This window comes from Capra hircus, chromosome 2 (assembly GCF_001704415.2).
Source record: "Capra hircus breed San Clemente chromosome 2, ASM170441v1, whole genome shotgun sequence".
Lineage (NCBI taxonomy): Eukaryota > Metazoa > Chordata > Mammalia > Artiodactyla > Bovidae > Capra > Capra hircus.
Window position 1 is genome coordinate 29002317 of NC_030809.1, and position 72089 is coordinate 29074405.

Here is a 72089-nt window from a genome sequence, read left to right on the forward strand (position 1 = left end):
TTTTCCTCCTTTGGCACCTGACAAAGATAAGAGGGGCTCTCAGAGGAGAAACCCCAGGGCTCTAAAAGACCCCCTCCTCCCACGCCAGCGCCCACCCTCCCCCCACAGCAGGGTCCTTCTCTCCCATCATCGGACACGCAGGAGGCACACAGAACCAGGCATCAAGATTCCAAGTGTACCCCTCCCTTCACCTCCCCAGCAGCCCCCAGGCTTCAGGGCTGGAGCAGCTGCGCGGGTGGACCCCTTCCTCCCCAGTGCCCGACACCCAATCAGAGAGAACCTGATCCGGGAGGGCAGGGTGCCAGGGGCCGGGCCCAGAATAGTGCTGCCCAGATACAGTGTTGCGCACTCGCTCATGGAGCCCGCCGAGCTGAAGCACGCTCTGCCCAGGGTACCGGGGTCCCGGGGGGCTGGGAGCTGGGGCAGCTGAGGCCACAGGGCTGAGAGCACCCTGCCGCATGGATATGTGCGTGCATGTGGATGTGTTTGACCACGATTTTCTCTGTGTATAGGAGCAGGAGGCTGTCTGCATGTGTATATCCTTGGTGTGAGTCTATGTGCCCGTGTGTGTCTGGAGAGGGTTGAATATGCGAGTTTCTGAGTGTATGTAAGTGTCTGGGTGGGTTGAATGTGTTTATGTGTGCCTGGGGGGGGGTGGGTGTTTGAGTGTTTGTGGGGGTGTGTGTGGTTGTGTATGTGTGGCGGGAAGGGCAGCTCCTGTGGTTCTGAGTGTAGGATGTTCTCCCCACCCTTTCAGTCACTCTTCTTCACACAGACCCCCTCCTGGAGCAGCTTTGGGGGACCCGAGCATCAAGGTAGGTGGGGCTGCCCCTCCTTATGGGCCCAGCCTCTTCTTCCACTTCCTCTCCTCCCACGTCTCTAGGCTCCCAATCTCCGCCACCCCACTAGCCTGTCTTCTTTTCCTTCTTTGTTCCTACTTGCTTCTTCTTCCTCCTTTTCCCTCTCTCCTCCTTCCTCTTTCAGAAGAAGAAAGGAGGGGGGTGGATCTAGAGTCTGAAGATTTGGAGCCTCCTGACTTTATCACGTGCTAGCTGTGTGATCTGTGGCAAATTGCTTAACCTCTCTGATCTCAGGTCCCTTGTCAGTAAAATAGGGATGATACTAGTGCCTCCCTTACAAGACTGCTATGAGGTCTGAATGAGAAATACACTGGAGAAAAAGACCTTTGGACGTTTGCAAATGTGGAATATTATTGTTAATAACATTTCAATTGTTTTACTGTGTTACTCCCATTAACCAAACAGGCCCCATTCCCCCTTCCAGAGATGAGCTTCCTAGAGCAAGGAGACAGCACTTCATGGCCATCACCAGCCATGACCACCAATGCAGAAATAAGCCTTGGGGAACAGAGGACCAAGGTCTCAAGATGGACAAGCCAGGAGGATGTAGAGGAAGGGGAGCTTCCAGGCCTGGAGGGAGGTGAGGCCATGGCCAGTTCTGGGGAGATGGGACTGGGCGCAGTGGGAAGTCCCCGAAACTGGAGCTGGCCTTGCCCTGGATCCCTCCATAACACAGACGCATGACATCCTGTGGCCTGTTTCCCCACATGAGAGAGGGCAACTGCAATGCTGATCCAGGGGCCCAGCAAGGCCAGCTCAGGACAGAGCCACCCTCGGGTGTGACTCTCTCGGCTCTCTCACACGCAAAATGGGGACCTCTGCATCCAGGCTTCCCACGCTGCTCTGAGGATGAAGGAGACAACAGATGGGAACATGCTTTGGAAGATGGAGTTACTGTTCTCTCCCCCTGAACAGGTCCCCAGTCCAGGCCAGCTGCTGAGTCCACTGGGCTGGAGGCCACATTGCCCAAGGCCACACCCTTGGCCCCAGCCAATCCCTTGTCTGAGGTGGGCACCCCCACAACAGAGCGAGACAGCCTCCCCGCTGACTGTACAGCCTCCGCTTCCGGCTCCAGCACAGACGGTCTGGATCTGGGCATAGAGTTCTCAGCCCCAGCAGCGTGGGGGGATGAGCTCGGCCTGGTGGAAGAGAGGCCGGCCCAGTGCCCGCCCCCCCAGGTGCCGGTGCTCAGGCTTGGCTGGGATGATGAGCTGCGGAAGCCAGGGGCCCAGGTCTACATGCACTTCATGCAGGAGCATACCTGCTACGACGCCATGGCAACCAGCTCCAAGCTGGTTATCTTCGACACCATGCTACAGGTGAGGCCGCCGTTCTGCCCCACCTGCATACTCACAGCCCCCAGGATCCCCTGCCAGCCCTGCCCAGCTACATGTCCCTTCCAGAATTCCTTCTTGGCACCATGGAGACCAGGGAAGGGGAGCTTTTGCTCTCTGTGTGCACCCCCTAATTGTCATCTCAGCTCTACAACTCAGTATCTATAGGGTTTGGGGTAGGTCTTTTTACTTCGCTCATCTCTAAAATGGGGACAGGAATGCCTGCTTTACCCTACAAGTTTCAGAGGACTCCTGGGCCAATCCAGGATGACTGGGAGCATTTTTCACACCCAGAATTGTATAGAAAGCATTTCTTTCTTGCTGTGTATCGAACAGCAGACTGTAGTGTAGAACAGAAACAAGGTATATCTATGACCCACGGTTCACTTTGATTCTAGCGGTATATGAAAAAAAAAAAATTTAATTTAGTAGCTTTGCATTTATTTTGATATGTGTTACGAAGCTACAACTAGCACGTATGGATAGTATTGCCTCAGATGAGGCCAAAATGAGTCAATGTAAATATATTTACAGAAAAATATTTTGTAAATATCAGAGAATTACACCTCTAGTATTTAGATTGGCACAAATTATCCTGTATGCATCTGTACACTTTGGACCTTGGTGTAGAAATACTAGGTTTGTCTCCTACGCCCTGGTGTGCCTGTTAAGGGGTCACCTAGTGCCCCCGGGCACCTGCAGCCTTATCTTTGTAGCAAACGTGCCCACGAGGGTCGTGTCGAGTGGCAGGCAGGCTCCTGGAGTGGAGGGGCTGTGAGAAGACCCCTTGGAAGGCCCCTGGTCAAGACAGGGGACTCTGAGGGGTGGTGAGCAACTCACCCTCAACTGTTCTCCCTGTGGCTCAGATCAAGAAGGCCTTCTTTGCCCTGGTGGCCAATGGCGTCCGGGCTGCACCTCTATGGGACAGCAAGAAGCAGAGCTTCGTGGGTGAGGAGGGGCCGGGGAGGGAAAAGGGGGACCTTGTGGGGCGATTCAGGGGCTGAGCTCTGGGGCAGGGCCCTGGCTTGGGGGGAACAGGCTGGCTGGGAGACCCCCATCTGTGGGACAGCTGTGACCAGCTGATGGAGAAGGGGCTGAGCCCTGCACCTGCCTCTGCCACAGGGCCCGGGGTGAACCCCACTCCTCTCTCTCCCCTCTCCCACCCCCACAGGGATGCTGACTATCACAGACTTCATCTTGGTTCTGCATCGCTATTACCGGTCCCCCCTGGTGAGGAGTGGGCTCAGGGTCCCGGGGGCACCTCTGGACTGGGGCAGAGGGAGTTCAGGGAGCCCACGTCTGACTTGGGAGTTCTGTTGATGTTCTAGGTCCAGATCTATGAGATTGAAGAACACAAGATTGAGACCTGGAGGGGTGAGTGGGTAAAGGGTCCTGCAAAGGGGCCGTGTAGAGGGTGTGTGGGGCCAAGGACCTGGGGTAGAGGATGGGCGGAGGGGAGTTCCTGGAGGGGCCAGGGGAAGGATAATAGAGAGCTCAGAGGGCCCAAAGGAGGGGAGATAGTCTGGGGGCTGCTGGGTGAGACAGGGTGGCCAGCACCCTTGCCCTGACTCTGCTTTTCTGCAGAGATCTACCTTCAAGGCTGCTTCAAGCCTCTGGTCTCCATCTCTCCCAGTGACAGGTAAGCATCCCCAAACAACCACTTGAGCCTCCTTGCCCTGCACAGACCTCCCGCCCCCTTGCCAGCTAATCAGTTCTGAAGTCATGGGCTCATTCTTGGTGGACTGCAGATAAGGCAGCCTCGGCACCCTGTCCTCCTTCCCCGGGGCTGGGATAAAGTCACCTCTCCCCAGGCAGCCCCAGCCTCATCACTCCCACTTCTGCAGCCTGTTCGAAGCTGTCTACACCCTCATCAAGAACCGTATCCACCGCCTGCCGGTCCTGGACCCAGTCTCAGGTGCCGTGCTGCACATCCTCACACACAAACGGCTTCTCAAGTTCCTGCACATCTTTGTGAGCCTGGGCACAGCCTCAGGGGACGACCAGAGGGGCAGAGAAGGCTTCTGCCCTAGGGGTTGGGAGGGAGCAGCTGGGAGCCCCCTGGGGGCTACTCCACCCTGAACCCTACCTGTCTCCAACCCAAGCAGGGCACCCTGCTGCCCCGGCCCTCCTTCCTCTCCCGCACCATCCAAGATCTGGGCATTGGCACATTTCGAGACTTGGCCGTGGTGCTGGAAACGGCACCCATCCTCACCGCGCTGGACATCTTTGTGGACCGGCGCGTGTCTGCGCTGCCGGTGATCAACGAAGCTGGTACCTACACCCAGGATGGGGATTCTGGCTGGGGTGGGGCTGCGGGGAGCCAGGGTCTATGTGGCCTAAGCTTGGGACCCAGGATGGAGTCAGGGCTGGAAGTCTCTGCCTGCTTTGAGCCTTGGATCAATCATTTAGCCTCTCTAAGCCAGACATCAGGTTCTTGCTCTGAGAATCAGCTGTAAACTGCTTCAAAGTTAAAAATTAGCATAATGAAGTTGGCTCTCAAGAAACGTTTTACTTTATTTTTGATTATGAAAAATTTCAAAAGTATAAAAATGGTAGAGAACACTGCGTAATGAACCTCATGGATCCACTTGGATTAACTATTAACACATTGCCATAACCGGTTCTTCCTCTTTTTTTTATGCTGAAGTAATTTAAAGTATAGAATCATGTCGTTTCACCGCAACACTTCATCTGCCTCTCTTAAATAAGTATATTTCCTACATCACCTGACAAAATTACAAATAATGTATTAATGTTATCTAAAATCCTGTCCTAACTCTCATTTCCCTGTTTTTCCCAAAAGTTCTTTTTTTTACAGTCGATTTGTTCAAATCAGGATCCAATTAAGGTCTACGCTTTGAATTTGCTTCTTTTATCCCTTAAGTGTCTTTTATTCTAGAACAGTTCCTTCCCCGCTTAATTTTCATGGTATTGATGATGGGAAGCCTGGTTTCTACAGCATGTCCCATTTCCAGAGGTCTGCCTGTTAGCTTTCTGCAGGTGGCCTTTACATTGGTCCTCTGTTCCTGTGTTTCCTATAAACTGAAAATTAGATCTAAAGGCTCACCCAGATTCAGGCTATATATTTGTGGCTAGACTATCTCAGAAATGATGCCACATACTCATATCTTGTCACATTGGGAGGCATGGTGTTGAGTGTCCGTCTCTGAGACACTGTTTGATCCCTGGGTTCAGGGTGGTGGCAGCCTGATGCCTCCTTATAAAGCCAGCAACCTGGAGGGGTGCGGAGGATGTTGAGGAGTTCATTCTGAAAGCCTACGCTAGGTCCTTGCACAGCATCCTGGTTCTGACCTGAATCTTTCCCCTGTCTTTCTCTCACCTTCCCCCCTGCCCCTCCAACTCCTGCAGGACAGGTCGTGGGCCTCTACTCCCGCTTTGATGTGATTGTAAGTGCCTGGGGGGATGGATTGTAAGTGCTGGGGGTGCCACATGGAGGCTGTGGTGTGAGGATAGGGATGACCATGGGGTCCTTGAGCTTTGAGGGGCTGGAGCCTGGGGGAGGGCTGACGAAGAGTGCTGCTCCCTCCCTGCCCAGCACCTGGCAGCCCAACAAACATACAACCACCTGGACATAAGCGTGGGAGAAGCACTGAGGCGGAGGACGCTGTGTCTGGAGGGAGTTCTTTCCTGCCAGCCCCACGAGACCTTGGGGGAAGTCATCGACCGGATTGCCCGGGAGCAGGTACCCCACGCCCCTTTAGACTCGCTCCCAGCACATGGGGCCAGCCTTCCCATGAGCAGCTCCAGCTCGCTCTATCCATCAGGCCCCATGCTCCCATCACATGGCCAAGCTCTCGGTGTCCACACTGACCAGCGACGGCGCCTGTCCCTGGCGCCCTCGGGCCAAGGGCCCCAGCCAGTGACCACCTCAGGGCAGGCAGAGCTCCTGCTAACTAGGAGACACTAGCTTACTAGGAGACACTCTCTTGCTCTTCCAGTTATGTCAAATTGTTGTCCCTGATTCTTGGTGTCAACCTCATCAGCTGCTCTAGCCACATGGCGCCGCCCCCTCACTGAGCCTCTGTGGACCCACAGGTGCACCGGCTGGTGCTCGTGGATGAAACCCAGCACCTCCTGGGCGTGGTGTCCCTCTCCGACATCCTCCAAGCTCTAGTGCTCAGCCCTGCTGGCATCGACGCCCTCGGGGCCTGAGAACATCGCAGTCCTCACGCTCGGGCCACCTTCCACACCTGGAAGCCAGTGAAGGGAGCCGGGACTCGGCCTTCACCTCCACCACCCCCTTTTGTGGGTTCTGCTCCTGTTCAGGTAGGCTCTGCTCTGTACTACTGACCTCATTCCCAGCCCCTCAGACTCCCCTGGGAACACACATCTCAGATTGGGGCCTGCTGAGGAGGGGAGGGGCCCAGCTCGGAGCTGAGCAGCCTCATGAAAACTGCAAGGCCACTGCTTTGTCCCGTTCTCAGCTGAGGGGAAGGAGGCCCTCACAAGAGGGGTGCACAGGAACCAGAGTAAAGGCAAGGGCAGCGATGTGACTTCAGGGGCCCCGGAAAAATTGACCTGCCCTCTCGCCGTTCAATTTCCGCCTGCTTGGGCTTCCACTGGGAGAGAGCCAGTTACTAAACCTGGGCTGAATGGAATTTCCACACCCAGTAAGAACTAAGGCTGAAAGGAGAGAGCTTGTCTCTCTAAGTAATCATCGCAGTCCACTGGACATGATCTCACACTCTTTCCTGGCAGCACATTTGCCAGGGGGTTGCAGAGGGTGGGGGCACAGGTTCCACCTGCTTGGCAAAGGATGGCAAGACTGAGGTTCTCCTATCGGAAAGGCAACCTCCCCTCCTTACTTAGTCTTCCTCTTTCCCTCACAGGCTTCTCTAGCCCTCCCCAATTGCCCCCTGCCCTGCCTGTGCTCCCAGAAGCCCTCAGGAATGCCCAGTCTACCGTGAATGATGAAATTAAAGAGAACAGCTGAGTCAAGCCCGGAGCTCTTGGATCAGAGGCACTAGGTTTACCCCAGGGCTGACTGCTCCGTGCCACCCACGCTGCTCTCCCCCACCTGGCCCCAGTGGGGTGGGGAGCCCTCAGGCAGGGGCTCTGGATTCCTCCGCTTCTGGATTACCTGGCATCAAGCCCCCAGCTCCTGGAGCCCCAGCTGTGCTTCCCCCATGGAAGCTGCCCCAGCGGCTCCTCCCGACTTTGTCACTGCCCTCCTGCTCCCCCAGCACTGCATTTCAGGGCTGCCTGCAGGGCCCCACAGAGCAGCAGTTTCGTAGAGCTGCCGGTTGGAGTGGGGTTCCCTCTCCATTCTCAGCCTTAGCTCTCACCATCGAGCAGTGTTCTCAGTTCCCAGGGAGGGCCTGCATTTGGATTACTGAGGATGAACCATTGAGACAACAAAAAGGAAACAAACAGCCCATGAACTCAGATTTTATCATTTTCACTCAGAAAATGCTATGGTCATCTGATCTGAACTCGTGGCAAGACCCCCCCGCAACCCCCGCCATCCTTTCTGAATTCAAAGACCCGAAGGAAAATCTGTAATTGACAAACTCTGCAAGCGGCGTTTCTGTTGCTTATGGAGTGTTATTCCACCGAAATGTCTTTTTCATCGTTTGTTTATAACAAAATTATAAAGAAAATGTTAGTTACTTATGTACTGGGTACAATTCAGACCCCAAACTCTAACCTATAAGAAACATATAATTTTTCTAACACTGAATGTAACTTCTTTTATGAACTCCATTTCACCAAGTGGTAGAAATTAATCTCAGTCAATTTGGGGTTCCCCTCCCACCTTTTCTTAGGGTTAAGTTCAGTGATGGGGGAGGCTTGGGATGTAAGACTTTGCTTCTCAGCCATCAAGCATCCACCCATGCCAGCACCTGCTGAAATATCCCCATTTCCATGTGACTGTCCCTTGGTTGATCACCAGTGGGTGTGGGCCCTGCTAGGTGCCCCCTCCCTCCCAACCATGAAGCTTCTTTGGGTCTGCCTGCTGGGGTGTGAGGACATTCGAGCTCCTGGTCCCACACCCCTCTAGACTTCAGGAAGCTCTGTGGGGCCATCCTAAGCCCACCTGCTGAGACAGGCAGCAAGTGGTCTGGTCTACCCTGACTTTTCCTGTTCTCCCAGCCTCTATCTGGGAAACATGGGGCCCAGGGCTTTCCTACCCTTCTCGTCTCTGAACTTCTCTGAGGTGTTTGTCATACTCCCCTCTCACTTCAGACACTGCACCCTCATCAGGGCCCTTTTCTCATCCCTCCTGCCTATAGTCTCTTTGCTTCCTCAACTCCCACCAGCCTGTGGAATCTTTATGCAGCTGGGGAAAGCAGGGGCCTTTTGCTCTAGCCTGTCACATATTCTTCCAAATGCACTGTAAGCATCTGAGTTCTTGCCATCTGCCCCATTGAGTCAGGCTGGGCTTTGCTGTGTCCCCCCTCCCCTGTGATAACAGACACTGCAGGTCTGCTGTTGCGGTGGTGGTGGGGGGTGTGGGGAGGCTAATGTTTCTAGAATATGATCCTACCCTGTTTACCTAATAGAGCAACAGAGTGGGGCCATCTGTGCTGATGAGTCAGGCAGTAAGTGAAGGCATTTTCTCATAGACACTCAACTTCCATTTCCGGTTTTGTTATAACCAGTGGATCAGCGCTGGTTCTGCTCTGGTCCCACCTAGAGAGGTCCTGGGTCTTGGGTTCAAGTGGGAGGATGGGATGGGGTGCCCTCAGCACTGTCTCAAGTGAGTGTCCTTGGGGGAACTGGGAAGAGCTGTCTTGCTCAGCTCTAGGATGAGTGTAGCAGGGTCCGTCTTTGAGGCAATGCCCACATGGCTCAAACCAGGGCTGATGGCCTGGTTTTTCACTCTCCAGAGAGAAAGTTGCATGGGAAAGAGCCCACATATTATATCACATCTATCCTGTGGTGTGTGTTTTTCTTTTTCAAATTTGTTTGACTGTGCTGGGTCTTAGTTGTAGGTTTTGGGCTCTAGTTCCCTGACCATGGATCAAATCCAGGTCCCCTGCGTTGGAAGCATGGAATCTTAACCATTGGACCACCAGGGAAATCCCTGTGAATGCTTTCTAAGCCTTATGGGTTTTTTTTTTTTAATCGAAGCAGAGTTTATTTACAACATTGTATCCAAAAGGTATTTTATATATTTGAATGAATCACTGACAAAGAAAGTAATTTTTTTTCCATTTACACTAAGTGTCTTGTACACACTATGAGATGGAACATAAACTGAGAGATGCCATTTTTAATTCCCAAGAAAAGCCAAAGAACTTCATGTATGCTAACTGCCATATTTGTTTTTCTATAGGCATATTTCAATAAACAGCCAGTGAGAATTTGCTTTATGACTCAGGGAACTCAAGCCGGGGCTCTGTGACAACCTAGAGGGGTGGGATGGAGAGGAAGGTGGGAGGAGGATTCAGGAGGGAAGGGTATATGTATACCTATGGCTGATTCATGTTGATGTATGGCAGAAACCAACCCAATGTTATAAAGCGATTATCCTTCAATTAAAATAAAATTTTAAAAATATAAAGAACCTCAAGTATAAAGAGACAGCTTCTGACCATGCCCATACTGAATTTTGTCTTTTCCTGTTTTGAGTAGGAGTCTTTGACACTTTTCTTCCCAGAGCTGTGTCTGTGGACTCTCCAGTAGCAAACTCTGGGCAAGGTTTCACAGCTACGTTAATAGCATTTCAGCTCATCTTTTAGAACACAACCTGTCACTTGTCACTTGCAGAGGGAAGCCTCTGAGGCTGTGCCTACACTTTACCAAAATGTAAGGGGATATAGCCTGCTCTTTGATTCAGCCTCACGAGGACATCATTACATCACCCATCCTCTGAGCTCTTGTCTCGGTTCTCCATCTCTGATTTCTGATTAGAGACTGAATTTTAGGCCCTTCAGATGTACAGCAGGGCACTGCTGCCTCAGTTTTCTGTGGTGTCTTTGGAGATATAACTTCCAGGGGCAGCTATTTCTACAATAATCTCACCAAACTGGTCTTTATAGATTTTTAAAAATTGAGATGTAACTCACATACTGTTAAATTCACTGTTTCAATGGGTACAATTCAGCAGTACTTAGTATATTCACCTAGTCATGCAAACATCACCACTATCCAATTTCAGAACACACTTATCACCCTAAAGAAACTCTGCATCTGTTAGCAGTCACTCCCCACACACTTCTCCGGGCAACCACTAGCTCACTTTCTGTCTATGGATTTGCTTATTCTAGATATTTTTATGTCAATGGAATCATACAAGATGTGGTCTTTTGTGTCTGGTTTCCTTCATGAACATAACGTTTTCAAAGTCCATCCATGATGTAGCATGAATCGGTACCTCATTCCTTTTTTATGGCTGAATACTATTCTAACCTACACATATACCAGATCTTCACAGATTTTGATGTGAGATTAGCCTATAAATTCATTAACTGAGCCACAGACCATGAACCTTGACACTCTTCTGCAGCTGCTAAAAACCTCAGTCCCAGCCACATCACATGACTTCCTCCTCCCCTCCACCCTCGACCCAAACTGTGAGCACTGAGGGGTCCCCGTGGTTTGGGCAGCTGACCTGTGGTGGTCTGGAGGAGCAGCCTACTGGGAAAGGCAGCAGTCTGCTCCGGTCGACTTTGTGCAGAGATCCTGGCCCCCTCAGTGCCCAGCCCCCATCCTGGACATTTACAAAGAGCTCTCACTGGTGAAGCCCTGCACTGGTGGATTTGAGAGCCATGGGCTTGTAATCAAGCATCCCCACTCAGTTCTCTCCAGGTTTCTCTTTTTAATATGGAAAGCTCTGTAGCCTCCACTCTCCTTTCCTTCCTCCTAGTCCATTCAACATTTATTCATTACCTTGATTAACTCTATGCTAGACACAGAGTCAGACAGTGGGATTGTGCCCTCCGTGGGGTTCCCAGCTGGCTGGGGAGACAGTCAGGCCTAGGATGCAGGGAACATGCCGAGTGCTTGCTGTTATGGGTGGACAGGGGATAGCACAAGAGGAAGTGTTCCCGCTCGCCCAGAGAGGTCAGGGAAGGCTTTGCAGAGGCGGTGACATTTGAGCTGAGTCCTGAGGAAGAGCAAGTTCTCTGAGACGGTACGCCAGTTGGTGAAGAGGGTGTTCCAAGGAGACGGGACATGAAGTACCAAGTATTGAGGCTGGAAAGAGCAGAACGTGCTCGGGGGAAATACAAGGAATTGGGGGCCGCTGTGGAAAGGGTGGAGGTGGTGGGCGAGTGCACAGAGCAGGCTGCTGGAACACCAGCCTTCTAAGCCACCTTAAGGACTTTAGACCTTGCCTCAGGACTGAGAGGAGCCGTGGAAGGATGTTAATCAGGGCAATGATGTGTGTGTGTGTGTGTGTGTTTTAATAGGCTCAAACTCAAATCCCTACAGACAGAAGAAAGTCCAGCTTTCTGTGACTCAGCAGAAATTTCCCACTGTGGCTGGGCTTCCTTGAGGCTGGGATTAGTTGATTTTTTAGGCTTGTGTTTCTGGGCACTGGATCTCCATGCTAACCTACTTTCCTTCTAGTTGGCTTCCTGTACTGAAGGGGCTGGAAAATTAAAGACTACAATCCCCAGAATGTCTCAGAGCTGGAGTTCCAGGTAGGACCTAGGCTCTGCCTCTTAGCTGTATGCAGGAGATCTGAAAGGTGTTCATGAGGCAGAGACCACCCTCTGCAGCTCCTGTTCCTTCTGCTGTCAGGGTGGTTGGGAGGAGGGGGCATCTTTTCTTTTGGTGTTTGGTCAGCACAGACCTGGGAGACATGGAGTAGCTTTGGGGCCAACAGTCGTGGTGAGTTTCCCAAACCCCATCCTCCTGAGTGTGGCTTCCTGGACTGATGAGCCTCCCCAGGGGTGCCCCTAGAATCATTCCTGTAGGCCTATCCTAGAGCTCTTCCAACCATTTTTGTGACCTCACTGTCTGTATCTAAGCACTTTCTGTTCAAAATATGGTGTCCTCTCTGTGCCCGGGGAGTGGACTGGCAGCTTCTGCCCGGATAGGGCCTCAGCCAATGCTAGGTAAGGCCAAGACTTCTCTGTGAGGCCTGGGAAAGCATAGGATGTGCTCAGCTTCCATGGAGGGAGGCGGCTCTGCCTCCCACCAAGTTTTCTAAGTGAGAGAGCGTGTTCCTCAACCACAGAAAGAGCTTCAGATGCTGGGTTGTCAACAAGAATGACAAAGATCTCCAGTTATGAGATCTTTATTTTATGAGATAAAAACCCTTTATTCAGTATTTTCCCTCAGGGTTAGCAATGTGCCATGGCAGCAGCCTTTCATTTGAGAGAGATGCTCAACATGATACAAAGTAGCAAAAGCTCAGGTTCTGCAGGAAGCACCCTGAGGTTCTCCAACCTCTGGCGCCTGGCATGTGCTTTCTCTCCATCTTTGTGTGCCCGGAAAGTGGGGAAGCAAGGGCTCAGCTCAGCTCTGTCTCTGTAGGAAACGCAGGCCCACCTTCTTGTTGGGAACCAGAACAATGCGAGCCACACTCGTCACCTCCCCCGTCTCAGGGGCCAGGACCACCTCATACTGCTGGATCAGCTGGGACATAAAAGGCACAGGGGCGCTTAGTCTGTGACCTCCATCCACCGCCCTCCTCAGCATGCCCCAAACCGTGCCTCACTCCCCCGTCAGCCTCCCTGGCCCACACACCCCTCCAGTCTCTCCCCACTCACCCTTGTCAGCAGCAGCTGCATCTCCAGCTCTGCAATCCTGCGGCCCAGGCAAGCCCGAACCCCATAGCCAAAGGGCACAGAGCCAAAAGGGTGCTGGGTTTTGAGGGCATCAGGCTGGTTCTTCCTTAGCCAACGCTGGGGCTGGAAGCTGTCAGGCTCAGGGTAGATGTCAGGGTCCCGGGAAACCACGTAGTGGCACAGCACAAACTGGGTCTGCACACACAGGTTGTGGCACATCAGTGTAGGTCTGGGAGGGGCCCCCGGGAACCCTGGCTCTCCAGCCCCACTCACGTTCTTGGGAAAGAGGAAGCCACCAACTTCAATTTCCTTGTCCACGACAACTCGGGAGTTCACAGGGACCACAGGATAGAGACTGCAGGGAAAAGAAAGTGCAGGCCTGCCTCTGGATCCATGGAGGGTCAGAGTGCCCACCCTCTCGGCCACACCCCTCTGGTCCCCCAGTCCTCTCTTCCCATTTCATCTCTGACCCTGGCCACAGTCCCTCAGCCCCCCACTTCCCACTCCTGTCTCTGAGCTCCCCTCCACACACAGACCCTAGTTCCTGGGAACAGTATCCTACCGCAGGGTCTCCTTAAGCACAGCTTTGAGCAGGGGCATGCGGGTGAAGTCCTTATGCTGGGGCACCTGCCCAGCAGGCACCACGCCCACCACTTCCTTATGCAAGGCCGCCTGGATCTCTGGGTTCTTTGAAAGATGGTACAGGGCCCACGTCAGCGTGTTGGATGTCTGGGAGGTACAGTAAGAGATGAAGTGAGCAGGGATTTCTAGGAAAGAGGCCCAGTTAGATGGCGGGAAGTGTTTGCATGTTTGTAAAATGTGGGAGAGAAATTAAATTGCTTCGAGTATGGCAGGGCTTCCCTGAGGGCTCAGATGGTAAAAAAATCTGCCAGCAATGCAGGAGACTCAGGCTCAATCCCTGGGTCAGGAAGACCCCTGGAGAAGGGAATGGCACCCCATTCCAGTATTCTTGCCTGGAGAATCCCATAGACAGAGGAGCCTGGTGGGCTACAGTCCACGGGGTCGCAAATAGTCAGAGATGACTGAGCGACTAACACTTTTATACAGCAGGATTGGACTCCAGGGTTTATAGGACCCTCTCTCCAATGCTCAACGTGGCTTCACGCAGGATAAGGACCGATATGATAGAGAATCACACTGTAACAGCATAGGAGACTAACGGAGAAACCCAACAGGACAAAAGCACATGAAAGAGGCCCTACTGTGAAGGTGCTATGGGCAAGCTCTTCAACTCTCTGCTTAGATGACAGCATGAAGGAGTAGATTAGGTGTGAGATGAAACTTCCCAGCTGTCAGAGAGGCTCCATGGAGTGAGCGAATCCCTCACACTGGAACCACTCCTGGCCCACCTCTGTGAGGCTGAATGACCCCCATTTTCCTTCCAGCTCTAAATCCACATTACAGAAAGAGAAGCAGGTACCTGGAGGGACGAAGGTCAGGCTCAGGTGGAGGATAGTGGGGAACTGGCCCAGGATGAGAGCTGGGAGGCCCTGGCCTCCGCGCCCGCCCCTCTCACGCACCGTGTCTACTCCAGCCAAGAGTAGCTCGGGCAGGCTGCCCTCAGCCTCACGAGGACTGAGCTGTCCGCTGGTCAGCAGGAAATGCAGATAACCAGATATCTGGGTCTTCTCTGGATTCCCTGTCTTCAGCTGGGCCTCCATCTCCTCCAATTTCTGATCAATCAGCTTCTTTCCTACAGGGACAATGGGGAACCGGGAGGATGCGGCCAAAAGCCATGCTCTCCAAGGACCGAGGGAGAAAGTCCTGGGAGAGAGTACTGGGGGCTGTTACTGCGCTGACCTTGGGACCCACGCCCCCACTTCTTCCCCTGGACTCCTCACCAAAAGAGAATATGGTGTTCCAGCCATCCAGGTACCGCTTCCAGAAGGGCAGCAGGGGACGAGTCCACTTGGGGAGGAAGGTGGCAAAGAGAGAGTTGTGGAACATGAGCCCGACAGATCTGACGAAAGTCTCGGTGTCCTTGGGGATGGAGCGCTCCAGGCAGCCAATACGTTTCTCAAATAGGATGTAGGAAATAGCTGGAGGTACATGGCGGCCATCATCAGGGGAGAGTACAGCCTATCCCTAACCCACACCTACCCCTGACACACGCCGACCCGGCCCTTCTCCCCACCAGAGTACCTTCCAAGGCAAAGAAGTAGAATTGGTGAGCGATGTCAGGCACGTGGTCCCCCGAGGCACTCTCTGCCCGCAGCTGTTTCAGTTGATCCATGAAGTCATCGATCACCTCATTCAGAGCATCCGTGTAGAGCGCAGCCTCGGCTGGCTTCAGCATCCGCTGGTTCAGAGTCTGGCGCAACCGGTACCACTGCTCTCCCATCCTGCACACGACGGAAGAGTGATACCAGTGTCAGTATTTGAGGACTGGATTAGGTGGTATCTTCCCACCCTGAGACCCTTACAGAGTTGAGGAAAATCTCAGACTCCTAGACCTAGAATTATGGAATCACAAGCTCTCAAATGACAGAATCTTCAAATCACAAAACTTCAGAGTTTCACTAACAGCATAAAGTAAGTAGTTAAGGTGAGCATCTGAACCAACCTGTGCCGTGCTAGTGCTAAGTCGCTTCAGTTGTGTCCAACTCTTTGAGACCCTATGGACTATAGCCAGCCAGGCTCCTCCAGTCCAAGGGATTCTCCAGACAAGAATACTGGAGTGGGTTGCCATGTCCTCCTCCAGGAGATCTTCCAGACCCAGGGGTTGACCCCCCCCCCATCTCTTATGTCTCCTGCATTGGCAGGCGGGTTCTTTACCACTAGCACCACCTGGGAAGCCTTCTGAACCAATCTGCCTAGGGTCAACTCATAGGTCAGATGATGTCAGCTGAGTGACCTTAGGCAAGTGACTCAACTCTTCTGTGCCTCAGTTTCCCTTCTGTAAAATGGGAATAATAAGAGCACCTATCTTAGTAGGATAATTAATGTGTTTAGATTGGTGCCTGGCAAATTCGTGATACTTAATGAATGTTGACTGTGATTATCTTAGGATGACACAACTCTGTAATCTTCTGTATGTGAAATGAGCTAGGCAGCTACAGTGGCTCTGGTCCCTCTGTGTCGAGGATGGGAGATAAAAGAGAGCAACTGAGGGTTCTTGAGGTGCTCAGAGGAACTTTGTGCTCTGCTAGGCTCAAGGTGCCAAGGAGATGGAGAGCATTATCTGGCTGATGCTCCAGGTCCTCTTGCCATAGCCATGCAGGAGGTAGCTGGGTCCTCACTCTGGTTAGACAGGGATGCTCATGGGGATGGACACACACTTCCCATTCAGGGGCTTAATGTTCCCATCTTCAGCAGTCCCCCAAACCTGTTACCTTTCCTAAGCAAGCTGGGTATGGGTCAATTTTTAAAAAGCTAGATGTAGAGTAATAAGTACAACATGGTAAAATTTTAAGAGGAAGAGAGGAAACCCTATATATCTACATGCATATCTGTATGCTCACAGAGAAGAATATACGACTTCCCAGGTGGCGGTAGGGGTAAAGAACCCACCTGCCAATGCAGGTAGATGTAAGAGATGCGGGTTCGATCCCTGGGTTGGAAATATCCCCTGGAGCAGAGCATAGCAACCCACTACAGTATTCTTGCCTGGAGAATTCCATGGATGGAGGAACCTGGAGGGCTACAGTTCAGGGGTCACAAACAGTTGGATACAACTTAGCGACTAAACAAGATAAGAATATACACCAAATTGTCAGGATTATTTAGGAGGATGGGATGGGACCAAGGGGTAGGGAGACAATATTTTATTACTGGAATTTTTACAATAAATATTACTTTTGAATTTTAAAAATTCATAAGGTCTTTTAAAAAGAAAAACATTTACAAGTATTAAGGCAAGAATCAGGTATTTTATTTTGAACTATTGGGCTTCCTGGTGGCTCAGACAGTAAAGAATCTGCCTGCAGTGTGGGAGACCTGCGTCCAATCCCTGGTTTGGGAAGATCCCCTGGAGGAGGGCATGCTCCAGTGTTCTTGCTTGGAGAATCCCCATGGACAGAAGTACCTGGCGGGCTACAAAACAGGGGGCTGCAAACAGTTGGATGCGACTGAGTGACTGAGCACAGCACAGCACTGTAAGCCAACTATACTTCAATAAATTTGAAAAATGTATTTTACTTAAATGAAGCTTAAAAAACAAACTAAATAAATAAATAAATGAACTTCAAACCCTAGGAGTTTTCTTTCTTATATTGGTGTGTGTGCTAAATTGCTTCAGTCATGTCCAACTCTTTATGGCCCCATGGACTGAGCCTACCAGGCTCCTCTGTGCATGGGATTCTCCAGGCAAGAATACTGGAGTGGGTTGCCATGCCCTCCTCCAGGAATCATCCCGACCCAGGGATTGACCACGTTGTCTCTTAGGTCTCTTACACTGGGAGGCAGGTTCTTTACACTGGTGACATCTTATGTTGCGGAAAACTGCAAAAAGGTAAACTAAAAGTGTGGCTAGAAAAGAAATGAAAACCAGAACAGACCTATTTATTGGAACTTCAGGTTTGGGTGCTTTTTCCAAGAATAAAACTCTTCCAACAATAGGAACAGATTTGCAGAACTTAAATGAGAACCTTTCTGTGGTTGTTAAAATATTTCTTAGGGAAACGATGCTTCAGAAAATGAGATTTTAAATATATATATATGTTAAAACAAAAAAGTCTCATAGGTTAGCAAAATAGCTCTTAAATACACATATAACATATTTAGGAAACTGGCTTTAGACGAAATGGGTATAATAGATCACAAAGGGGTGTATATATATATATATATTTATATACACACACGTTTAGCTCCAGTTCTAAATCTGAACCATCAAGTCCAGTGATGGCTTGACCTGGTAAAAAACTGAGACCTAAATCTTTTATTATTATTATTGATTTATAATTGACATATAACATTATATTGGTTTCAATGTAATGATTTGACATCTGAATACATTGCAAAATGATCACCATAATAAGACTATAATGTGGAGGAGAAGGAGACGACAGAGGATGAGACGGTTGGATGGTATCACCAACTCGATGGACGTGAGTTTGAGTAAGCTCTGGGAGTTGGTGACGGACAGGGAAGCCTGGCATGCTGCAGTCCGTGGGGTCGCAGAGTCAGACACGACTGAGCGACTGAACTGAATTGACCATCTGTCACCATAAAAAAATAAACTTTAAGGATTTACTCTCTTGGCAAGATTTGGGTCTCAAATATTGTACAGCATCCTTGAGACTCAAATCTTGCCCTCGAGGTCACATATCAGGCTAAACAGCTCTTAAAGAACATTCTCTATTCTCTTCTCAGAACTTAGAAAAAAGGACCCAGGAATTGAGTTCTGAAACCACCCACCTATGAAGGAACCAGGAAAAGAGAAAGCTATAAAATGACAGAATGAATATACAGGCATCAAAGACATAGAAAATGAACCTTCCAACCAGTCTGTTCCTTTCCAAACATGTCAAGGCAGTAGGTCCTTGCATTCCAGAATCAGAGATATCTATATCACTACACTGTGTCACTTCTGGCAAGTAGTGCCAAAACCAAACCCTTCTAGGCCTCAGTTTCTTTATTTGTAAAATGGGGATTAATAATACTATCTACTTCCTGGCCTTGTTGTGAGGTTAGAATGAAATAATAAATGTAAAGAGACTAGCTTGATGTCTGGCATGTCATAAACACTTAGTTATTATCAGTGTTGTTGCTATTATTTCAACCACCTGGATTAACTTTAATCGCTTAAAAAATGACTTTAGAAATGTGGATGTCAGACAACTAGGGAAAATAAAAAGCCATTCATTGTTTCAGAAGCTCTTTTAACATACTATAGCAAAAACAAGCCTGTAATATACCCAATTACAAGTTGTGGCACTGGGAATGGTTTATCACCAATGATTCTCAATTATTTACCTTAATTGGTATTTGAATATATAATATACTCAGCTCATCTTTCAATGTGTCACTGCCAAAATAATCTTAACTTTTCTCGGTATGACTTTGAGGCTAAAACCTACACGTATCTCTTTGTGTTGAGAGCATCCATGAAAGTTATAACCAACAAGTATATAATACATAATTTGGAAAATATTCTTAAAATTAAATTGAGCCCTCCCAACTAATATGATGCTGCTATTTTTTTTCAACTATAACTAAATATGTCCCAGTACGATTTGAGTTAATAGATTTTCAACCATAATACAGAATCATGGAGCTTGAAAGGTCTAAAAGATACCTTGGAGATCCTGTAATTTAAGCTTCCCATTTTATACATAAGAAACACAAGCCTAAAGAGGGTATATTATTCATTTGTCATAGTCATAGGATATATTAGTGGAAAAGCCAATGAATTGTCCATGGGCTTCAGTCCAACCCAACCACCACTTTCTAGACACAGAGGCTTTTTTCTAGACTCAGGCTCGGGAGACACAGGGAGATCCTACTCTGCGCATTATCCTCTGGCTGCCCAGTGCCACCGTTCCTGGGCCTGGCCTCTGGGGCCCTCTTCCAGTCCCTCCGGCCCCAGCTCACGTGGTGAAGGGCCCATAGGACAGGCCTTGCTGGTCCCGGTGCTCCTTCCATAGTTTCATGTCGTCCCGCACTGGGTACTTGCCCTCTTGGCGCATCACTTGCTCCAGGAGTGGGGCACTGGCCAGGTGCACGTGCATCTGAGGCCCTACTCGGTTTATCCATATTGGGCCGTACTTGGCCTTGGTCAGCACCTGTGGGGTTCAACCAAAGCTGAATCATCATGGCCTAGGCAAGCAGGCACTTCCTGGAGAGGACAAACAGGATAGAGGAAATGTCCCATGGCCACACTGGAGCAGGTGGGCTGGGCAAAACTCACTGTGTAGGAGGTAGGGGCTGGGATGGCCTGTAGTCTTAAAAGGAGAACACTGGAGAAAATGGTTACACAGGAGTTAACGTATTGAGAGCAACGAGTAGCTGGCAGAACTGGGGGAACTGAGGTCTTAGAGGAATGAAATTTTGGGAAAATGAGATACCTGGTAAACTGGAGTAGGCTGAGGTATTGGGGGTCCAGGGTTTTAGGGAAACTGAGCCCTTAGTGAAGTATAGGAAAATGTCTATGGCCTCTTCATGTGTGTGTGCTCAGCTGCTCAGTCATGTCTGACTCTTTGCATCCCCATGGACTGTAGCCTGCCAGGCTTCTCTGTCCAGGGGATTTCCCAGGCAAGAATAGTGGAGCAGGTTGCCATTTCCTACTCCAGGGGATCTCTCCAACCCAGGGATCCAACCTGAATCTCTTGTACCTCCTGTCATAGAAGGCATTTAAATTTCCTGCAGTTTTCTTCCAAACACGAGAAGATAAGCATCTCGTATAACCAATAAGAAAAAAGAAATACAGTTAGAAACACCAGGAAAAATAAGAAGCTGAATGAGAAAATCAAGATGTAAGTATGAAGTAAACTATGTGGCGTGAATTTTTTTAATAAAAAATTTTATTAGCTGTGTTAAGGAAAGTAATTCTCAATATTTTATCTCAGAATTTCTAAAGCACTTGACAGTTGAGACACATAACATCTGTGAAATTGACATTGCAATGAATGATGTTTTTATAGTTGTTGAAAATAAGGGAGAAAACAATATGTTTTGGCAGGGGGAGGTAAAACTTAAAAAAATCCAGAAATACTAAGATTAAATTTATTAGCTAAATTACACATATAAACTGAAATAAAATGAAACATAGTGGTTTCCCAAGTACTTCATCTTTCATAATCTGTTACTGAATATGTTTTAAGAGGATCAGAAGTGTTCCAATATCAAAATTAGTCCAAAGGGTTTCTATAAAAGAAACATTATAATTATGGAGACAAGGGACTTCCCTGGTGGTCCAGTGGTTAAGAGTCTGCCTTTCAACGAAGAGGACACGGGTTTGATCCCTGGTTGGCAACTAAGATCCACATTCCACAGGGCAATTGAGCCCACTTGCCGCCACTACCAAGCTGTGTGCCACAACTAGAGAGAAGCCTGCCCATTGTACTGAAAGATACCACAAAGATCCTTCATGCCACAGCTGGGACCTGACACAGCCCAAAATAAAATAAATTAACTTTTTTTTTAATTATAGAGAAGAGATCTATTATGCAAATTATAGAACTCATAGTCCATAGAATCATCAATTTTACTGGGTCTTACTGTTTTCATTAAATACTAGGTTCTTATCTGAAGTTTGATTTCTTTTCCTTCTGTTAAGTTCACGTAAAATGACATGTAATGTTTTTATATAACGATGCAAACAATGCTTATCTCTAAATCATGGTTTATAGATAGTTTACTTTCTTCTTTATACTGTGATTTGTTTTTCAAGTATTCTACCTTCATCTTGGAATCAGAAAAAAATCATATTTTAAAGGACCAGATTAATAAGCTTGGGCACCACTTCTTGCCTGGAATCCAAAGCTCCTGGCACCACTTCCTGGCTATTGGTTTGGAATTTTCTGGGACATTTTCCCCCATGCCTAGACATTGCTTTCTTCTCTCTTCCTTCATACTCCTCTTCTCAGTTAGTTTACTCGGTGGAACTTAACGAGGATCTATTTATGTAAGAACTTATTTTAGAAAGACACCGGAATACTTGCTGAGAGATGTGTGCTATGTCTGTGAGCCTACCATTAAGCCGTAACCTGAACCAGTTAGAGAGCCCCAGCGTTCTCAGATAGGTCCTATCTAAATGCCCCTTTGCAGACCAGAGTCCCCTGGGGATCATCTTCCAGGATGAATGAGAGGGCTAGCCTCCGCCAAGTGAAATTCCAAAGATGGACAGTATTAAATTCATCCAATACTCATTTATTGAGCTCATATCCTGTTCCTCCTATACTGATCTAGGGGCTGGGGATACTGCTGTGACCTACTCTTTCACAGTTTATTTACATCCTAAGGCGTGAGCCACATAGTTAAGAATTGGATTACTTATGCTTATAAACGGTTCCTTAATTTTTTTTAAGATTTTTTTTTATGTGGACCATTTAAAAAGTCTCTATTGAATTTGTTACAATACAGCTTGTATTTTATGTTTTGGTTTTTTGCCCAAGATGCTTGCAGGATCTTGGTTCCCCGAACAGGGACCAAACTCATACCCCCTGCACTGGAAGGTGAAGTCTTAATCACTGGACCACCAAGGAAGTTCATTTCCCAAATTGTTTTGTAGATGTAGATGTCTGTTTCTTTAACTAAATTGAAAGTCTTCAAGGGCAGGAACCATGTTGTGCTTCTTTATACCTCCCCTACTGCTAGAAGCAGTGATAAACACATTACAGGCACTCAGTAAATATTTAGCAGTTGCCAACGAATCAAGTGGAAGAATAACAAGCTGCAGATAAGACAGAGCTTATGAGACAGAGTCAGAAAGGAAGCAGGGGAGAGGATACATAGGACACTGATAACAGTGGCTCCACTGGGGCAGGCATTAATTTGAAAAAGCCTGGAAGGATAATATGGAAAGGAAATTAAGAGAATAATTCTAATAGATAATTATAATAGCATCTTTTATGGACTGAATGTTTGCATCTCTCCAAAACTCACAGGTTGAAGCCCCAACCCTCAGTGTATATTTAAAGAAGAGACATCTAAGAAAGTATGATTAAATATGAGTGGGGCCCTGATCCAGTAGGATTAGTAAGTATCCTCCTAAGAAGAGATATCAGAGAGTTCTCTGTGTATGTGCACATACACACACACACACACACACACACACACACACACACACACACCAAGCAAAGATCATTTAAGTACACAGGAAAAAGGTAGTTGTCTGCAAGCCAGAAAAACTGTTATCAAATGCAAGTCTGTGTGCCCAATGCACAATGAGGCCAAACAATACCAAAACATCAGAATTTGGAGCAGAGAAAGGCTTACTGCAGGGCCATGTAAGGAGACAAGTGAGTGGCTCATGCCTTAAAAACCCTGAACTTCCTGAAAGCTTTCAGCAAAGCCCTTTTATAAGAAAGATGAAGGAGAAGGAGGGGCATGGTTGTGCTTGCATGCTTAGTTGCTCAGTTGTGTCTGACTCTTTACAACCCTATGGACCGTAGCCTGCCAGGCTCCTGTGTCCATGGAATTCTCCAGGCAAGAATATTGGAGTAGCTTTCCATGTCCTCCTCCAGGGGGTCTCCCCAACCTAGGAATCGAACTACACATTTCTTATATCTTCTGCATTGGTAGGCCAATTCTTTACCATTAGTGCCACCTGGGAAGCCTAGGGCATGGTTTAGTTGTTCCCCCCCCAAAAAAAATTTTCTTGGTGTCAGATCCTTTGTTCTTGAGGTCAGATCACAGTCAGGTCACCTGTAAACCTCCACCAAGACAAATGTTATTCTCTATTCTGACAAAAAAGGGCAAGGTCATGGCTCAACTTTCACTCTCTCAGATTCAGGCTAACAGGAAGGGGTCCCTGTGTGGGCTCACTGGGTCCTCCCGCCAGTGCCCACTCCTGGCTGAAGAAGCGGTTCTCAGCTGGTGGCGCCTTCAGGACCAGGTTCCCAGGCTCAGCCCAGCTGTCATCACTGAGGGAGCCAGGTACCAAGGACCGAGCTGGCCCTCAGGCTTTTCACTTAACTGGAGACAATCATTTGTATGGGATCAACAGGAATACTTGTTGTAGCACATACCAACCAGCTCACAAGAATCGCCCTTCTTTGAAAATAGCCCCAACCACAGAGGTGGACCTGAGGTAGTGACGTGAAATGTCCTTTCAACTTAACCCTGACCTCTGATCACCTCCTAGGAGCAGATAACCAATCTAAACTGTACCTATTTTTGAAACTTGAATGGAAAGCCTGAAGCTGGATGAAGGTTACTTTCATGGCAGTGTCCAGTTTCTGAGGCCTACATGGATTGTGACCCATGAATACTGCCACTGCCATTAGGTTGCAGAGGTGGGGATGGGGGAGAAGTTCACTGCTGCCTTGAAGCCTGGGCCCAGCCAGTGGGCGGCCCTTGCAAGGACTCAGGAGCTCTTCAGGACACAGCCCCAGCCTTCAGCCCGTCCCTGGGCCTCTCTAGATCACCCCACCAGCCCCAAGACCTGAGGGCCTGGAGTGCCCTGGGGAGAGGACCATGATCCAATTCTTACTGTACCCTTTACCACAAGGACCATAGTGAGGTCCGCTATTGGTAGAGTGGGACCTCAAACCACTGTGCTAAGGGTGTCACACTAACAGTCTCCAGCTAATGGGCATGTGCCCACTCTACTCCTGTTAGAAAAAGACTCTCACCAGAAATCAACTATTCTGGTACCTTATCTTCTACTTTCAGCCTTCAGAACTGTGAAAAACATTAATTTTGTTGTTTAAGACACCCAGTTTGTGGTATTTTGTTAGAGCAGCCAGAGTAAACTAATATATAACATCCAAAAGAATAAAATTATTAACAAGAAATTTAACCAAGGAGGTAAAACACTTGTACACTGAAAACTACAAAACACTGCTGAAAGAAATTAAAGGCCTAAATAAATGGAAAGATATCCTATGTTCACAGATTGGGTAATTTAATACTGTTAAAATGGCACTGCTCTCCCAAGTGACGTACAGATTCAATGCAATCTCCATTAAAATTTTCATGGGCTTTTCTCAGAAACCAATCCTCAAATTCATATGAAATTGCAAGAGCCCTAAATAGCTGAAACAATGTTTAATAAGAAAAACAAAGATGGAAGACTCATACTTTCTGATTTTAAAACTTATTACAAAGCTACAGTAATCAAAACAGTTTGGTAATAGCATAATGATACAAGTATAGACTCAAGGACTAGAATCAAGATATCCAGAAATAAACCTAAATATCTACGGTCAACAGATTTTTGACAAGAGTGCCCAGATCATTCAGGGGGAAAAGAACAATCTCATCAATAAATAGTGTTAGGACAAATGGATAACCAAGTGCAAAAGAGTGAAGTTGGACCCCTACCTCACTTCATATACAAAAATTAACTCAAAATGGACCAAATCCCTAAATAAAAGAGCTAAAACTATAAAACTCTCAGAATAAAACACAGTGGTAAATCGTCATGATCTTGGATTTAGCAATGGATTCTTAGATTTATGGGGAAACAGTGGAAACAGTGTCAGACTTTATTTTTGGGGGCTCCAAAATCACTGCAGATGGTGACTGCAGCCACAAAATTAAGACGCTTACTCCTTGGAAGAAAAGTTATGACCAACCTAGATAGTATATTCAAAAGCAGAGACATTACTTTGCCGACTAAGGTCCGTCTAGTCAAGGCTATGGTTTTTCCTGTGGTCATGTATGGATGTGAGAGTTGGACTGTGAAGAAGGCTGAGTCCCAAAGAATTGATGCTTTTGAACTGTGGTGCTGGAGAAGACTCTTGAGGGTCCCTTGGACTGCAAGGAGATCCAACCAGTCCATTCTGAAGGGGATCAACCCTGGGATTTCTTTGGAAGGAATGATGCTAAAGCTGAAGCTCCAGTACTTTGGCCACCTCATGCGAAGAGTTGACTCATTGGAAAACACTCTGATGTTGGGAGGGATTGGGGGCAGAAGGAGAAGGGGACGACAGAGGATGAGATGGCTGGATGGCATCACCGACTCGATGGACGTGAGTCTGAGTGAACTCTGGGAGATGGTGATGGACAGGGAGGCCTGGCATGCTGTGATTCATGGGGTCACAAAGAGTCGGACATGACTGAGCAACTGAACTGAACTGAACTGAACTGAACATATGAGCAATAAAAGGAAAAAATAGAAAAACTGGACTTCATAAAAATTTAAAACTTTTGCATATCAAAGGACTTTATCAAGAATGTGAATAAACAATTTACATAATGAGAGAAAATATTGGCAACTCATATATCTGATCAGGGTTTAATAGCTAGAATATACAGAAAACTCTTTAAAACTCAACAAGAAGACAATCCAGTTTTCAAAGGATGAAAGCACTTGACATTTCTCCAAAGATATACAAATAACCAATAAACACACAAAGAGGTGTTCAACATCACTGATCATTAAAGAATGAAAATCAAAACCATAAAAAGGAAGCATTTCATATCCACTTGTTGTTTAGTCACTACGTTGTATCTGACTCTTTTGTGACCCCGTGGACTGTAGCCCACCAGGTTCCTTCATCCGAGGGATTTACCGGGCAAGAATACTGGAGTGGGTTGCCATTTCTTTCTCCAGGGGTTATATCTACTAGAATGATTTAAATCCAAAACACTCAGTATAACAAGTTGTTGGCAAGCAGGTAGAGAAATTGAAGCCCTTGTACATTGCCGATGGGAAAGTAAAAATAGTGCAGCTGCGGTAGAAAACCATTTGGCAAGTTCCCAAAAAGTTAAACATTAAGAATTACCATATGATCCAGCAATTCCATTCCTAGGCATATACTCAAGAGAAATGAAAACATATACCACACAGAGACTTGTACAGGAATGTTTACAGCAGGATTACTTATAATCATCAAAAGGTGGAAACAACCTGGAAGTCATCAACTGATGAATGGGTAAGAAAATTGTGGGATATACATACAAGGGAGTAGTATTCTGCCATAAAAAGGAACAATTCTGCCACACCCGTGGTGGATTCATGTCAATGTATGGCAAAACCAATACAGTATTGTAAAGTAAAATAAAGTAAAAATAAAAATTAAAAAAAAAAAGGAACAATTCCGCCATAAAAAGGAACAAAGTATGGGAGTACAAGACAAGCTAAAATTTGGATGAAATTTGAAAACATATGCTAACTGAAAGAAGCTGAGACAAAAGGTCTCATATTGTATGATTCCATTTGTATGATATATCTGAAAAAGGCAAATCCATAAAGATGGAAAGCAGATTAATGTTTATACCAAAGGGTGGCATGAAGGGGAATGAGGAGTGACTAATAACAGGGTCTCTTTCTAGGGTATCGAAACTTGAAAAAGTTATGAAACTAGAGAGAGGCAGTAGTTTTATAACATTAATAATACACTAAATGCTGCTGAATTGTGCACTTTAAAATGGTTCGTTGTTTTATACTTCGTGAATTTCCCCTAAGAAAAAGCCTAGAAGTTTGTGATACTTAAAACCTCCAGAGGCTCAGAAAGGGCCCTGCAGAGATTTCCCCTCAGCAAAGAGAGAACAGAAAGGGAGTGAGGGGGCTTCCCCTGAGTTGGCCCTTCTGTGGTTCCAAGACTTCCTCTCTTGTGAATCGAGAAGAGAGGACCAGACCAACATTTCCTTTGCCTTGCCAGCTACTTATATAGGATTAAAGATCAGGTTTTTAGGGGTGTTTGCTCATTTGTCTATTTGCTCTGGGAAGAAGACACTGGCAGAGACTCTTTTATAATGGGAATGCCCCCTATTGCACAAAACTGTTGCCCTTATAACTTCTGGAGGATGATTTGGCAGCCAACATATATCAAAGGCCTGCATGAAATCTTTTACTGCACTAATTCCACTTCAGGAGAATTTATTTTAAGGAGCTAATTCACGATGTGCATGATATTTAGCGACAGATATATTTATCAAACCTTTATACATTTAAAAATCTAAACATATAACAATAAGCTTCAGTATATTCTCATGTAGCCACAATGCAATACCCATTAAAAACTGTTACTCAAGTGATAGTAAAAGATATTCATATTAGTAAAGGGCAGGTTATAAAAGAGAGTATATGGTATGCTTTCATTCAAAAAGTACATATGTGGATGATGCATGGGGGAAGTGTAAAAGTCTATTCACCAAAGACAAACAAGCAGGATTAATACCTACTTGCCCTAAAGACTATGTGTATATTTATGCATTCATTTCACAAATGCTTTTTAAAAAAATTCTATTTATTTTTGGCTGTGCTGGGTCTTCATTGCTGTGTGGGCATTTCTCTAGTTGCAGCACGCAGGGGCTGTTCTCTAGTTGAGGTACGCAGGCTTCTCATTGTGGTGGCTTCCCTTGCAATGCACAGGAAGGCTCTAGGGCACAGGCTCAATAGTAGTGGCACGTGGGCTTAGTTGCTCTACAGCATGTGAGATTTTCCCAAACCAGGGACTGAATCCATGTCTCCTGCATTGACAGGTGGATTCTTTTCCACTGAGTCACCAGGGAAGCCCACAAATGCTTATTAACACCTATGTGTGCCAGACACTTCATATGTAGAGGGTGTTGAGATGGAAGATTTGGATTTTCTTTGTGTCTTTATATTTTCTGATTTCTCTACAATACAGAAATTTATCACGTATTACTTCTGCAAATTACTTCAACTAAGTCGAAATGACATGCTCTTACATGAGTTATGTAATCACAAATAATTAGTAGGCAACTCATATTTATTTGCCTTTTTTTAGAAGAAGGGTCATTTTATAGGGAAAAAAATGTGCCTGTCTCATTGTCATGGGTTTTGAATTCAAGTCAGTCATCCACAGCTGTCTTGTTCATTTCAGTTGAGGGGTCAAGGATTGCCTGGAAGGAGACTTTTGTCCTAGTTTCAGTTCCAGCTCAGAGGCTCTGTCACTCTGTTGGATAAAAGACCGGCGGTGGCCCCCTCCCAATCTTGCATGTGTCTGCAGACTCAAAGGCTTGAACCCTGTGTCAACCGAGAAAAATGCACAACCTGAAAGTTGAGGATTACGTTTTATTCAGTGAAATTTCTGAAGACTTAAGCCCAGAAGGCAGCCTCTCAGATAGCTCTGAGGGACTGCTCCAAAGAGCTAAGTGAGGAAACAGTATATGTAACAGCCTTTGCAACAAAACCCAGGTAGTTGGAACATCAGAAGATTACTGTTACTTAAAGAAAACCAGACATCTGCAATTAACGAACTTGGTGCTTTTCTATGTGAAACTGTTGGGTGGCATTGTGAGGGTCCTCTGAAGAGCTCTGTGTGGTTCTTTATGTCTCGGTGCAGAAAGAATTCCACAAGAAGCAAAGCAATGACAAGAAGTGATTTATTAGAATAGGATGTTTGTGAGGCTTACAAGCAGGCAGGTGAGGATGCTATACCCCAAGAACTTACTCAGCTACAGTTTTATAATAAAAAGAAAAGTGGGGTGGAGGGAGAAGACCTTGTTTTTCTTGAGTAGATGTCACGCTTCCATCATTAGTTCCTCCTCCAGGTTGAGCAGGGGAGTTTACATGTCTTTATATGGTCAAGCTAGGTCCAGAAATTATTGCTTTTTATGTGTGTAGAGAGCGTGTCCTAACTCACTGAGCTCACTGGGCAAGCTGTGGGTCTCATGCCACCATTGTTTTATTGCTTCAGGGCCTGTCTCATGTTTCTATTTGCGTGGTTTTGTTGCTCATTAAGCAAGCTTGCTCGGTTTTGTGGTTAAGTAAACCTGCAAGGAGATCCAACCAGTCCATTCTGAAGGAGATCAGCCCTGGGTGTTCTTTGGAAGGAATGATGCTGAAGCTGAAACTTCAGTACTTTGGCCACCTCACGTGAAGAGTTGACTCATTGGAAAAGACTCTGATGCTGGGAGGGATTGGGGGCAGGAGGAAAAGGGGACGACAGAGGATGAGATGGCTGGATGGCATCACCGACTCAATGGATGTGAGTCTGAGTGAATTCCGGGAGATAGTGATGGACAGGGAGGCCTGGCGTGCTGTGATTCATGGGGTTGCAAAGCGTCGGACATGACTGAGCGACTGAACTGAACTGAACTGAAACCTTCTTAAGTAATCATTAACTTAACAGGGGTATCCTATATTTTTTCTACTTATAATCCCCTAGTAGGATTACTTATTTAATTATCTACTTTGTCCCTTTATTCTGTCCCTGTCACATATATGCAAGAGTCTGGGCTCATTGAAATCATTCCTTTGATATGCACCTTAGCTACCTAGGGCCAGTATCTTGCTCTTTTCTACCCTGGATCCCCTCTCAGCAGATTGCTGGGGGCAGCTCCAGTGGCCAATGACTTAATGACCACAGTATCCTGTGTTGACTGATATGGCAGGCAACATTTTTTTTATCCAAACCAGCCTTCCCTGAGGCTGAATGCCCTTTCCTCCAATAACAGAACTGGAGACCTGCATGTAGCTGTCACCCAGCTATCTCCCTCCCTATGTCCCCTCTATCTCCTGACAGGCATAAGTCCTCAAAATCCTGAGAGTTTCCCATCGCCTCTGAGTTCTGACCAACGTAGCCGTGCTGTTCTCCCCTCTGAGAAAAGAGCTACAGGTAATAAAATCTCTTCCTGCAGGCTAGCAGGGGCTCCCCAACAACCTGGTACTCTACAACTCAGCATCGCAGTCATCTGACCCCTTTTGTTTAGGGCTGTTCTTTAGCGTGTGAGGGGAGGAGGAAAGTGGTGGTGGGTGGAGGGGTTGGGTGGCCAGGTTAGGAGAGAGTAGACTCATCCTGCAGAGGAGTAGGGGGTCGTCTCACAGTCCTATCTATTTCGTCCATAACCAGCCACTGAAAACTGAAATTGGTGCTTTCTGGTAGTGGGTGGGGTTGGCTGCCTGCGCTGGACCCCTGGGCTTCCAGCCACTGTGGAATTCCTGCGGTGCCTGTTCTACATTCCTGTGTCTGGGTTTCTGTAAAAAAAAAAAAAAAAAGCAACTATAATAGTTTGGGGCAAGAACCACAGTGAAGAGAGAACAAAAGGGGAAGTGATCCTGCAAGTGAGACGTCTGAGGCCATTCCTCCTACTACTTTGGCAAAAATGTGAAACCAGTAACACAATGTTTAATTATGTGACTTTCAAAAATGTTAGGAAACTTCCTCTGATGTCCAAAGTTTTAAATGTGTAATGTCTTTTTAAAAAAAAAATTTTATATATCTATTTATTGTTGGCTGTGCTGGGTCTCTGTTGCTGCATGGACTTTCTCTAGTTGCGGTGAGTGGGGAGCTACTCTTTAGTTGAGGTGGGCAGGTTTCTCATTGCAGTGGTTTCCTCTCATTGTGGAGCATAGGCTCAATACTTGCGGTTCTCGGGCTTAGTTGCTCCGTAGCACATGGGATCTTCCTGGACCGGGGACCGAACCTAAACCCATGTCTCCTGCATGGTCTACCACTGAGCCATCAGGGAAGCCCCGAGAGGAAATCTTGATTAGCAAGATAAAGATCTCAGCAGGGTTGACTGCTAAGCCCCAGCAAGGTTTGGAGTGAACTTGTCAAGTGGTTTCCCCAAACAATGTTGGAGTGACAACACAGAATCCCACTGGCAGTCAAAGAAAAATTGCTATCTTTTACCAACTAAAAAGCAGTATGTTCCTGATATAAATACTGTACTTGCAAAAGGAACCATACTCCAGGGGTGTTGCCCCCCGCTCCTGACAGACGGACTACATGGGATTTTGAACCCTCTCCTCCCAAATATTGCTGGCAGAAATAGCAACAACCTCTGATATGCAGATGATAACCACTGGCAAAAAATAAAGAGGAACTAAAGAGCCTCTTGATGAGAGTGAAAGAGGAAAGTGAAAAAGCTGGTTCAAAACTCAACATTCAAAAAACTAAGATCATGCATCCGGTCCCTTCACTTCATGGCAAATAGAAAGGGAAAAGAGGAAGGAGTAACAGATTTTATTTTCTTTGGCTCCAAAATCACTGCTGATGGTGACTGCAGCCATGAAATTAAAAGACATTTGCTCTTTGGAAGGAAAGCTATGACAAACCTAGGCAGAGTACAAAAAATTAGAGACACCACTTTGCCAACAAAGGTCCATATAGTCAAAGCTATAGTTTTTCCAGTAGTCAGGTATTAGATGTGAGAATTGGACCATAAAGAAGGCTGAGCACCAAAGAACTGATGCTTTTGAATTGTGGTGCTGGAGAAGACTCTTGACGGTCCTTTGGACTGCAAGGATATCAAACCAGTCAATCCTAAAGGAAATCAACCCTGAATATTCATTGAAAGGATTAATGCTGAAGCTCCAATACTTTGGCCACCTCATGCGAAGAGCTGACTCATTTGAAAAGACCTTGATGCTGGGAAAGATTGAAGGCAAACGGAGAAAGGGCAGCAGAAGATGAGACGATTAGACAGCATCACCAACTCAATAGACATGAATGTGAGCAAGCTCTGGAAGATAGTGGAGGACACAGGAGCCTGGTATGCTGCAGTTGATGAAGTTGTAAAGACTCAGACACGACTTAGGGACTGAAAAACAACAACCTCCCCAAAGCTGATAAAGTCACAACATCCTTTTAGAAAAATAAAAGTGGGACCCCAGCAGGCCAACTCACAAGGTATGGAATGGGCTCCCAGTGGGCAGTGGCAGGACCTGATTGCTGGTGTACTTAGCGACAAGGGGGCTGGAGTCCTTGACCGTTGTCCTGAGAGCCTAATGAATTCCACTGGTGCTTAGAGTTAAAGAGAAAAGTGTTAGTTGCTCAGTCATGTCTGACTTTGTGACCCCATGGACTGGCTTGCCAGGCTCTTCTGTCTATGGAATTCTCCAGGCAAGAATATGGGAGTGGGTAGCCATACCCTTCTCAAGGGGATCTTTTCAAGATCCCTGAGCTCAGGGATTGAGCCCAGTTTCAGGGAGATTCTTTACCACCTGAGCCATCAGGGAAGTCCTTTAAAAGGGGCCTTTTAAAGGCCCCACACAATTTTTTAGAAGCATTCCATGATTGTTCCTTTCCCTTCTGTATCACCAGGAAAGTGAAATTGCCTGGCTAGGACAGGAGGTTATGACCATACATAAAATATCTTTACTCATCCAGGGCAGTCAGCTCCTCAGAGATAGACTAAGATCCCTTCTTACAAGGAGCAGGAAAGGAGAAACTGGAAATAGATTTGGCTAAAAATCTAATGAGGCTCTTGAAGTTTGGTTGCTCCCAGTAGCAGATGCAAAAGCCACACCAGTTCTGCTTGTTGAGAAGGCATGGAAATCAATTCATCACCTAATGACTGACTTTAAGCTCCTAGAATTCCAGTTGAGCTATTTCAAATCCTAAAAGATGATGCTGTGAAAGTGCTGCACTCAATATGCCAGCACATTTGGAAAACTTAGTAAATGGTCAGTTTTCATTCCAATCCCAAAGAAAGGCAATGCCAAAGAATGTTCAAACTACTGCACAACTGTACTCATCTCACATGCTAGCAAAGTGATGCTCAAAATTCTCCAAGCCAGGCTTCAACAGTACATGAACTATGAACTTCCCGATGTTCAAGCTGGATTTAGAAAAAGCAGAGGAACCAGAGATCAAATTGCCAACATCCATTGGATCATTGAAAAAGCAAGAGAGTTACAGAAAAACATATATTTTTGTCTTACTGACTACGCCAACGCCTTTGACTGTGTGGATCATAACAAACTGTGGAAAATTCTGAAAGATATGGGAACACCAGACCACCTGACCTACCTCCTGAGAAATCTGTATGCAGGTCAGGAAGCAACAGTTAGAACTGGACATGGAACAACAGACTGGTTCCAAATAGGAAAAGGAGTACATTAAGGCTTTATATTGTCCCCCTGCTTATTTAACTTATATGCAGAGTACATCATGAGAAATGCTGGACTGGATGAAGCACAAGCTAGAATCAAGATTGCCAGGAGAAATATCAATAACCTCAGATATGCAGATGATACCACTCTTATGGCAGAAAGTGAAGACGAACTAAAGAGCCTCTTGATGAAAGTGAAAGAGGAGAGTGAAAAAGTTGACTTAAAGCTCAACATTCAGAAAACTAAGATCATGACATCTGGTCCCACCACTTCATGGCAAATAGATGGGGAAACAGTGACAGGCTTTATTTTGGGGGGCTCCAAAATCACTGCCGGAGAAGGCAATGGCACCCCACTCCAGTACTCTTGCCTGGAAAACCCCATGGATGGAGGAGCCTGGTAGGCTGCAGTCCATGAGGTCGCTAAGAGTCGGACACGACTGAGCGACTTCACTTTCACTTTTCACTTTCATGCATTGAAGGAAATGGCAACCCACTCCAGTGTTCTTGCCTGGAGAATCCCAGGGACAGAGGAGCCTGGTAGGAGGCCGTCTATGGGATCACACAGAGTCGGACACGACTGAAGCGACTGAGCAGCAGCAGCAGCAAAATCACTGCAGATGGTGACTGCAGTCATGAAATTAAAAGATGCTTGCTCCTTGGAAGAAAAGTTATGACCAACCTAGATGGCATATTACCGGAGAAGGCAATGGCAACCCACTCCAGTACTCTTGCCTGGAAAGTCCCATGGACAGAGGAGCCTGGTGGACTGGAGTCCATGGGGTTGCGAGGAGTCGGACACGACTGAGCAACTTCCCTTTCACTTCTCACTTTCATGCATTGGAGAAGGAAATGGCAACCCGCTCCAGTGTTCTTGCCTGGAGAATCCCAAGGACGGGGGAGCCTGGTGGGCTGCTGTCTATGGGATTGCACGGAGTCGGACACGACTGAAGCGACTTAGCAGCAGCAGCAGCAGCAGATAGCATATTAAAAAGCAGAGACATTGTTAACAAAGGTCCGTCCAGTCAAAGCTATGCTTTTTCCAGTTGTCATGTATGGATGTGAGAGCTGGACTATAAAGAAAGCTGAGCGCCGAAGAATTGATGCTTTTGAACTGTGGTGTTGGAGAAGACTCTTGAGAGTCCCTTGGATAGTAAGGAGATCCAACCAGTCCGTCCTAAAGGAAATCAGTCCTGAATCTTCATTGGAAGGGATGACGTTGAAGCTGAAACTCCAATACTCTGGCCACCTGATGTGAAGAACTAATTCATTTGAAAAGACCCTGATGCTGGGAACGATTGAAGGCAGGAGGAGAAGGGGACAACAGAGGATGAGATGGTTGGATGGCATCACCGACTCAATGGACATGAGTTTGAGTAAGCTTTGGAAGTTGGTGATGGATGGGGAGGCCTGGCGTGCTGCAGTCCATGGGGTTGCAAAGAGTTGGACAGGACTGAGCAACTGAACCGAACTGAAATGAAGCTCCTAGCCACTCTGGCCATGAATACCTTACTGATGACATGTGGGTGGAGGAAGAACAGGTAAAGACTAATTAGGGCTTGTTACAGTGAGTCTTTACATCCACAATGAAGCCATCATCTCACAATCACCCACAGATGACAAGAGAGGAAACTATAACTTCCTGGAGGGCCACTGTAACTCAGGTCTGGATTTATAGTGGAAATCATGAATGCCCAGATGATGAGATAGTCACTCAGGGTTAGGTGGAGCAGTTTATTTAATGAGTACCATCAATCTTTAAGGGACAGTTATATCTTCTCTTGTGCCCCGAAGAGAGATGCTGGAAAACTATTTGGTTCTAGGCAACCAATTTTCCAGAATGGAAGTCTAGACACAGATCGAGATAAATGCCCTTCAGGCTAAAAGAGGGTGTTATGGCTTGAACTGGGTCCCACTGGCAAATTTATCTGTTGAAGTCCTAAGCCTAGTACCTCAGAATGTGACCTTATTTTAAGATGATGTCTTTATAGAAGTAATCCAGTTAAAATGAGGTCACAAGGGTGGACCTGAATCCAGTATGACTGGGGCCCCCATAAAAAGGGGAAATTTGGACATAGACACACATACGTTCAGGGGAGAATGCCATGTGATCATCATGATAGTCATCTACAAGGCATGTGTCAGTGACTAACAATTACGCAGACAGAAGCTGTGGCAAAGTTATGTGGCCACTAGGCACTGGCTCTCTAGGGGTTTGGACGTGGTGCTTGCCTGACATCACCACTTAGAACACTCCATTTGAAAGATACTGCCTAGCTTGTTTTTGAGTTCTGGTGGACATTGAGAGATAGACAAAGCAAAGTGTTGCTGTACCCTGATGTGCCTCTCATGAGATGAGTCAGAAAGGAGAACACCAGAGGAATTCCCTAGTGCTCCAGTAGTTAGGACTCTGTACTTTCACTACTGTGGCCCGAGTTCAATCCCTGGTTAGTGAACTAAGATACTACAAGCTGTACGGCAAGGCAAAAAAAAAAAAAAAGGTGGGGTGGGGGGGAAGAAATGAGAACAATGCCCAAGAAAGAAGTAAACCTAGCATTAAGTGGTTAGTCACTCTCAAGATGTGCTGATTCAAATGCAGGGTATATACTTAAACCTTGGGTTTCTTGGGGGCTTCAACACACTGAGGTTCCTGACAATGCCTTGGCCTGTTTCATGGATGGATCAGCTAAGTTGAAGGCCGTGGGGTGTACTGAGCAGCTACTGTTGTGCAACACAAAGAAAAATGTTTAAAAGTATGCATGATCTGCATGGAAGGGGCGTCCCTGGCAGTCCAGTGATTAAGACTCTGTACCCCCAATGCAGGGGCACAGGTTCAATCCCTGGTCAGGGAACTATGATCCAATATGCTGCAAGGTGCAGACAGAGAAATAAAAAAACTATGCACAGAAATGTCACTTACTGGGCAGAGTTATGAGCTATGGTATTTGCCTTGAAAAGACCTATCCATAAATACCGTTACATTTTCACTGATTCAGGGCAGAATGGGCTGTTACTTGGCTGCAGGATGCCTAGCTAGTCAAGTCTCAGCCTTTCTGAGGATACCATTGTGGCAGCAGATTACACAAGATCCACACTCCCTGTCTGTGACCCAGGTGATGTCTATGGAAAAGGTGTTCTTGGATGAACATCAGTGGAATCAGCAAACTGATAAGACCTGGGATGCCCGTTGCACAAGGCATGGTAAATGGTTCACAATTCAAGACTGAGCCCCAAAACAAGTTGTCTGAACAAAGTCAAGAAAACTTGGCAGACTGCCAGCTACAAAGGTCAGTGGCAAAGGACACTTTGGGGCACATAGCAAAGGGGTACTGAATCTGGCCTGTCCTGGCAAATAGACTGTGTAGGTCCCCTATCATTCTCATAAGGATGGCATTGGACACTGGCTGCAGTAGATACCTTTTCAAGGCATGGCACTGCCATCTTCATCCACACAGCAGATGGGGGTGGAATAGGTGCATAGTCAAAGACCCTTAGATGGACTGTATTACATATTTGGATTCCCAAGAGCATCCAATCAGACAGTGGCACCACCTTTATAATAACAACTGCCTACCAGTGGGCAGCTACTTGGGGGTATTCACTGGATCTTTCATGCCTCATATCACCCCCAGGGAGCAGGTGCCACTGAAAGAGGAAACAGACACTTAAAGGAGAAGTTGAAAAAGATAACTGGACAACCAAGGCTCAGTTCCCAGTGGACACTTCAGAAAATCAGTTTGGACTATAAATGCGGCAGTTCACCAGAAGAGTACCTCCTGTTTAAGCAATTTTTCATTATGATATGGGGAAGGTGGCAAGAGGTCCAGATAGGTTGTAAGAGACCCGAACTACATAATTCCCTCTTCTCATTCTTCCACTTTTCTTCCCACACCTACCCCCTTGGGAAACCAGGCCACCAGAAATTGCAAGTAGAAAGATGAGTCAGGGAGTGAACTACTCAGATGATGGGGGACCTACACAGTCTATTTGCCAGGACAGGCCAGATCCATAACCCCTTTGCTATGTGCCCCAAAGTGTCCTTTGCCACTGGCCTTTGTAGCTGGCAGTCTGCCAAGTTTTCTTGACTTCAAACAACTTGTTTTGGGGCTCAGTCTTGTTTTGGTGCTTCTTCAGTCCCCATCTTTGCTTGCCGCTGTTGCACAATCATAGATGTTAATGGTAATGACCTTGATATGAGGTGACAACTCCTAAGATGGTCTTGATGTGGCCCCCATGTCAGGAGGTGGGAGATGTTCTAGGGTGGTACCAGGTATACAAGAAAGAAACAACTGAGGCACCTCAGGAGAAACCAGGGATCATGTGAGGATAAGACCCAGGAGGATGGGCACAAAGAATGGAGTGACTACTAGAGAGACTGCTCAAACTGGTCATGTGGTCGTGGAAATGACAGGCGCACCTGTTGGGTGTGGGACATTGGGGATCAACCCTGGGAGGCTGGGGGTGGAGGGAGGGACTATTAATCTCTCTCTTTCAATTCTTGTCTACAGACATCTCACCAGTTTAATCCAGACTGCTGTCACCACCCTCAGCTTGACCACTGGCCAGAGAGAATCTGATCTGAAAACTCTCAGAAATGTCCCAAGATCCAGTGACATCAGAAAGAACTAGTCTCCACTAAAGATGACAGAGCAAGATTAACTTTCTGGACATTGATTTGGCCTCTTCGGCCTCATCCTGCTACCGTAGGCCTCTTTTGTTTATTCATCAGTCACGGGTTGTTCTACAGGCTTCAGCATGGGTGGCAATAGACAATCACACTGCCCAGAACTTCTGTGTCCCAGCTGAGGTGGGGGAGGTGTGGCTGCTGACAACTCTAGTTGTCCCCTGAACGAGGAGCCTGGGTGCAGTCTGTTGCCGCTGCTGCTGCTGCTAACTCGCTTCAGTCGTGTCCAACTCTGTGTGACCCCATGGACGGCAACCCATCAGGCTCCCGCATCCCTGGGATTCTCCAGGCAAGAACACTGGAGTGGGTTGCCATTGCCTCCTCTGGCAGTCTGCTGCAGTCCAAATAAGCCTAGTCAAACTAGAGAGAGTCATGGTTGTAGTGACTTCCACCTGATGGTGCCTAAGACAAACAGAACAGATTTGGTATGAGCTCCTAACAGTAAAATTAGAATATCTATCTGGGGACTTCCCCAGTGATCCAGTGGCTAAGACGCCATGCTCCCAATACAGGAGGCCAGGGTTTGATCCCTGGTCCAGGAACTAGATTCCATGTGCCACAATGAAGATCTAAGATCCCACATGCCCGATGCAGCTAAATAAATATATAAAAGTAAATATTTAGAATATCTGTCTGACGGGGTGATCTCTGCCCCTGAGAATCCTTAGTTGGATCAGTGAAAGGTCAGGGTTGGAGCCATGGGGCAAACTCACACACATATCCACACATTCAAAGACCTGAGCTACAGCTTAAGAGCTCAAAACGTGAGTTTTGGCAGACTTTGTGATCCCCCTGGAACATGAGAGACTGGAGGACTATATGGTATGTCATTATACTTCAAGAAAAGCTGTCATAAGGAAAAAAAAAAAACACATTAAAATCATCTAAAAGTGAAAGTGATAGTCACTCAGTCGTGTTCGACTTTTTGCGACCCCATGGACTGTAGGTAGCCCTCCAGGCTCCTCTGTCCATGGGATTCTCCTGGCAAGAACAGTGGAGTGGGTTGCCATTCCCTTCTCCATGAAATCTTCCTAAACCAGGAATCGAATCCAGGTCTCCTGCATTACAGGCAGGTTCTTTACAGTCTAAAATCTCCCTTCAAAAAAAACAAAAAAGGAATATTGTCTTGTGATGCTCTATTCTCCTACTCAGGGGCCTGTTTGGTTTACTGATGATGGGTTCTTTGGGGAGGCTCTCAGCGCAAGAAAAACAACACTGAAACAGCAAGTAAATAGTCCTGAGGACAAAAGTGAACTCATAAACACCCAGTACTTTTTGGCCAGTGTCAACAAACCTGGCCCGAAAAGCTGGCAACCATCAGGCAGATAAACAGACGGAGAGATGTAACTTCAGGCACAGGGCACCCTTTTGCCTCTCCTGACAGATGCCAGCAAGAGGCATCATTTAGGGTCAAAGGTGAAGAGGAGTCCAGCTGGGACAGCCATGAGTCAGTGCTGTCCAAGTGTCATCAGGAGTTTAGCCTCAACCCCCTCACACAAGTGGAATTCACGTTTCCAAGTGACAGAAGGTGCTAAATATTTAACAGCATTCCCAGGTTCTCCTTGCTCTGAGTCTTGCCTTGAGCGCTCTTCTCGAAGATCAGACCAAGCCAGGGGTCCATATGGACTCATGATGAGCATGATTACTTGTACTTTTTATTTTGAATATTTTAATGTGGGTGATTTAAAAACTAACACTATATACTGTCCCTCCAGAATCAAGAACTGTTAATATTTGTCATATTTGTTTTAAATACTTTTTAAACATGAAAGCATTTCAAAGTCCCCTTTTTATCTTTCCCTTTGCCCTGGCCCCAGAGCAACCACTATCTTGAATTTGAAAAGTGTTTGTTCTGTCAATATTTATGTAATTTTGTTACATATTATATGTATATATATATACACACACACTATGATAGCTCATATCATCTTCATGTGGCTTTTAATTTCTAGAAATATTAACAGTGTCTTACATATCATGCTTATTTAAATTATATGCAGAGTACATCATGCAAAATGCCAGGCTAGATGAGTCACAATCTGGAATCAAGATTGCTGAGAGAAATATCAATAACCTCAGATCTGCAGATGACACAACCTTAATGGCAGAAAGTGAAGAGGAACTAAAGAGCCTCTTGATGAAAGTGAAAAAGCTGGCTTAAAACTCAACATTCAAAAAACTAAGATCATGTATCTGGTCCCATCACTTCATGACAAATAGATGGGGAAACAATGGAAACAATGACAGACTTTATTTTGGGGGGCTCCAAAATCACTGCAGATGGTGACTGCAGCCATGAAATTAAAAGACATCTGCTCTTTGGAAGGAAAGCTATGACAAACCTAGAAAGCATATTAAAAACCAGAGACATCACTTTGCCAACAAAGGTCCATATAGTCAAAGCTATGGTTTTTTCCAGTAGTCATGTACTGATGTGAGAACTGGACCATAATGAAGGCTGAGTGCCAAAGAATTGATGCTTTCAAACCACGATGCTGGAGAAGACTCCTGAGAGTCCCTTGGACAGCAAAGAGATCAAAGCAGTCAATCCTAAAGGATCAACCTGAATATTCATTGGAAGGACTGATGCTAAAGCTGAAGCTCCAATACTCTGGCTAGTTGAAACGAAGAGCTGACTCAGTGGAAAAGATCCTGATGTCGGGAAAGATTGAAGACAGGGCAGGAGGAGAAGAGGGCTATAGAGGATGAGATGGTTGGATGGCATCATCGACTTAATGGACATGAGTTTGAGCATACTCCAGGAGATAGAGAAGGACAGGGAAGCCTGGCGTGCTGCAGTCCATGGAGATGCAAAGAGTAGGACACAGCTGAGCAACTGAAGAACAACACATATCATTTTATACTCAACTTTGGTTCTGAGTTCTATTTCTTTAATGGAAGATAGTTGATTTACAATATTGTATTAGTTTCTAGGTACAGCAAAGTAATTCCATTTGACATATATATATACACATATGTATATATATTTTTCTTTTTCATATTCTTTTCCATTATAGGTTATTACAAGATATTGAATATAATTCCCTGTGCTATATAGTAGCTCCTTGCTGTTTATCTATTTTATATATAGTAGCGTGTATCTGTTAATCCCAAACTCCTAATTTATCCCTCTCCCTGCTAAGTTCTATATTGATATATAAAAGCTTGTGTATTCATTACAACTATTGCATAGTGTTCCACTATATGACTATATCACAATCTATCTACCCTGTTGATGGGCATTTAACATGCTTCTGAATTTTTTATTTTACAAACAAAGCTACAAAAAAAATTTTTTTGTGCATGTGTGCAGCCATTACTTCGATAATCATAAAAATGTCTGCTTTTATGCAAGACAGAAGCACTGTCATAAGGTTACAAAGACACGCACAGGATAGGTGAACAATAAGAATTTCCCTCTGATTGTGTATTGTAGAGAAACAATGGACTGAGAATAGAGGAAGATCTAAAGGTGATCCAGGAAAAGGCACTGCCTGCAACATCTTCAGAGAGGCTATTAGGAAAACAGAAGCATTTCCTATCCGAAAGCCACACTCCTGACACACCCAGAGGCAAACCTCTGCACACTGTGTACACCTGCAAGTTGGGCTGGTCTGGAGTGGAACAATGAGAGTATTCCAAGAACAAGGACAAGGTGACTAGCAATGGACACAGAACTAAAAAGAGGGTACAGACGCAGAAGTGGACATCAAAAATAAGGACACAGAGTCAAACAGGGGTACAAGAGGAAGACCTATTAAAGACTTCAAAATATTATGCTGGACCGGGAAGCTAGGTCAGCCATCCTTTTATCTCTTGCTTTCCATTCTTTTGTTGTTGTTCTTAAAAAATTTTAAGGTAATATGTATATGCACACTGTTAAAATGTAAACAGTACAAAAAGGGCACAAAAAGACTCAAAAGTTGGTGAATTATGCCTGGGCAGGATGAAGCCAGAGGAAACTCTGATGGAGGTTCATAGCAGTCCTGCAGTAAAAAGTTAAGTCTTTCTCCTAAGTCTCATCTCCAGACTCAAGACCCCTACAGAGAAGCAGCCAAAATTACCAATTTCTTGTGTGTCCTCTCAGGGGTATTTTATACACATTCTCTCTCTCTCAGTAAAAAAATTTCAAACAGTAAAAAAATTTTGCCTGCAATGCAGGAGACCCTGGTTCAGTCCCTGGATCAGGAAGACCCCCTGGAGAAGGGAATGGATACTCACTCCAGTATTTTTGCCTGGAGAATTCCATGGACAGAGGAGCCTGGTGGGCTACAGTCCGTGGGGTCACAAAGAATTGGACACAACTGAGCGACTAAGCACGATGGCATATTATATAGTTTTGGACCTTACTTTCCGCCCATATCACAGTAAGAAATTCATATTAATACACATAGATCTGCCCCTATTTTTTTTTAAAAGATTTAACATTTTAAGATGTTTTTATTTGTTTATTTTTATTATGGGTCTGCTGGGTCTTTGTAGCTGCATGCAGGCTTTCTCTAGTTGCAGCAAGAAGGAACTACTCCCTAGTTGCAGTGCACATGCTTCTCATTGAGATGGCTTCTCTTGTTATGGAGCACAGGCTCTTGGGCATACAGGCTTCAGCAGCTGCAGCACGTAGGTTTAGAAGTTTTGGCTCTCAGGTGATGACTCAGTAGCTACGGTGCACAGGCTTAGCTGTCCTATAAGATGTGGAATCTTCATGGACCAGGGATTGAACCTATATCTCCTGCACTGGCAGGCGGATTCTTAACCAGTAGACCAGCTGCCTCTATTCTTTTTAATGGTTGCATAAAATTCCATTGTATGAATGTACTACAACTTATTTAATTAGTTCCCTACTGCGACATGTAAGTCATTCTAACATTTCCCAATCAGACATACTGCTATATTGAATAGTCTGGAATATTTCATTGACCACAAATTTTATCTGTAAGATAAAAATTCTGGCAGTGCATTTGCTAAGTTGGTATAAGTGACACTTTATACCCTACTGGTAATGGTAATCGCATCTGACTCTGCGATCCCACGGACTGTAGCCCACCAGGTTCTTCTGTCCATGGGATTATCCCAGCAAGAATACTAGAGTAAGTTGCCACTTCCTTCTCCAGGGGATCTTCCTGACCCAGGGATCGAACTCGAGTCTCCTACGGCTCCTGCATTGGCAGGCGGATTGTTTACCACTGAGCCACCTATACCCTAATACCTAGTTTCAAATTTCCCCATCCCTGAGGCTTTAAAGCGATACATTAGATTCCACCAGAGTCTCAAGGACAATTTGTAAATGTCTGCCAGATGAGACTGAGGAACACTTGAGCCAAGTCAAGGTAACTGGAGGATAATCTCGGGAAGGCTTGATGGTAACCTGAGCACTGGGAAAGAAAATCCATCTAATCAACGGTATTAGCCAAACTGAAGAAAGAATGTGTTAACAGGATGAGACAGGTCATTACAAAACCCAGAAGGAGGAGCCAAACAGCAAAAATAGGCAGTGTTTATCTCTGAAGAGAGAGAGATACTTAATCTAATGAACAGGCACCAGAGAAGCACATTCAGACAGGTTTCTCCAAGGCCTAGAAGAAATTTTTTTCCACGCAATTCTATGCTTTAGTTCTGTACACCAGGCAATCGATTAAAGCAATTACTAATTCCTCTCCCTAGGTACCTGGATTCTAGGAAGAGGTTAAGCCTATTAAAGAGAGCCACATACTTTTTGATATCTCTACCATTAATAGGTCAGGTCTCCATCTTCTTCTCTAGGTTCTGGGTGTGCTCTGTAACTGCTCTGATGGGTAGAATACAGCAAAGATGATGCTATGCCAGTTTCCAGACAGAGACTTTAAGAAACTGGCAACTTCCACTTCCATCTCTTGGAATATCCACTCTGGGGGAAACCAGCACCCTGGAAGAAGTCCTGACTATCCAGAGACCCACCATGCTGTGAGGAAGTCCCAGGCTAGCTATGTGGAGAAAGAGACACTCGGCCATTTTGGTCAAACTAGTCCAGGCACCCAACATGCAACTGAAGATGCAATCTTGGAAATTCCAGCCCCAGCATGTGTGACATGAAGAAAACTTAAGGAAACCAGCTAAAAGTCAGACCTGAGGCCCAAATATATGGCCCTACTTGATCCATCTCAGACATCTTCACCCATTCAAACTAAAGCTCCACTCCACTGTGAAGCAGAGATAAGCCATTTCTGACATGCACTACCCAAATTCCTGACCCACAAAATCATGAGGATAATAACAAACTGTTGCTTTAAGTTGCTAAGTTTGGGGGTAGTTTGACAGGTAGGAGCAACTAGAATAGGGGGCTTCTGTGTGATGAAGTATAAGATTCCTGGGAGGGCTAAGTTTTGTAAATAAATACTCCAATCCACAATATGTTTCTGTGGGTTTGGCCAATGAGGGTCAGTCCCCAATAGTCTACGCATGCTGAATGAACTGACAAAATTTAGTTTCTGAACCTACAAAGCCAAAACCTGAAGGGCCAGTCTTGATCAATATGCCCATCTCCATCATTGTCTGTTTTTCACTCTATCTTATGTTAAACAACTCAGATTAGGGAGCTGAGAAGACTCTCACAAAGTTTACCACCAGATGTAGCTACTGCTCAGTACCACTCACAGCCTTTTGACTGGTACATGAAATGTATTTATTTATCAAACATTACCAAGAACCTCCCCTGTACCCAGAACTGTGCCTAATGCTGGGGGGACACAGAGCTGGGAAAAACAGGCCCATCCCTTGGAACTTCACACCCCAGTCTCTAAGCCACATAAACAGGCAATGATAAGAAACAAAGGCATTTAGGGGACTTGCCTGATGGTCCAGTGGTTATGACTTTGTGCTCATAATTCAGGGAGCCTGGGTTCAATCCCTGGTCATGGAACTAGATCCCATATGCCACAACAAAGAATTAGAATGCTGCAACTAAAGACCTGCACGCCACAACTAAAGATCCCACATGCTGCAATGAAGATCAAAGATCCCATGAGCTGCAACTAAGACCCAGCACAGTCAAATAAATAAATAAACATTAAAAAGAAAAGAAAGAAATACATGCACTTAAATATTTAGCAAACCTAAAAGGAGAAAAAGATAGCAATACAGTAGGAGACAGAAAATCCACTTCATCATCCAGACAGAAAACCAATACAGAAACATTGACTCTAAATGACACATTAGGTCAGATGAACTTAACAGATTTACACAGAACATTCCACCCAAAAGCAACAACATACACATTCTTTTCAAGCAAATATGGAACATTCTCCAGTATAGATCAAATGTTAGGCCATAAAAGAAACCTTAATAAATTTAAGAAGACTGAAATCTGATCAGGCATCTTTTCCCACATAATGGTATGACTAGAAATCAACTGCAAGAAGACATCTGGACAATTCACAAATACTGGCTAAAGGGATAAAACTACATGGAGATTGTGGAGATTGAACAACATGCTACAGAAACTACTAAGTCAAAGAAGAAATCAAAAGAGAAGTTAAAATAACTAAAGATGAATGAAAATGGAAAATACACCATACCAAAACTTAAAGGAAGGGGTGCCTAGGTAAAGGAGGCTGGGGATGCAAATGTTTGCTTGAGATATTTAAGGACGATTCCCTAGGTCCTGTGGGGATTCCTGAGCAAGTGAACAACTAATCAAACATGCTTTTAGGGGCACTGATGTGGCAGTGGTGTATGGGCAGATTGTTGTGGCAGATCAAGCAATAATGGAGACCAAGCAGGAGGGAACACCCAGACATCATCCCTTTCCAGAGTCACTATGGGGCTGCCCATGCTGCCAGCCAAGATGCAGACAAGCAAGGAGGTTGACATGGTGATGAAGCTGCTGAACATGGGAATGATATCCTCTGTGTTGGGCAGAACAAAGCCCACTGGGTTCAAAAGGTCACAGATCATCTGGCCTTTGATGTTAATGTCCAGTAGAAGGTGGGAACAGAGGCTTTGGGAAAGGATGCAAAGAGTGGTAAAAGCCAAAATTGATGGCAGGCAGCAAAAACAGTTTCAAGAAGGAAGTTCATAGCAATAAATGCCTACATTAAGAAATAAGAATGATGTGAAAAACAGAAGAAGAAAAAAAACAAGGAAGGTCTCAAACAACATAATGTTACACCTCATGGAACTAGAAAATAGAAGGACAAACTAACCCCAAAGTTATAGAAGGGAAAAATGAAGATCTGAGAGAAAGAAATAGAGACTAAAAAGACAATAGAAAAGATCAGTGAAACTAACAGCTGGCTTTTTAAAAAGCCAAACAAAATAGACAAAGCTTTAGCTAGACTCACAAAGAAAAAAAGAGAAGAGAACTCAGATAAATAAAATCAGAAATGAAAGAGGAGACATTACAACTGATACCACAGAAATACAAAGGATCACAAGAGACTATTGTGAACAATTAAATGCCAACAAATTGAATAACCTAGAAGGGATGGATAAATTCCTAGAAACACACATCATACCAAAATTGAAACAAGAAAAATAGAAAATCTGAGCAGATCAGTTACTAGTAAAAAGATTGAATCAGTCATCACATCTCTTAACAAACAAAAGTCAAAGGTCAGATGGCTTCACTGGGGAATTCTACCAAGCATTTAAGGAAGAATTAATACCAAACTTTTCCTCAAAAGTGGGGGATGGGAGGAGGGAACACTTTCAAACTCATTTTATGATGCTGAAATTTGCCTAATACTAAAACCAGACAAGGACACTACAAGAAAAGAAAATTACAGGCCAGTATTCTTGATGATTATAAATGAAAAATCTTCAACAAAATACTACAAACCAAATTCAACAACATATTAAAAAAAAAATTCTCCATGATCAAGACAGATTTATTTCAAGGATGCAAGGATGGTTGAACAACTGCAAATAAATGAGCGTAACAACACATTAAGAAAATGAAGGATAAAAATCATAGGGTCATCTCAACAGATACAGAAAAAAACATTTGACAAAATTCCACATTCGTTTATGATAAAAATGCTAACAAATGTGGGTATAGAGAGAATGTACTGTTAACATAGGAGTTCTCTTGAGAGTCCCTTGAACTGCAAGGAGATCAAACCAGTCAATCCTAAAGGAAATCAGTCCTGAATATTCATTAGGAGGACCGATGCTGAAGCTGAAACTCCAATACTTTGGCCAATGATATGAAGAACTGACTCATTGGAAAAGACCCTGATGCTGGGAAAGATTGAAGGCAGGAGGAGAAGGGAACAACAGAGAATGAGATGGTTGGATGGCATCACCGACTCAATGGACTGAGTTTGAGTAAGCTCTGGGAGTTGGTGCTGGACAGGGGAGCCTGGCGAGCTGCAGTCCATGGGGTCACAGAGTTGGATACGACTGAGCAACTGAACTAACTGTTAACATAATAAAGCTTGTATATAACAAGCCCATGGCTAATATCAGAGTCAACTGAAAAGCTGAAAGCTTTCCCTGTAAGATCAGGAACAAGACAGATGCTCACTCTTGCCACATTTATTCAACATAGTATTGGAAGTCCTAGACAGAGCAATTAGGCAAGAAAAAAAGAAGGTATCCAAATCAGAAAAGAAGTAAAACTATCACTATTTGAAGATGACCTGATATTATATACAGAAAACCCCAAAGACTCTACCAAAACAACTATTAGAAGCAATAACTGAATCCAGTAAAGCTTCAGGATAAAAAATCAAAATACAAAAATCAGTTGAATTTCTGTAAGCTAATAACAAATGATCAGAAAGAGAAATTAAGAAAATACTCTCATTTAAAATTGTATCAAAAAAATAAAATATCCAGGAATAAATTTAACCTGTTCACTGAAAATTATGACATTGAAGAAAGAAATTAAAGAAGACAAACAAGTGGGAAGATATTCCATGCTCATGGACTGAAAAAACTACTATCCAAAGCAATCTACAGATTCATTGCAATTCCTACTAAAATTCCAATGACATTTTTCACAGAAATAGAACAAACAATCCTAAAGTTTACATGTAACTAAAAATGACCCTGAATATTCAAAGCAATCTTGAGAAAGAAGAACACAGTTGGAGGGTTTGTGTCCTGATTTCAAAGTATATTACAAAGCTATTATGCCAATAGGTATTGGCATAAACACATATACACACATTAGTGGAAGAACAGAGACCCTAGAAATAAGCCCATATATATATCATAAATTATTTATGATGAGGGAGTAAAGAATATATAATAGGACAGCCTCCTCAATAAATGGTTTTGGGAAAACTGGATAGCCACATGCAAAAGATTACTATCTTACACTATACACAAAACTTAACCCAAAATGGATTAAAGATCTGAACATAAAATCTGAAACCATAAAAATATCCCAGAAGAAACCATAAGTGGTAAGCTACTTGATGTTAGCCTTGATGATGATTTTTTTTGGATTTGACAGCAAAAGCAAAGGTAATAAAAACAAAAATAAACAAGTTGGACTACATTAAACCAAATAACTTCTGCACAGCAAAGGAAACCATCAACAAAATGAAAAGACAACCTACCAAATGGGATAAAATATTTGCAAATCATATATCTGATAGGAGTTAACATCCAAATACATGAAGAACTCAAACAATTCAATAGTAAAACAAACAAATAAAATCCAATTAAAATATGGGCAGAGGATCTGAATTGACATTTTCCTATAAAAGACATACAGACGGCCAACAGGTAAAAGAAAAGGTACTCATTGTCACTAATCATCAGGGAAATGCAAATTAAAACTTTAATGAGACATCACCTTGTACCGGTCAGAATGGCTCAAAGACCAAAAAAAAAATAAGCGTTGGGAAGGATGTGGAGAAAAGGGAACTCTTGTGCACTGTTGGTAAGAATGTATATTGGTACAGCTACTATGGAAAACAGTATGAAGGTTTCTCAAAAAATTAAAAATAGAACTATGATATGACCTAGTAGTTCTACTTCTGGGTATTTATCCAAAGAAAATGAAAACACTATTTACCTTAATGTTCACTGCAGCAGTATTTACAATAGGCAAGCCATAGAAGCATAGAAGCAACCTAAGGGTTGATCAATGGATAAATGACTAAATAAAGTGTCTCACACACACACACGGGAATATTATTCAACCATAAAAAACAAGGAAATCTTGCCATTTACAACATGGATATACTTGAAGGAATTATGCTAAATGAAATGTCAGACAGAGAAAAGCAAATACTGAATGATCTCATGTATATGTGGAATCTAAAATCAAAACAAACTAAAACAAAACTCAAACATACGGAAAACCGATCACCATCGGTTGCCAGAGGTGGGGGATGGGAGGAGGGAAAAATGGATGAAAGTGGTCAAAATGTACAAACTTTCAGTTATAAAATAAGTGGGGATTACAGGACTACCTCCCAGGGTGTAATACACAGGATGATGACTATGACAACACCGTACTGTATATTTGAAAGTTGTTGAAAGAGTAAATCTCAAAGTGCTTCTAGCAGGAAAAAAATTTTTTCTTAAGTATATACATATATAAAAAAGAAACATGATACATGAAATGACAAATATGTACAGGAAGCATTAGGGAGTCACCAACCCAGGCAGTCCACAATCAGAGCTACAGAATAGACAGTTGATCTTATCATTCTCAGGGTCGACACCTTTGAAAGATATCAATTTGTTGTAAATTTACATATAAATTTAAGATATGTTCACATTTCACTTTTTCAGCACTCTTGTCATTATTTTAGTTAGAAAAGAGAAGGGAACTGGCATTTATGCACTTGCCTGATTCTCACATGTCTCAATTCCCAGTCCGACCCCTTAAAGTCCTACAATGCTTCCCTAAGCTGATTTTATTAATTTTATGTGTAATATGCAGTTTTGGACAACTGATGGTACAGGGGACATTATGGTCAGCTACCCTTATCTCAGTTCCACTCCTCCTCCTATGCAGTCGACACCTATTTAGGTGGCAGGGATCCCAGTCCCAGCTTTAGGAGTGAGCCTGCATGAGTCTAAGCTATAGTGCACCTTTGGCCACTATGATGGGTTCAGGAATGGGCAATTAACCCAGGCCAATCAACTAAGTTCTGTGAGACAGCAGAGCCAAGAGAACTTCAGAAGAATAAAATGGTGGGTTGGATGGTCTCATGAATACCTGGAGCAAACTATGCCTGGTGGGCACACAATTATTAGACTTTTCTAATAGGAACCAATGAAGCTGCTTCATAGTTTAAACCAGTGAGAATGGCAACCAAACAGATTTGAACTGATACAAAGTGAGTCACTGGAAGCATCCTCTTACTCAAAAAAAGGGTATTAATGGGCTTTTAAGGATGCGCAGCCTTCCACTCTATACTAACTCACACCAGCCACACAGCGGAGGGGTTAATGTATGGCCCATGGAGCAGCCCAGGTTCATGTGACTCCAGATCTTTGAGATACAAAGGCTGGAGCCAAGAGGCTCTGAAAAATTCGAGTCCTAATCTCTCCTTTAAAAGGCCACACATTTCTGGCTTTCTCCTGCTTCCTCTTCTACTTTCTGGGGCAGTCGAGAATTTCTTTGGTAGTTACTGCTATAGAGATAATCCTGAGGAAAAGTTCCCAGTAAACTTTCCCTGAGAAATGGTAAGAAGTCTTAGTACCCACCCTCGGGGCATCCACTGGGCTGCTCACATTTCTAAAGGTTAAATCAAGCAGGAGAAGCTCTAAGGACTTTGTTTCTTGGCTTACTTGGTTTCTTGGAGCAGAGCACACAGCAAATGATTTTTTTTAACCATCTCTGAGTGCATTGTGACCTGCCCACCATATCTCAAAAACATGAACCCAACAGAGAAGACCCCAGGGAAGATGGCAGTGGCCCAGTCAGGTGCAGAGAAATTGTTCAGTTTGGACTTTCAAAGCCTCACAGTCATTTTCTCTCTCATTGTTAACTCTCAGTCCAGTTTCCAGAGGGTGAGGGGAGGTGGTTGCTCAAATACTGCCATTTCTATTGCTATCAGAGGCTCTGCTTCTCTTGCCCAATCCATCCCATGGCACATAACTGGGCAGTGTCCCTTGGAAGCCATCTTCTCCCCATGCCTGCTCAAGAGCCCACCATGACCCCTCAGAGGAACCCCCAGCACCCACAGTCTGGCCTTCAAGGCCCTCCTCAAAGGCCTGTCATATCCCAAGTCCCCACAGTTCCTCCTCATTTTTCACTACTGCCCAGCATAGCCACTAGGTGACCAGTCAATTCATCAGCCCAGCCCAAGGGCTGTCTATGCTTCCTGTCAATCACTAATAACCTCACATGTGCCTGCATGGCACAGTCTAATCAAAGGTCCCCAGCCCCAGACTGGCTTCTCCTCCCAGGGCACTCAGGTCTTCTTTCTGAAATTAGTTGATTACTGATTTGTTTACTCCGACTCATTGGAAAAGACCCTGATGCTGGGAAAGATTGAAGGCAAGAGGAGAAGGGGATGACAGAGGATGAGATGGTTGGATGGCATCACCAACTCAACGGACATCATGAGTTTGAGCAAACTCCAGGAGCTGGTGAACGACAGGGAAGCCTGGCGTGTTGCAGTCCATGGGGTGGCAAAGAGTCAGACACCACTTAGTGACTGAAAAACAACAATCCCCCTCTTCCCGAAAAGGAGCATTTAACCTCCATGTGGATATTGGTCATAATTTACTGAAGCTCAGTTCTTAGAAAAGTTCCTGGGGTAGAGTGGGTGCGTTAATATTTAATAGTTATCAGGAAGACAGATCCCATGTGAATCTCTTCGGTTCACTTCCTAAAACCTCTCCAACTTAATCAACATTGGGTTTTCCAGTCTCTGTCCATTGACAGTGGGCTATCCAACCCTGCCTCATAACAGTGTTCACTGGATATTGATTTCTTAATAACAAAAATGTGCCTTTTCATTAATGTCTATGATTTTCCTTTCACTCTTTTAAGCAATGACATCTTTCTTTCCATTAAGGGCAAATTTACCCTGCAAATTGCCAAACCTCTGCAATCCTCCAGAAACCACTTCCTTTGAAAGAAGTCTGGTAGGGATAGCACCACAGAAAAAGTGGTTCTATAACATCACGCAGCTTGCACACTTGCATCTGCTATTCTATTACCAAGACAGTTCCCTTCTCTCCCAACCTCTATCCATTTTAATCCTAGCCTCCCGACTCATTTCTTACCTGTGCCCTCCGGCTTCACGCCCCTCCTTGACCTGTTTGTTCATTTCAACACAGAACCGATTCACACGTCCAAGGTTATGACCACAGCCCCAGTCGGTCCCGGGCTACGTTCTCCTGATGTCCTCCACTTTTTGTTCATTGTCTCCTCATCCCCAGCCTCTCTGCCCCGGTGCTCACCGCATCCCTTTGGCGCGAGCCCCACCACCACCGCCACCACCCTCCCTCGGTTACCTGGAGCTGGTGCAAATGCAGAACATAGCCTTGCACCAACAGCTGGAATAAGAGGCGCAGCTGCCCTGGCCCTGAAAGCTCGTCCAGGCTCCGCAGCCTCCGATCTCCAGGCCCGGTTCCGGGAGCCTCAGCCGCCTGGGCCGCAGGGAGGGCGGAGGGGATCGCCGCCTTGGCTCTGGCCCCGTACGAGCCGAGGCCAGGGAGTGCCGCCCGCGTCCCCAGCAGCGCCAACCGCAGCCTCGCGGAGCCCAGAGCGCCCATTCGGTTCATGGCTCGCCCCGCCGCGCCTTTGGCTCGCGAGCCAGAGAGCCTGGAATTTGCCCAGAGACAGAACAGCAGGGGCGGGTTCAAGGGTACCGGTGGCCCAGGGCGGGCCGGACTAAGGCGGGCCCTTATTGTTCCCTTTTCCTCGCGGTCTTCAGTCCCTCCAGATATGACCTAAGGGACTCACAGAAGTCACCCTTTCCAACTGGAAGCCTCCTGGCTCGGGAAGGGGCCCGACAACCCCAAGGCAGAAGATGCGCGGGGGACTTAGGGGAGCCCGACGGAGCTCTGACTATGGCCGCCCCTCCCGCGACTGCCCACCTCGCACTTCCGCAAGCTCTCGAGGAGAACTCGAAGTTCGCTTGGTCTCAACTCCGGGGAGGAGTGCAGCGAAGTTTTGAACAGCCCCGGAGCCCTCCAAGGCCGCGAGGCCCCACCCAGGGAGACCGGCCTTCGCTTGCCCGGCGGGCTGGCCTCCTCTCTCCCCAGGGGCGAGATGGAGCCGGCCGCTGGCTTTTTCCAATTAGTCCCCAGGATTAATCCCGGAGTCCGAGCACTGAGCAAGGAAAGAGCCAAAAAAAAAAAAAAAAAAAAAAATCCTCCAAAGGAAAAACAAAATCCCAGAAAACCCGATCCTGTATCCAGGGTCGTCTGATTCTTTGGAGGGAGGAAGCCAAAGTAACTAATTTAAATATTAGGTGTTTTGTTTTTGTTTTTGTTTTTTAATGCAATTCTACCCTCTCTCCCTCCCCATCACCCACTCACTCCCTTGTCAGCTGCGGGAGGATTTCTCAAACGCCAGGTTGAGATTACTGGGTTGAGATTACGTTTAATGAATGTGACCAAAATGATCTTTTAATAAGATGGAAAAGAATAAAGTAGAACAGAAAATATTTCAAGAAGTATTATTTCATGAAATCTTCATTTCATATATGTATATTCGAAGTACAAGTTTCAAAAAGTTAAAAACATGACTTATACACATATAAGATAAACAAGGAGTCAAAGTTTACTCAACCCATTAGAGGTGGAACCAGCAGAACCATAAAGTTTGTCCTAAGAGCATTTGAAGAACTGGTTATTCATAGGCAGGCGGAGGCAGTAAAAGCCTGTTAAGATCAAGAGACAACAGTTAGACTGATAGCTCATGTAGCTAGTTGTGGGTTTCTTTTTATTTATCCCCTTAGGGGGTCATAGAGTTTCTTGACTCTGTGACTGAATATCTTTCATTAGTTCTGGAAGTTTTCAGACTTTCAAACTTTCCTTCTACCCCATGTACTTTTCTCCTCTCCTTCTAGGACTTCAAATTATATGTTAGACTTTCTAAATGTATCCTCCCTGTATCTTACCCTCTCTTCTGTACTGTTCTATCATTTAGTCCCTTCTAGTTCATTAATTCTCTCTTCAGCTGTGTCTATGTTAAATCTATCCATTGAATTTTAAATTTCTATTATTGTATTTTTCAGTTTTCAGTTTTGATTAGTTTTCTTAAATCTACTTTTTAAATATTTCTAATTTTGTACCAAATTCTTAATTTTATTTTTTCTTATCCCCTTTACTTTCGTAAGCATAGTTACAAAAGTTCTAAGGATTATGACCAATAACTCCAATATATGGAAGCTATGTGGAACAATTTCTATTGTCCATTATTTCTGGTGGTTTTGTGCATATTGTCAGGTTTCTTCCTGGGCCTGGTTTCTTTTGATTGTGTGTTCATTCAGAAAATGTATTCTTTTAAGTTTCTGGCAGAAAAAATTTGAAGTTTAGGATGATTTCATTTTCCTCGCAGAAGATTTACTTTTGTTTATTGACAGTTGCCTAAAGGCACCCACAATCCAGAATCACCAGAATTCCAGTTTCAAGGAATGAGATGCTTTGAAGCTGTACTGCCATCCTTTAGAAGGCTAGTGTATTTCTAGTTCTTAATCCTTTTGGGTTCCAACTCAAAGTTTGGGTATAAGAGATTATGGACTTCAGTTATACTTCACATAGCCCCATAAATCTAAACCACTCAGCTTCTCAGCTTCTTTCTCTGAAAATGGGAAATACTACTTCAAGGAACGGGCTTCTCCTGTTGCTCAGTGATAAAGAATCTGTCTGCCAATGCAGAAGACTTGAATTCAAGCAGGAGATGTGGGTTCCATCCCAGGGTCAGGAAGATCCCCTGGAGGAGGGCATGGCAACCCACTCCAGTATTTTTGCCTGGATAATCCCATGGACAGAGGAACTTGGTGGGCTACAGTCCATGGGGTCGCAAAGAGTTGGACATGCCTGAGCTTCTGAGCAGCATGCACTAAGAGGACAGTGGTACCTAATACTAACTTACCTTGGGGGTTCTGTCTTCTCCTGGTTCTTATCTGATAACCCTTTATTGCCTTGTTCGTTCTCTGATGCTGATGCCTTTAAGAGAATGCTGGTCATATTTGATTCAGCTTTTCAAGTTATCCTTTGAAAGAGAGTTGAGTCCAGTATTAACAGAAGTGGAAATCCAATTTATGCTTTCATCTTTATTCATTTTCTGCATTCTGGTTTCATTTTCTTGATATATTTTATTTTTGTTGTTGTGAAGTCACTCAGTCATGTTCAACTCTTTGCCAACCCCATGGATTATAGCCTGCCAGGCTCCTTTGTCCATGGGATTTTCCAGGCAAGAATACTGGAGTGGGCTGCCATTTCCTTCTCCCGGGATCTTCCTAACCCAAGGATCAAACCCAGGTCACCCACACCACAGGCAGACTCTATCGTTTGAGCTACCAGGGAATTCGATTGTATTTTTAATCTTTTTTTAAAAAAATCATTGTTTAATACAATTTTGTTTCCTAATAAATGGATTTAATGCTGCATATTTTCTTTTTTTTTTAATATATTTTATGTGTTTGGCTGTGCTTAGTTGTAGCATGTGGGATCTAGTTCCTCAACCAAGAATCAAACCCAAGCCCCCTGCATTGGGAATGCAGAATCTTAGCCACTGGACAACCAGCAAAGTCCCCATATTTTCATGATACTATTTTGGCCATATCCAATGAGATCAGTATGCAATTTCTTTCACTGTCCTTCATTTCCCAATAGTTTGTAATTTCCACTTTGATTTTCTTTTTAATCTAACAGTCATACAGAAAGTTCTTTTTATTTACTTGTAAATGGTTGTAGTTTCCCTTTTATTTTGAAAAGGACCATTCATTTATTATTAATTTATAATATTATTTTGTGGTCAGAGTGTATATGATCTCTTTTTTAGAATTGTTAATGTGTCTTTGATGGTCTAGTCCTTTATTTTTCTGAATGTTTCACATGCATGTTTGAAAAATATGTATTTTCTGTTTATTAACTTATCAATTTTGTTATTTAAATCTTCTGTAGCTTTACTTTTGTTAATTTCTGAGAGAAGCCCATTCAGGTATTCCCCAAATTTTATGAATTTGTGAACATCTATTTTTCTTGTATTTCCAACATCCTTTGCTTTATATTTTGAAAATCCATTTTTAGTTTCATAAAAACTCATGACTATTTTATAGTCTTGATGGATAGCATCTTTTATAAATTTGAAATATTAAATTGCTTTGGATTTAGTTTGTTTGACTTTAATATTGTTCAGTTCAGTTCAGTTCAGTCGCTCAGTCGTGTCCAACTCTTTGCGACCCCATGAATCGTAGCACGCCAGGCCTTCCTTTCCATCGCCAACTCCCAGAGTTCACCCAAACTCATGTGCATAGACTTGGTGATGCCATGCAGCCATCTCATCCTCCGTCGTCCCCTTCTCATCCTGCCCCCAAACCCTCCCAGCATCAGGGTCTTTTCCAGTGAGTCAACTCTTCACATGAGGTAGACAAAGTATTGGAGTTTCAGCCTCAGCATCAGTCCTTCCAATGAACACCCAGGACTGGTCTCCTTTAGGGTGGATCTCCTTGCAGTCCAAGGGACTCTTAAGAGTCTTCTCCAGCACCACAGTTCAAAAGCTTCAATTCTCTGGCGCTCAGCTTTCTTCACAGTCCAACTCTCACATCCATACATGACCACAGGAAAAACCATAGCCTTGACTAGATGGACCTTTGTTGGCAAAGTAATATTTCTGCTTTTTAATATGCTATCTAAGTTAGTCATAACTTTCCTTCCAAGGAGTAAGTGTCTTTTAATCTCATGGCTGCAGTCACCATCTGCAGTGATTTTGGAGCCCCAAAAAATAAAGTCTGACACTGTTTCTACGGTTTCCCCAGCTATTTCCCATGAAGTGATGGGACAAGATGCCATGACCTTAGTTTTCTGAATGTTGAGCTTTAAGCCAACTTTTTCACTCTCCTCTTTCACTTTCCTCAAGAGGCTTTTTAGTTCCTCTTCACTATCTGCCATAAGGGTGGTGTCATCTGCATATCTGAGGTGATTGATATTTCTCCCAGCAATCTTGATTCCAGCTTGTGCTTCTTCTAGTCCAGCGTTTCTCATGATGTACTCTGCATATAAGTTAAATAAGCAGGGTGACAATAGACAGCCTTGACGTACTCCTTTTCCTATTTGGAACCAGTCTGATGTTCCATGTCCAGTTCTAACTGTTGCTTCCTGACCTGCATATAGGTTTCTCAAGAGGCAGGTCAGGTGGTCTGGTATTCCCATCTCTTTCAGAATTTTCCACAGTTTATTGTGGTCCATACAGTCAGAGGCTTTGGCATAGTCAATAAAGCAGAAATAGATGTTTTTCTGGAACTCTCTTGCTTTTTCGATGATCCAGCGGATGTTGGCAATTTGATCTCTGGTTCCTCTGCCTTTTCTAAAACCAACTTGAACATCAGGAAGTTCACGGTTCACATATTGCTGAAGCCTGTCTTGGAGAATTTTGAGCATTACTTTACTAGTGTGTGAGATGAGTGCAACTGTGCAGTAGTTTGAGCATTCTTTGGCATTGCCTTTCTTTGGGATTGGAATGAAAACTGACCTTTTGCAGTCCTGTAGCCACTGCTGAGTTTTCCAAATTTGCTGGCATATTGAGTGCAACACTTTCACAGCATCATCTTTCAGGATTTGAAATAGCTCCGCTGGAATTCCATCACCTCCACTAGCTTTGTTTGTACTCCTACTTTATTTTCAAGCATTTGTTTCATATATCTTTTATTGGTCTCTCCTATTTTTCAGTCATTCTAAATTATTTTGATTTAGAAGTATCTGTTATAAATACCATGTGGCTAGATTTTTTCTTACCTAACAAGAGAATCTTTAAATAGGAAACATTATTTTTATAACTTGAATGAAAGTTTAAAAGTAAATAAATGAAAGAAAAAGCATAATTAATGGATAATTCATAGAAGAGGAAATATGCATAGAGGAAGGAATATTGCTCTTTAGCACATGCAAAAATGTTCCACTTTACTTGCAAGAAAGACAAATCAGAATTACATTAGAAACCATTTTTCACCTATAAGACTGACAAAGATCAAAAGTTTGATACCACTATGCAGTTGAGGGTGTAGGGAAACAAACTCTCCATCATGGTTTAAGGGAGTATAATTGCTGCAGAGTTTTCAAAATTTAAGGTGTACTTACTTTTGAGCCAGAAGTCCTACTTGTAGAGATATTTTTCCTACAAATATACTTGCACATTTGCAAAATCACAAGTATACAAGGATACTTATAACAGCGTTGTTTGTACAGACAAAGAAAATAATGGAAACAACCTGAACATATCAGTAAGGGACTAATGAAATAAATTCTAATAAATCCATGCATTGGAATCATTTGGAACTTTTTTGAAAAAGAAACAGTGATACAGCTCTAGGTGTACTGATACACAACAACTTCCAAGATATATTTTTTTAAATAAAAAGCAAGATGTAATGGTATGGTAGGCTACCACATAATGTTTGCATATGCATGGAATATCTCTGGAAGAATACACATGAAATTTGTATTAGTAATGGCCTTTAGGACAAAGGTGACAGGGATGTAACTTCAAAGGATGGTTTTTGGCTCTTGGAATTGTGTAATGTGTATTGTAATATGCCGTTTTTTTTTTCAAGTGGCTTATTCAAAAGCCACTAACAAGAGAAGCCACTTAGTAAACCTTTTTTTTTTTTTTTTTTTTTTGACATTTCTGGAAATTTGTTTCCCAATGTAACATCTGACTGTTAACTTGGTCACTTGGGTCCTCACCTAAAAGTAATTGTTGTTCAGTCACTCAGTCATGTCCAACTGTTTTCGACCTCATGCACTGCAGCATGCCAGGCTTCCTTGTCCTTCACCATCTCTCGGAGTTTGCTCAAACTCATGTCCATTGAGTCAGTGGTGCCATCCAACCATCTCGTCCTCTGTCATTTCCTTCTCCTCCTGCCTTCAATCTCTCCCAGCATCAGGGTCTTTTCTAATGAATTGGCTCTTCACATCAGGTGGCCAGATTATTGGAACTTCAGTTTCGGCATCAGCCCTTCCAATGAATATTCAGGATTGATTTCCTTTAGGACTGACTAGTTTGATCTCCTTGCTGTCCAAGGGACTCTCAAGAGTCTTCTCCAACACCACAGTTCAAAAGCACCAATTCTTTGGTGCTCAGCCTTCTTTATGGTCCAAACTCTCACATCCATGTACGACTACTGGAAAAACCATGAGTTTGACTAGATGGACCTTTGTTGACAAAGTAATATCACTGGTTTTTAATACACTGTCTAGGTTTGTCATAGCTTTTCTTCCAAGGAACAAGTGTCTTTTAACAATGTATTAAAACAATTAAATCCTTACATACATATAGTACCTAATTTTTTTCTTTATTTACTTCTTTTTTTCCTCTTTCTTTCCTATTTCAGGGGAAGGAGGTATCTAGAAAGAAGTGTTTGGGGAAAAACATATATTTGAAGATATCCAGGAATTAAGTACAAGGACAAATATTATGCATAAATAATGGTTTGAGATGTGAGAGTAGGTAAAAACTAGTCTGATTCTTTTAATTAACTCACACATTTTTGTGATTTTGCAAATGAAAATAAACAAACAAAAGCTTTCTAAGCCTCCTGAGCATAGACAATTTATGTTTACGTTGCTTCCCAAGGAATTAAATTATACAGCAAAACATCCCCAAAGTAAAAATCACCAATAAACCACCACTTGAAAAAGCATATAAAGTAACAAATTGAAAGATTTCTGCTCTGCTTCCCCAACTACATTCCTTTAAAATGAAGTCCTGTTCATAATTTACTGCATATTCTTCCAGACCTTGTTCTATATTTATATAAACTCTTTTTTTACCTGTCGGTGAAAAAAATCATGTTGATACTTTAATGCAAATCCTTTAAATACTATTAAGTCTCAGGGCTTTAAAAAAAGATATGTCTTGTGACTATTTCTATTTCTTCCATGAAGTTCTTAGTCATATCCTTTGATCTTTTTCCTATTGGATTTTTTTGCCTTTTCTTATTAGTTTGTTGGTGTTCTTTTTCTACTTAGGGAGATCTGTTACATGTATTGCAAGTATTTCCTCCTGGTTGTCTGTTCTTTATATCTTGGCTATTATTTAGGGTACCTTTGTTAATTTCTGTGTGGTGCAATCTAGTGTTTTTTTCCTTTTATGGCTTCTGAGTTTCATATTTTGCTTAGGAAAATCGCAAGATTATTAGGGAAAAAAATCCTCCTATGTTGTACCTTATATGTGACAACTTCATTATTTTACCTGCTACTTTTTTTTTCACAGTTAGCAATTCAATCCATCTGGAATTAATTTTTGGCTTTGGTGTGATCTAGGATCTTATTATCTAATTATTCCCACATCACTTAATTAAATAATATACATAAATAATTTATTAATTAAATGAATAATAACAATTTAAATAATAAATTGTTCCAACATTTTATTAAATGATAGCTCAGGATTTTGATGGATACCCCATCTCCTATCTGGGAGCAACATTCTTTACATTACAGGACTTAGTTGGAAATTTGATCTTCCATTCCACTCCAGAACGTTCCTTTGGTGCCAAGTAGCTCTCAAGAATTGTGTCTAGATCATCCCCTGCTGGGCTTCTCAGGTGGCTCTAGTATTAAAGAACCCACCTGCCAATGCAGGAGACATGAGAGACGTGGGGTTTGATCGCTGGGTCAGGAAGATCCTCTGGAGGAGGGCATGGTAACCCACTCCGGTATTCTTGCCTGGTGAATCCAGTGGGCAGAGGAGCCTAGTGGGCTACAGTCCACAGGGTTGCAAAGAATCGGACACAGCTAAAGCAACTTACATGCATGCATACATCCCCTGCTACTGTGATGACTATCTGGAGTTCAGAATTCTAGTCCACTCAAGCGTGACCCTCCATCTTCACTGGAGGCCAGGAGGAGATGGGAAGAACAGGCCTTTCTACCTCATGCCACTCTGCCTCCTCAGTGTTCATAAGACCAGACAACACTTGTCCCTTTAGCAAAAAGTTAGGACATTTCCAGAGGTAAATCCCTGCATAAGAGAATCGAACATATTAAATCTCACTTCTCCTTTAAGTTGTACAAAAGTGGGCAGCTGGTGGCCCAGACCATCCAGATCCTGTTCTTCAGATGCTTCTCAAGCGGTTCTCTGTGTCCTTTGGTTTGTTCATTGTTCCTCTTGCATTCTCTTCTTCAAGTCTTAGAAGAAACCAGCCCCGCTGAAACCTTGATCTCAGCCTTCTAGCCTCTAAAGCTGTGAGAAAATAAATTTCTGCTAAGTCACTCAGTCTGTGGCACTTGGTCTGCCTTTCTTGAGTCTCTGGCAGCCCTAATAAATAAATACATCATCTCTTTATAAAAAAAACCTCCTGCTTATAGCAACTTATTTGAATATAACAGTCTCCCTGAGTAGTTAGAGGTTCTTCTTCTTCTCCTCCCGATAATGTAAATAAAGTTCAGTGAGGTAAAGAACAATAAGTGGGGCGGTCCTAAGATGGCAAAGAAATAGGACGGGGAGACTACTTTAAATTCCACAAAACAACTTCTGAATGCAGGGTGAGGACATCAGGCACCCAGAAAAGCAGCCCATTGTCTTCGAAAGGAGGTAGGAAAAAATATAAAAGATAAAAAGAGAGACAAAAGAGGTAGGGACAGAGATCTGTCCTGGGAAGGGAGTCTTAGAAAGAGAGGTTTCCAAATACCAGGAAACACTCTCACTGGCAAGTCTGTGGTGAGCCCTGGAACCTCAGAGGGCAACATAACCAGGAGGAAAAATAAATAAATAATTAAACCCACAGATTATGTGCCCAACAGTAACTCCCAGCAGAGAAACAGTGCAGACGCCCACATCCGCCACTAGCAAGTGGGGGCTAGGCATGGAGGCACAGGCTGCATTTTTAGAGTAAGGACCGGGCCTGAATACCACGAAGGCAATCTGAGGGAACTAACTTGGGATAGCAAACCAGACTGTGGGATAGCTACCACGTGAAAAGCCATATCCTTAGACACCACCAGGCCCGCTCACAGAACAAAGGACTGACTAGAGCCAGCTGGCTGCGGACCGGCCCATCCCCCACCGGAGACAGGCAGGCGAGGGCAGCCAGAGCTGGAATGGGGCAATCGCGGCCCCAGAGAGGCATCATTTACCAAACTGCAAGCAGGCTTCATTGCTAACCAAGACTCCTTGGGATTCTGGACGGTCGGCATCCGCCTGAGGTGTGCTGGTTGTACACCCAGAAAACTGAGCAGCAGGAACAGGGGAGGCGATAAGTCACAGCGACTGTGCTCGCCGAGCACCTGGTCACCTGAGCTGCTCAGACCTGAGAAGGGCGCAAAACGCAGGCCCGACCAAGTCTGCGCCTCTGAGGACTAGCCAAGTGCCTGAACCTGAGCGGCTTAGACCTGGGGAGTGCATACAAGCCAGGGCCAGCCTCAGTTCTTGGCAGAGCAACCTAGAGCCTAAGCAGTGTAGACAGGGAAAGCACACATGCCATGAGCGGGGCAAACCAAGTGTGGCCGGGACACCGCCAACACATGCCAGTGTTATTTGTTTGCAGTGTTCCTCCCTCCCCACAGCATGACTGAACAAGTGAGCCTAAAAAAGTGTAGACACTGAAGAGACCAACAAACAGAAGAAGCTAAAACAAACAGAGGGAACTGACTTGGAAGTGACAGATGGAGAAGTCTTGAGGCTTCTGTAAGAATAAGACTGAAAACCAGAGGCAGGAAGCTTAAGTCCAAATCCTGAGAACACCAGAGAACTCCTGACTCCAGGAAACATTAATTGATAGGAGCTCATCAAACGCCTCCATATCTACACTGAAACCAAGCACCAACCAAGGGCCAACAAGTTCCAGAGTAAGACATACCACACAAATTCTCCAGCAACACAGAAACGTAGCCCTGAGCTTCAATATACAGGCTACCCAAAGTCACTCCAAACCCACTGACATCTCATAACTCAGTACCGAACACTTCATTGTACTCCAGAGAGAAGAAATCCAACTCCACCCACCAGAACACCGAAACAAGCTTCCCTAACCAGGAAACCTTGACAAGCCACCAATCCAACCCCACCCACAGCGAGGGAACTCCGCAATAAAGAGAACTCCACAAACTGCCAGAAAACAGAAAGACCACCCCAAGCACAGCAATATAAACAAGATGAAGAGACAGAGGAATATCCAACAGGTAAAGGAACAGGCTAAATGCCCACCAAACCAAACCAAAGAGGAAGAGATAAGGAATCTACCTGATAAAGAATTCCAAATAATGATAGTGAAAATGATCCAAAATCTTGAAAACAAAATGGAGTTACAGATAAATAGACTAGAGACAAGGATTGAGAAGATGCAAGAAAGGTTTAACAAGGACCTGAAAGAAATAAAAAAGAGTCAACATATAATGAATAGTGCAATAAATGAGATCAAAAACACTCTGCAGGGGACCAACAGTAGAATAATGGAGGCAGAAGATAGGATTAGTGAGGTAGAAGATAGAATGGTAGAAATAAATGAAACAGAGAGGAAAAAAGAAAAATGAATTAAAAGAAATGAGGACAATCTCAGAGACCTCTGGGATAATGTTAAATGCCCCATCATTCAGATCATAGGAGTCCCAGAAGAAGAAGACAAAAAGAAAGACCATGAGAAAATACTTGAGGAGATAATAGTTGAAAACTTCCCTAAAATGGGGAAGGAAATAATCACCCAAGTCCAAGAAACCCAGAGAGTCCCAAACAGGATAAACCCAAGGCAAAACACCCCAAGACATGTATTAATCAAATTAACAAAGATCAAACACAAAGAACAAATATTAAAAGCAGCAAGGGAAAAACAACAAATAACACAAAAGAGGATTCCCATAAGGATAACAGCTGATCTTTCAATAGAAACTCTTCAGGCCAGGAGGGAATGGCAGGACATACTTAGAGTGATGAAAGAAAATAACCTACAAAAAAAAAAGAGAAAGAAGTGAACCTATAGCCCAGGTTACTGTACCCAGCAAGGATCTCATTCAAATATGAAGGAGAAATCAAAAGCTTTACAGACAAGCAAAAGCTGAGAGAATTCAGCACCACCAAACCAGCTCTTCAACAAATGCTAAAGGATATTCTCTAGACAGGAAACACAGAAAGGGTGTATAAACTTGAACCCAAAACAATAAAGTAAATGGCAACAGGCTCACACTTATCAATAATTACCTTAAATGTAAATGGGTTGAATGCCCCAACCAAAAGACAAAGACTGGCTGAATGGATACAAAAACAAGACCCCTATAAATGTTGTCTGCAAGAGATCCACCTCAAAACAAGGGAAGCATACAGACTGAAAGTGAAGGGCTGGAAAAAGATATTCCACACAAATATAGACCAAAAGAAAGCAAGAGTAGCAATACTCATATCAGATAAAATAGACTTTAAAACAAAGGTTGTGAAAAGAGACAAAGAAGAACACTACATAATGATCAAAGGATCAATCCAAGAAGATATAACAATTATAAATATATATATGCACCCAACATAGGAGCACTGCAAAATGTAAGACAATGATAACAAGTATGAATGGGGAAATAAACAAAAACACAATAATACTGGGAGACTTTACTCACACCTATGGATAGATCAGCTAAACAGAAAATTAACAAGGAAACACAAAATTTAAATGATACAATAGACCAGTTAGACCTAATTGATATCTATAGGACATTTCATCCCAAAACAATGAATTCGAACCTTCTCGAGGATAGATCACATCCTGGGCCATAAATCTAGCCTTGGTAAATTCAAAAAAATTGAAATCATTCCAAGCATCTTTTCTGACCACAATGCAGTAAGATTAGATCTCAAATACAGGAGAAAAACTAGTAAAAATTCCAACATATGGAGGCTGAACAACACGCTGCCGAATAACCAACAAATCACAGAAGAAATCAAAAAAGAAATCAAAATATGCATAGAAACTAATGAAAACAAAAACACAACCCAAAACCTGTGGGACACTGTAAAAGCAGTGCTAAGGGACAGGTTCATAGCAATACACGCATACGTCAAGAAACAAGAAAAAAGTCAAATAAATAACCTAACTCTACACCTAAAGCAACTAGAAAAGGAAGAAATGAAGAACCCCAGGGTTGGTAGAAGGCAAGAAATCTTAAAAATAAGGGCAGAAATAAATGCAAAAGAAACAAAAGAGACCATAGCAAAACTCAACAAAGCCAAAAGCTCATTCTTTGAGAAGATAAATAAAATTGACAAACCATTAGCCAGACTTATCAAGAAACAAAGGGAGAAAAATCAAATCAATAAAATTAGAAATGAAAATGGAGAGATCACGACAGACAACACAGAAATACAAAGGATCATAAAAGACTACTATCAGCAATTATACGCCAATAAAATGGACAACTTGGAAGAAATGGACAAATTCTTAGAAAAGTACAACTTTGCAAAACTGTACCAGGAAGAAATAGAAAATCTTAACATACTCATCACAAGCATGGAAATTGAAACCGTAATCAGAAATCTTCCAGCAAACAAAAGCCCGGGACCAGATGGCTTCACAGCTGAATTCTACCAAAAATCAAGAGAAGAGCTAACACTTATCCTACTCAAACTCTTCCAGAAAATTGCAGAGGAAGGTAAACTGCCAAACTCATTCTATGAGGCCACCATCACCCTAATACCAAAACCTGACATAGATGCCACAAAAAAAGAAAACTACAGGCCAATATCACTGATGAACATAGATGCAGAAATCCTTAACAAAATTCTAGCAAACAGAATTCAACAACACATTAAGAAGATCATACACCATGACCAAGTGGGCTTTATCCCAGGGATGCAAGGATTCTTCAATATCTGCAAATCAATCAATGTAATTCACCACATTAACAAATTGAAAAATAAAAGCCATATGATTATCTCAATAGATGCAGAGAAAACCTTTAACATAATTCAGCATCCGTTTATGATAAAAACCCTCCAGAAAGCAGGCATAGAAGGAACAAGCCTCAACATAACAAAAGCTATATATGACAAACCCACAGCAAACATTATCCTCAATGGTGAAAAATTGAAAGCATTTCCCCTAAAGTCAGAAACAAGACAAGGGTGCCCATTTTCATCATTACTATTCAACATAGTTTTGGAAGTTTTGGCCACAGCAACCAGAGCAGAAAAAGAAATAAAAGGAATCCAAATTGGAAAAGAAGAAGTAAAACTCTCACTGTTTGCAGATGACATGATCCTCTACATAGAAAACCCTGAAGACTCCACCAGAAAATTACTAGAGCTAGTCAATGAAGATAGTAAAGTTGCAGAATATAAAATCAACACACAGAAATCACTTGCATTCCTATACACTAATAATGAGAAAATAGAAAGAGAAATTAAGGAAACAATTCCACTCACCATTGCAATGAAAAGAACAAAATACTTAGGAATATATCTTCCTGAAGAAGGCTGAGCGCCAAAGAAATGATGCTTTTGAACTGTGGTGTTGGAGAAGACTCTTGAGAGTCTCTTGGACTGCAAGGAGATCCAACCAGTCCGTTCTGAAGGAGATCAGCCCTGGGATTTCTTTGGAAGGAATGATGCTAAAGCTGAAGCTCCAGTACTTTGGCCACCTCATGTGAAGAGTTGACTCATTGGAAAAGACTCTGATGCTGGGAGGGATTGGGAGCAGGAGAAGAAGGGGACGACAGAGGATGAGATGGCTGGATGGCATCACTGATCAATGGATGTGTCTGAGTGAACTCCAGGAATTGGTGATGGACAGGGAGGCCTGGCGTGCTGCGATTCATGGGGTCGCAAAGAGTCGGACACGACTGAGCGACTGAACTGAACTGAACTGAAAGAAACAAAAGACCTATATATAGAAAACTATAAAACACTGGTGAAAGAAATCAAAGCAGACATTAATAGATGGAGAAATATACCATGTTCATGGATCAGAAGAATCAATATAGTGAAAATGGATATACTACCCAAAGTAATCTATAGATTCAGTGCAATCCCTATCAGGCTACGAACAGTATTTTTCACAAAGCTAGAACAAATAATTTCACAATTTATATGGAAATACAAAAAACCTCGAATAGCCAAAGCTATCTTGAGAAAGAAGAATGGAACTGGAGGAATCAATCTGCCTGAGTTCAGACTTTACTGCAAAGCCACAGTCATCAAGACAGTATAGAAATGGCACAAAGACAGAAATATAGATCAATGGAACAAAATAGAAAGCCCAGAGATAAATCCACACACCTATGGACACCTTATCTTCAACAAAGGAGGCAAGAATATACAATGGATTAAAGACAATCTCTTTAACAAGTGGTGCTGGGAAAACTGGTCAACCACTTGTAAAAGAATGAAACTAGAACACTTTCTAACACCATACATAAAAATAAACTCAAAATGGATTAAAGACCTAAATGTAAGATCAGAAACTACAAAACTCCTAGAGGAGAACATAGGCAAAACACTCTGTGACATAAATCACAGCAATAACCTCTATGATCCACCTCCCAGAATACTGGAAATAAAAGCAAAAATAAACAAATGGGACCTAATTAAACTTAAAAGCTTTTCCACAGTGATGGAAACTATAAGCAATGTGAAAAGATAGTTTTCAGAATGGGAGAAAATAATAGCAAATGAAGCAGCTGACAAAGAATTAATCTCAAAAATATACAAGCAACTCCTGCAGCTCAATTCCAGAAAAATAAATGACCCAATCAAAAAATGGGCCAAAAAACTAAACAGAGATTTCTCCAAAGAAGACATACAGATGGCTAGCAAACACATGAAAAGATGCTCAACATCACTCATTAACAGAGAAATGCAAATCAAGACCACAATGAGGTACCATTTCACACAGTCAGAATGGCTGCTACCCAAAAGTCTACAAGCAATAAATGCTGGAGAGGGTGTGGAGAAAAAGGGAACCCTCTTACACTGTTGATGGGAATGCAAACTAGTACAGCCACTGTGGAGAACAGTGTGGAGATTCCTTAAAACACTGGAAATAGAACTGCCATATGACCCAGCAATCCCACTTCTGGGCATACACACCAAGGAAACCAGAATTGAAAGAGACACGTGTACCCCAGTGTTCATCGCAGCACTGTTTATAATAGCCAGGACATGGAAGCAACCTAGATGTCTATCAGCAGATGAATGGATAAGAAAACTGTGGTACATATACACAATAGAGTATTACTCAGCCATTAAAAATAATACATTTGAATCAGTTCTAATGAGGTGGATGAAACTGGAACCTATTAAACAGAGTGGAGTAAGCCAGAAAGAAAAACATCGATACAGTCTACTAATGCATATATATGAAATTTAGAAAGATGATAATAATAACCTGGTATGTGAGACAGCAAAAGAGACACAGATGTATAGAACAGTCTTTTGGACTCTGTGGGAGAGGGCAAGGGTGGGATGATTTGGGAGAATGGCATTGAAACATGTATATTATCATATGTGGAAAAACAAAAGAAAAATAAGTGGCAGAGCAAACATCAAACCCAAGGCTTTGGGTACTGAGTTTAATGCTCTTTCCACGAGATTTGAGTGGAGGGGGAAGGACTAGGTAATGTGAATGTTTCTATTGCAGAAATGGGAAGTCAAGAGGAGCCTACTATCACCCTGGTTACCAGAGGCTGGGTGATGGTCAATAAGAAGGTAGAACCACTTACCTGGTCCTGCGTGATGACAGTTTTCTGAAGCAAATAGTACTCCTCAGCCCTAGTGACTTCAGGGGTGGGTAGCTCACTGTTATCCCATCCAGGGCATCCGTGCTGAAGTCTCTAAAAATATCAAGGGTATGTGCTGGCCTTCTGAGTCTGCACACTTTTATTTGAAATTCCATTTTGTATCATAAAGTTTTCTTCAGTAAATTTAGGAATACCCGCCACTGTATAATAAACAATCTGTTGGGTCTTTGTCCCAGGTTCCTGAGATAGAGCTTTTAATTGTTGGAATTTTGTCAGTGATAGGAGCATCTTTGTTATTCATGGTGGATCCCTAGACAGTTTCAGGATGGAAACTGGCCATGCTGGAAAAACTGGTCACATAATTAGATGGTTGAAGCTTCAAGACAGGGGATACCAGCTCATCTTCTGGGAAAGGGAGGGAGGCTGGAGACTGGGTTCATGGCCAGTGATTCATAGGCCAATCTCTGCCTATGTAATGAAATCCCAATAAAAACTCTGGACACCAAAGCTCAGTTGAGCCTCCTGGTTGGTGCTAGAAGGGTGACACATCCTGATTCCATGGGAGAAGACATGGAAGTTCCACATTCAAAACCCTTCTAGAGTTCATCCTAGGGAATTCCTTGGCAGTTCAGTGGTTAGGGCTCTGTGCTTTCACTGCTGGAGGACCTGGGTTCAACCCCTAGTCAGAGAACTAAAATCCCACAAGCTGTGTGGTGTGGCAAAAAAAAAAAAAAAACCCAAATCTTTATAGAGCCAATCTTATAGGTCTCTTCTTTTGGCTGATCCTGATTCATATGGTTTATAATAAAACTGTAAATGTAGAGCTTTCTTAAGTTCTATGAGTCATTATAGTGAATTGTCAAACCTGGAGGGGTTGTGGAAAACTGAATATGTAGTCAGTTGGTGAAAACTACAGGTAGCCTTCTTGTTTAGTTGCTAAGTCGTGTCTGACTCTTTGCAACCCTATGAACTGTAGCCTGTCAGGCTCCTCTGTCCATTGGATTCTCCAGGCAAGAATACTGGAGTGGGTTGCCATTTCCTTCTCCAAGGGATCTCCCTGACCCAGGGGTTGAAACCATGTCTCCTGCATTGGCAGGCAGATTATTTATCACTGAGCCACCAGGGAAGCCAAACTTGTGGCTGGCATCTGAAGTGAGGGCAGTCTAGTTGGGGATGATGCCTTTGACCTGTAGAGTCTGCACTGACTCCAGATATGTCAGAATTGCAGTATTGTACTTGCCCTTTCCCTTCCTTGTGGTTGGTTCTAATTTTGAGGGATTACTTTGTGTCCATCACATGTGAGGTGCCCAAGCTTGTCCTTAGCTTGGCCTCAGTTCAGTTCAGTTCAGTCACTCAGTTGTGTCCAACTCTTTGCGACCCCATGAATCGCAGCACACCAGGCCTCCCTGTCCATCACCATCTCCCGGAGTTCACTCAGACTCACGTCCATCGAGTCCGTGATGCCATCCAGCCATCTCATTCTCTGTCGTCCCCTTCTCCTCCTGTCCCCAATCCTTCCCAGCATCAGAGTCTTTTCCAATGAATCAACTCTTCGCATGAGGCGGCCAAAGTACTGGAGTTTCAGCTCTCTGCCTTCTTCACAGTCCAACTCTCACATTCATACATGACCACAGGAAAAACCATAGCCTTGACTAGACGGACCTTAGTCAGCAAAGTAATGTCTCTGCTTTTGAATATATTATCTAGGTTGCCCATAACTTTTCTTCCAAGGAGTAAGTGTCTTTTAATTTCATGGCTGCGGTCACCATCTGCAGTGATTTTGGAGCCCCCCAAAATAAAGTCTGACACTGTTTCCACTGTTTCCCCATTTATTTCCCATGAAGTGATGGGACTGGATGCCATGATCTTCGTTTTCTGAATGTTGAGCTTTAAGCCAACTTTTTCGCTCTCCTCTTTCACTTTCATCAAGAGGCTTTTTAGCTCCTCTTCACTTTCTGCCATAAGGGTGGTGTCATCTGCATATCTGAGGTTATTGATATTTTTCCCGGCAATCTTGATTCCAGCTTGTGTTTCTTCCAGTCCAGCGTTTCTCATTTTGTACTCTGCATATAAGTTAAATAAGCAGGGTGACAATAGACAGCCTTGACGTACTCCTTTTCCTATTTGGAACCAGTCTGTTGTTCCATGTCCAGTTCTAACTGTTGCTTCCTGACCTGCATACAGATTTCTCAAGAGGCAGGTTAGGTGGTCTGGTATTCCATCTCTTTCAGAATTTTCCACAGTTTATTGTGATCCACACAGTCAAAGGCTTTGGCATAGTCAATAAAGCAGAAATAGATGTTTTTCTGGAACTCTCTTGCTCTTCCCATGATCCAGCAGATGTTGGCAATTTGATCTCTGGTTCCTCTGCCTTTTCTAAAACCATCTTGAACATCATATGCTGCCATTAACTGAAACATCTTCATTTCTACCTGGTTCACTTTCTACCCCTATTCCTGACCCAAATGCTCTCACATCCATCTCTCTCTCCTCTCCCTCCTCTCTCACTTTCTCTCTCCTACTTTTCCACTTCCACATCTTTTATGGGTTCCTGGGAGCATCTGACTCTTTCTGAAAAACTGTAGGTAATCTCAGGGCTATCTACCGATATGCCCAAACATGTAGGTAAGATGTCCTCATCCTTGGCATGAGGGAATCTCTGGGACTTCCCTTCCAGGAAGGAGGTACAGGTGTGTCTTGTTCTCAGGTTCTCAGTCATTGGCAGAGAAGTACAGGACACGGTTGCTATATCAGGGACACACATCAGCCTAGGAGGAGGAGGGGTGGAGGAGGAGAAGGAGGAAGAGGAGGAGGAGGAGGGAGAGAAGGAGGATGAAGAGGAGGGAGGGAGGGAAGAGGAAGAAGATTTAACACTTGAGGACTTGCTATGTGCCAGGCACTGTTTTGACCATTTCTAATATGAGTTCATTTGATTCCCTCATCAACTCTAAGAGTTAATAATGTTACTATCTTAATATTTCACAAAACATGGGGCAGAGATTAAAAACAATTTTCTCAAGTCATACAGCTAGTAAAGTCAGAACCAGAATTCAGAGACCAGGGTCCCAGTGATGATGAATGCTCTGTACTGGCTTCTTTTCCAGGAGCCCTCAGCCTCGCTGCCTTCTCTCTTACCAGCTAAGGTAACTCTTTTGCTCTCAGAGCAGAAAATACCGGCCCCCAGTAATCAAATATTTTGTTTGAAATATTCCAACACTTGTCTGAACTTCAGCTTTTGCAAAGCAAATAATTGACTATTTTTTCTCTGCCTGTGTCAATCTTTCCCTAAAGGGAATGAGATGAAACCCTCCAACCACTGCTTCCTTAATGTGGGAGGGCCCCTGGACTACAT

At 44.1% G+C, this 72089-nt stretch overlaps 2 protein-coding genes across 9 annotated transcripts; one reads left to right on the plus strand and one right to left on the minus strand.

The window, feature by feature from the left end:
- On the plus strand, positions 331-9526 carry PRKAG3 (protein kinase AMP-activated non-catalytic subunit gamma 3). Of its 8 annotated transcripts, none has more exons than XM_013971635.2 (14): positions 343-391; positions 758-815; positions 1285-1440; positions 1776-2179; positions 3061-3142; positions 3366-3424; positions 3523-3568; positions 3779-3833; positions 4039-4165; positions 4297-4465; positions 5564-5601; positions 5751-5897; positions 6251-6481; positions 7045-9526. In XM_013971635.2, the coding sequence occupies exons 1-13, from the start codon at positions 356-358 to the stop codon at positions 6365-6367; spliced, it is 1494 nt and encodes a 497-aa protein (XP_013827089.2). In that variant the 5' UTR covers positions 343-355; the 3' UTR covers positions 6368-6481; positions 7045-9526.
- Positions 12389-52936, minus strand: LOC102177672 (sterol 26-hydroxylase, mitochondrial). The gene is made up of 9 exons (XM_013972752.2): positions 52367-52936; positions 19450-19640; positions 15061-15260; positions 14760-14957; positions 14439-14611; positions 13460-13626; positions 13171-13252; positions 12880-13092; positions 12389-12745 (listed from the first exon to the last, which is right to left on the minus strand). The coding sequence occupies exons 1-9, from the start codon at positions 52634-52636 to the stop codon at positions 12626-12628; spliced, it is 1614 nt and encodes a 537-aa protein (XP_013828206.2). The 5' UTR covers positions 52637-52936; the 3' UTR covers positions 12389-12625.

Coding starts and splice junctions, on each gene's coding strand:
- PRKAG3 (XM_013971629.2), top strand. CDS start 629: ATGTGTTTATGTGTGCCTGGGGGGGGGTGGGTGTTTGAGTGTTTGTGG. Junction 1,441..1,775: donor GCTTCCAGGCCTGGAGGGAG/GTGAGGCCATGG, acceptor CCCCCTGAACAG/GTCCCCAGTCCAGGCCAGCT. Junction 3,425..3,522: donor GCTATTACCGGTCCCCCCTG/GTGAGGAGTGGG, acceptor TTGATGTTCTAG/GTCCAGATCTATGAGATTGA.
- LOC102177672 (XM_013972752.2), bottom strand. CDS start 52,636: ATGAACCGAATGGGCGCTCTGGGCTCCGCGAGGCTGCGGTTGGCGCTG. Junction 13,627..14,438: donor TCTTGGCTGGAGTAGACACG/GTGCGTGAGAGG, acceptor TGTACCTCCCAG/ACATCCAACACGCTGACGTG. Junction 13,253..13,459: donor GTGCTTAAGGAGACCCTGCG/GTAGGATACTGT, acceptor TTTTCCCTGCAG/TCTCTATCCTGTGGTCCCTG.